Below are 72,089 nucleotides of genomic sequence, written 5' to 3' on the forward strand. Positions count from 1 at the left end.
TTTACCCATTTAATGTATTTGTTCTTCTAAATATTGTGAGGCAGGATGGGAACTTTAAAGATGGGGCATAGAGGACTTAGGCACAGACAGCACATCCCACAATCATATTGCTAGAATACTGTGAAGGAAGAGCTCTGAAATTACAGTCCCCACTGCCCTGGCGAACAATTTACAGGACAGGGTGTGTCAGGAGGAGAAACGCCCATTGCAACCAAGGGGAAGCCTTTGTGAGAAGATTACTTCAGGACCTTCCCTGTCAGCCAATCACACCCCTGATCCTGTGCTCGTAATCAGTCCAGAGACTGTGTGAAATGGTCAGCTGGGGGTTCGTCTCTTCTACCTCTGTCAGCAGCATCTGAATTTCCTCATCATAGGAAGATTTATTCAGGCTGGGAAAATACAAAAAAAAAAAAAAGAGTTTTCTTGACTTGACCCATGATGGTTGGCCTCTCTACACCCCAGTGGCTACTTCCTCTCCACTCTTTCCTAGAAACGGCTGGGAGAGTTGTACTGACTGTGCAAAGAATGCACGAAACTTTCCTAGAGACTAGGAAAGTGAGGAAGAGGAATGTGAACCGTTTTGTTTATCCTCTGCAGGTCATCGGGGTTGGGGCAAACGGAAGGCATTCACATATTCATTCTACAGACATCAACTACACACGCTCTAAATGCAAACATAATGTTCCAAACAATATTAACTGCTACTCTTGAGGAAATGTACTTCTGGGTCAAGACTCCGCTCGGTCCTTTACGGAACCCCTTCCAGCTCTGAGTTGGGGTTACGTCTTTGTGGGCAAGGTAAATAGGAGATGGTGTTTACAGGAAAGCCATCATTCTTGCCTGGGGGTGATTTTGCCTCTCGGGGGACATTTGACAATGCCAGGAGCCTTTAAAAAATTTTCAGGGAATAGATGTGATAGGCATTCTTTTTAAAAGTTAGTTAATTAAAATTTCATTGAGATATAATTGACACACAACATTGTGTTAGGTTAAGGTGTGCAATGCATTGGTTCGATACGTTTACGTATTGCAAAATGATTACCACCACAGCGTTAACTAACACCTCTATCATATTGCACAATCTCTCTCTTTTGATTGAACAATTAAAATCTTGTCTCTCCGCAATTTTGAAGTTTTTTGTTTTGTTTTGTTTTTATTGGCCACGTGGCTTGCAGGATCTCGGTTCCCCAACCAGGGATTGAACCAGGGCCACAGCGGCGAAAATGCAGAGTCCTAACCACTAGACCACCAGGGAAGTCCCTGAAGTTTCCATTTTTGATCATCATGACTGGAGGGAGGTGTCCCGGGGAATGGAATGTGTGGGCAGCGACCAGAGATGCTACCCAACCTCCTGTGATGCACAGGACAGCTCCACATAGCAAAGAAATCTCCAGCCCAAATGTGAACCATGCCCATGCGGGGCAAACCCACGGCAGTCTAACCTCCCTCTGAGGTCACTCACCACCGGGGGAAACAGTGTCCACTCACCCAAGCGTCTGCAGGCCACATTCCAGCCTGATCAAGGCTTCACACAGCACCACCGCCCCATCACGGTCCATGCTAATCCATTCCAAGTTCACGCACCTCAGTGATTTGCAGAGAGTGAAAGCCAAGGCCAGGTCCTCACAACAGGCAGAGGTGAGTTCACACATCTCCAACCTGCACGGGGAAACACCACCTCGAAATGCGGATTCCACGCCTCTGAGAGGAGACTTTGCCATCTAGACACGTCCTCCTCCACGGGGGCACATGTGGCAGTGTCTGGAGACATCTGACACACACGAGGAGTGCTACTAGCATCTCATGGGTGGAGAGAGGCCAGAGATGCAGCTAAACATCCCACAATGCACAGAACAGCCCGCTTCCCCACACAGCAAAGAACCACCCAGTCCCAGATATCAGCCGTGCCAGGCGTGAGCAAACCCTGGTTTCACGGCTGGCATTTTACTTATCAGATTGTTCCAGACACACTTGTTTTCAAACATGCTTCCCCTTCATCCCTTTAATCCTCTAGCTTTTCCTCTTCTTGAAGTAGGTAAGCTTTCCCAACATCACTGGACACTCACCCAAGAGTCTCTAATTTACACTTAGGATGCTTCAAAGCTTCACATAACTGTTTGACACCAGCATCATATATCTTATTGTTCCCTAGTTTCAGGGTTTTTAGTTTCTCACTGTGAATAAGAACAGCAGCGAGGTCCACACAGCAAACAGAAGTGAAGCAACAGCCCACCAACCTGGAGGAAAAAAAATACACAAAATTCTCCTATACACACAAATATATACGATCATGAGGTCCATATACACACAGATATATACGCTCATGAGGTCCATATACACACAGATATATGCGATCATGAGGTCCATATACACACAGATATATACGATCATGAGGTCCATATACACACAGATATATACGACCATGAGGTCCATATACACACAGATATATACGATCATGAGGTCCAATCTGGAATGGCTTCACTTATGTTCACTTATTCCTGTAAAGGTAGAAATACTCATGTACTCCTAAGATGATGATGACGGTAGAGATGAAACAACGTCTCCACTTCTCCACTTTCTTCACTCTGCCCAGGCTCCCTGCAGTTCTCCTGTCTCTCCTGTCTCTCCTGTCTCTCCTGTGCTGCCTGGTCTCTCCCCCTGGGGCCTCTGCTCTTGCTGCCCGTCATACTCTTGGTCCAAATACCAGCGGGGCTGCCCCCTTACTCCCTCCAAGTCTCTGTACAAATGTCACCACGCTGAGGACTTCACTGAGCATTTCATATTATATCTCCTACGTATCTCCTGCCCCCAAGCTCACGACGTAGAGCTTCCATATGACCCAGCAATCTCACTCCTGGGCTTATATCTGGCGAAAACCATAGCTCAAAAAGATGCGTGCAACCCTATGTTCATTGCAGCAACATGGATGGACCTAGAGATTGTCCTACTGAGTGAAGTAAGTCAGACAGAGAAAGACAAATAGCATATGATATCGCTTATATGCGGAATCTAAAAAAAGGGTATAAATGAACTTATCTACAAAACAGAAATAGAGTTACAGTTGTAGAAAACAAATTTATGGTTACCAGGGGGAAAAGAGGGGTGAGGGATAAATTGGGAGATTGGGATTGACCTGTACACACTACTATATATAAACTAGGTAACTAATAAGGACCTACTGCCTAGCACAGCACCTCTACTCAATACTCTGTAATGACCTCTGCGGGAACAAAATATAAGAAAGAGCGGATATATGTGTCACTGACTCACTTTGCTGCACAGCAGAAACCAGCACCGCATTGTACATCAACTCTCCTCCAGTAAAAATTAATTTAAAATAGTCAATAGTGCTGACTGAGAAACCACGATAGATGCAGATATGCACACATACTGGCAACTTCACACTCACAGGTGTGTGCCTCCATGTGGGTGTATGTGTATCGATGTGTGTGCACGCCACTCCGTGGAAACAGGGACGACAGAGGGTTTCGTTTACCGATTTACCTCATCTGCCCGGTAAAAGGAACGACTGATCCTCAGGCTGTGCCGTTCACTGCGTGCTCCGATGGGCCAGCCAGCGATGATAGCACTTTATGTGCATTATTCCCAGTGGTCGCCTCCATCTTTGCTTTTTTAATTGAGGTACAGTTGTTTTACAGTGTTAGTTTTTACTGTACAGAGACGTGGAGTTCCCTGTGCTATACAGCAGGTTCTCATCAGTTATCTATTTTACACATAGGAGTGTATATATGTCAATGCCGATCTCCCAGTTCATCCCACCACCCCACCTCCATCTTTTGAGGTGGGAAATATAATTATCCTCACGTTACACTTGGGGAGAGGTGAGGAACCCTCACAAGGTCACACAGCTAGTTTAGGGCACCTGGGACTCCATTTCCGGTCTCTCCAAGGGCAGAGATCCAACTCCAGAGTAGCAGACCCTACCGAGTCCTGACAAGCCCTAGAGTCAAGACACACACGCATCAGCGAGCCCCAGAGATATCACGTGGGATAAACATGTAGCCTAGTTTTTTTTTTTTCTTCAGCAGACTCCATGCTTTTCCCCCCTTCCTGTTTCCTTCCCAGGATGCCCACAGCCAAAAAGGAAACGCTGACATTCAAGCAAATCACAGCCAGACCTACCACAACTCCTCTAGGTTGCAGTTCGGGTGTTTCAGTGATTCACATAGCGTTATCACTCCATCATCTTCCAGGAAATTTAACCCCAGATCGAGAAAAGACAGGGATTTGTTGCACAGAAGGACTTGGGAGATGTAGTCGCAGGCTACAGAGGTGAGGCAACAGTACGTCAATCTGCAAAGACACACATACTTCATCCGTCAACCTACTTAAGCTCTATAGCGTCATATTTTCATGAAACTCCATGTAAAAACTTTCTTGTACTTCGTGGTCACTTAGAAAAAATAGGAGGATTAAAATGTGCAGCAGGTGTGGAAATACAGAAGGATGTGGACTACAGGGTCCCAAACTGGGGAACGGAATCTCAGATCCCAGTTCCAAGTCAGATCACCACCAGCTGGATGAACTTGGACAAAATCATCCCTTCTCTGTGACACAGTGTGCTTATTATTTGTAATAGCTGGACAACATCCTATTTCACATTCTTCTTTTAAAATGTTATTTTAAAAAATTTGTGGTTATGAGTTCTTGTCTATTCAACATTGGGAATCTAGAAAATAGAGGGAAACATATGATACAAGTTGCAACCGGGCAGATCAAGACTGAATATGACCTCTGAATGTAGTTGGTTTAGCTGACATTTCATGCGGAATTCTACACTTCTAACTATCACACACAAGCCAGATACCTGGGACTCCACAGCAGATGGTTACACGGCAAATAACAGGTGGAAAGGATCAGGAACCCACCTTGGGTGGGGCAGGCACGGTCCAGTTCACCTCACTCCACCAGCTCCCCCATCCACCCACTGACTCCCGTTACCTCCCTGGCCCCTTCAGGGGCATCTCAGAATGTCACCTTTGGCAGGAAGTATACTCAATTCTTTGATTAGCAAACACTACTCACTCATGGTGGGCTTTCCCTTTCAGTTTTTGAATTTTTGAAATCAGACAATAAGCAACTGATTCCTACTTTTTTGGATGAAATATGCTTTCTCTAACATTTAAAAAAATTAAGACTTTAATGGTTACATAATATAATCTCTGACGGTTCCATGACCCTACAATTATACATTTCCTGAATCTCTGCATTTGTATTTTTATACTTTCTGCCATTTTAAGTTATACGGAATTAACACCTTGCATCAAAAATTTTTGGAAGTTCTGAGGTTTATTATTAAATAGACTTTTCATTTGTTTCTTGATTTATTAGCCAACCTACTTTGCAAAACAAACTTAGTGCTTTCGATCATACTATAAACTTGCCCATTTTGCAGAATTCTGGCCAAGTGGAATATATTTTTTAAATTTGCGCTTTTGTTTAAAAGGGTATTAAATATTTAAATATTAAAAATATTAACTACTAAAAATAGGTTGAACATTAGTGGATTGGGGTAAGGGCTATAAGAGAATTTTTGTGCTATTTTTCCAACTTTTCTGCAAGTCTTGTTTTTATTTTGAAACTAGTTCAAAATAAAGTTTAAAAAAAAGGGTTGAACATTTTTTTCTTTTAAAATTACTAGTGACTTTCTTGCATCTTTAGTAGTCTTTCATTTTTAAGGAATAAAGATTCAAGTTTAAAAACAACAAAAAATTTAAATGATGTATTTTGAAGAACTCTTAGATAAACACAGCCCGGTTAAGTGACCAGTTGTTGAATACACTTTAATGCTACTTATTGTATAATATCACACAGGATTTAATAGCCAAATCCTTTCATCTTCCAATATGTCATTTCTTTTGTATCTCTAAAGATTTTTTGGTCTAATCTTTATAGTGCAGAATTTGTTCCTTATTTTTTTACTAGTTTGGTTTTAATGTTTAATGTTCCTGGACCTTATTTTAGTTTGGATTTTCCCTTACAGTCTAAAAACTCATCTGAGTAATAATATTCTCACCTTCTACGGTAAATACCACTTTGGGTGGGTATGTAATACACGGGTCTATATACACATACACACCTGTGCACGCACATACACACAAAGAAAAGTTTTGTTTCTAGACGACTTATTCGCTTCCATAGACTTGGGTGTTCTTGCACCTGTACCGTACTTTAAGGCATTTTTTTATTTAGCACTGAGTTTCTCCTGTGGCCTCACTGGGTAAATAGAAAACCCTTTCTCTTGCCCCTAACAAGGAAGCAGTTTGTTTTATATCTTAGCAACAAGAAAGAAGTGGAGACATTGTTCCCAGCGATAACCTAGAACCTATGCAACCCCACACTGGCAAGTAATCACATGAATTCCTTTTTCTTCATTATTTATACTGTCCCTCTCCCCAGCCCCCAGTACACCTACAGAGACATCATCCTTCTTCATGATCACCAAGATTTACTGGGCTCCAAATTAGATGCCAGGCGTCTAAGGGCTAGTCTTACATCTCTTGAATTCAACCTCGTGGCTCCTCTGGGGGGCAAATATTTGTACCTGCTCCATTCTGCTGGACCGTTCAGGGTCCATGGGCATGCTCTGCCGTCTGCCCCCTCCCCCAGGGCTCCCCTCCCCCATGCTGACTCACAGCAGTGCCTCCAGGGCACAGGCTGGATCCTTCAGGGCGTCACACAACACCCTCACTCCTTCGTCCTTCAGGGGATTGTCTACCAAGGAGAGAAGCTTCAGCTTCTTGTTATGGACGAGAACAGAGGCGATGTCTTCGCAGGCTTCGTCCGTGATGTCACATTTTCCCAACCTACACGAGAGACACATGTGGTGGAATGGCGTATGCACAACTGACCCTGGACCACATCCTGGCTCCTAATCCCGCACCCGCCAGCTCCAGACTTTGTAAAAGCACGGATGTAATTACATGACTCTCCTCACGAATCCCTTATTGCTTTAGGAAAGCAGCAAGTTAGGAAAACGTCTGAGCCCGTGCTTCTCAACAATGCTGTGGACAGCCGTCCACAGCAAAAAATGATCTGGACCTCAATGAGTCTGATTACCTGATTATTTATCATCAGTAGTGATAAGGTTGAGAAACCCTGGTCTGAGCCTTAATGCAGCTTAAAAGAACATCTCATGGGCTAGAGCAGGTTTCTCAACCTCAGCACTGTTGACACTGCGGGCTAGATCATTCCTTACTGTGGGGGCTTCCTGTGTGTTGTAGGATGTTGAACAGCATCCCTGACCTCTACCCACCAGATGTCTAGAGCATCCTTCCCATGTAATCATGACCATCAAAACTGCCTCCACAATTAACAAACACTAGTGACCTAATCATTTAGAACAAGCTCCTCCCTAAAGTGCTTTTTCCACTAGCTCACCCCTCTTCTGTTTGAGCAGAGTGAGTTCAACTTTCTTTCCTATTGCAATAGTCTTAACTCCTTCCTACTGCAAAATCTTTTTTTTAATTAAAAAAATGTTTTTTGATGTGGACCATCTTTAAAGTCTTTATTGACTCTGTTACGATATTGCCCCTATTTTTTATGTGTTTTGGCTTTTTGGAGCAAGGCATGTGGGATCTTAGTTCCCCGACTAAGGATCGAACCCACACCCCCCGCATTGGAAGGTGAAGTCTCAACCGCTGGACCACCAGGGAAGTCCCGCGATCATCTTAAATGAAATCTTCCTTGTTATGGAAAAAAAAAATGTCTCTAGATATGGACACCTCCTAACAGAGGATGAAACTATCCTCTGTTGAGAATTATTGGGCTGGAGAGAACCTGATTTTGAGGACTTCCCACTCCCAAAATACCAAACTGAAGGCAAGAGCACAGTTGGTCTACCCCAAAGAAGCAAAGATTCTACCTATAAGCTGTGTACAACTGACTCCTGGTTTCCTAGATCTGTTATCCAAGTCTTATGCTAACCATGTAAAATGAAACACTCTATGCCAATGGCATAATGTGAAACAGGGCCAATACTAAGGAATTTTGTAAGCTCCCCCTGAGTAGAGAGAGCTAGTGTAGAAGAAAAGAATTGTTATGATACGGAAACAGCTAGAATGCTAGATAGGGTCAATAACAAGGCTGTATGTTCAAACAACTCTTATTCATGGACCCTGTCTCTCCTGATGAATCTTGACAGGTGAAATTAACCAAGTGTATGTGATTATCATATTACTGGTGGAGAGAACAGTGTATTCTCTTGGTCGGTTTAATGAGTTGTTTTTGTTTATTGCTACTTCTGTTACTCCCTTTTGTTCTTCCTGCTGAAAAACGGATTGAGCCTGTTTAAGAAATCACCCAGTGACACTAAGGGCATCCCAGATCATTTTCAAGATGAAGAAGTGACTTTGGGCAAATCACTTTCCCTCCAGCCTCAACGTTCTCATCTGGCAGTTACAAGATCACACTTGTGATCATCCGTAAACTTTCTCATTTTAAGTTTCTCTATCTTCAGGAAAAAGAAATTGGAGTTACAGTTTTGGTATGGTCGGTTGAGAGCAGAGCCAAGGAGAATCAGATAAGGTGTCCATGAGAAGTAATTCAAGTGAGTACCAGAGAAAGGAAAGATGGGACAGACCTGAGAGAAAGCCTTGTCCTTTAGAATCCATCCATCCTCATCTTACTAGGAGGTCTACCCATATTGAGATGGTAGTGGTGAAATAAGTAACAGACAAAGACACAAAAGAAGATGGGCATATTCGAACTGCAAAGTTCACACTGGAAAAAAAAATATATCGTGGACAACCCCGAGACTTACAGCAGTGCTTCTATGTTACACACTGGGTGTTTCAGCGTCTCACACAGCTGCCTGACGTCCATATAGGAGAGGCCAGTGCCATAGAGGTTCAGGTATTTCAAATGAGGGTTATGAAGAATGGCCTTAAAGAAGTATAGGCTATTTGCAAGGTTCGAAGCAAAGTTATACCTGCAAAAGATGAGGAAATACGGTAACTCATGCAATGAAGTCCAAGCACAGAGCAAAATACCTGTTGCACAGTTCTTCCTACTTTCCATGCTTAGGCTCCCAAAATTTTTTGGGGGGTATCTGGTTACTGCTCCCTATAAATTCTCTCCGGGATCTTCAGACGCCAGATGAGATGGTCCCTGTTTCTGCGAAGTCCTTCCACTTCTGAATACTACCACAGATGCTATAAGGGAAGAGAATCAAACTTACCCCATATTAACCTCTAAGCACCATGAGGGGAGAAATACCATGTGTGGACCTCCTTGCATCCCAGGCCTGGCTCGGTGCTTCCCATCCAACAGAGACACACGTATTCAAATTACTGCGTGCCAAGCCAGACTCTTCCCCAAGGAAAGGCTCCACTCCTGTTTAGAAACTGAGGTTGTTTTTAAAAGGAGACAATTTTTAAAAGCTAAAATAAAAAATAAAATAAATAAAAAGGAGGCAATATATTGGGTCGGCCACAAAGTTTGCTTGGGTTTTCTATAAGATGTCCATCAACAGAGGAATGGATAAAGAAGATGTGGTACATATATACAATGGGATATTCCTCAGCCATAAAAAGGAACAAAAGGGCTTCCCTGGTGGCGCAGTGGTTGAGAGTCCGCCTGCCGATGCAGGGGACACGGGTTCGTGCCCCGGTCCGGGAAGATCCCACAGGCCGCAGAGCGGCTGGGCCCATGAGCCATGGCTGCTGAGCCTGCGCGTCCGGAGCCTGTGCTCCGCAACGGGAGAGGCCACAACAGTGAGAGGCCCGCATAACGCAAAAAAAAAAAAAAAAAAAAAAAAAAAAAAAAAAAAAAAAGAAAAGAAAAAGGAACAAAATAGGGGGCTTCCCTGGTGGCGCAGTGGTTAAGAATCCACCTGCCAATGCAGGAGACACAGTTCGAGCCCTGGTCCGGGAAGATCCCACATGCCACGGAGCAACTAAGCCAGGGCAACACAACTACTGAGCCTGTGCGCCACAACTACTGAAGCCCACTTGCCTAGAGCCTGTGCTCCACAACAAGAGAAGCCACCACAATGAGAAGCCCACGCACCGCAAAGAAGAGTAGCTCCCGCTCGCCACAACTAGAGACAGCCCAACAACGAAGACCCAACGCAGCCATAAATAAATAAATAATTTTTTTAAAAGAAAAGGAACAAAATAGTGCCAGTTGCAGAGATGTGGACAGACCTAGAGACTGTCATACAGAGTGAAGTCAGTCAGAGAGAGAAAAACAAATATTGTATAATATCGCTTATATGTGGAATCTAGAAAAATGGTACAGATTAACCTATTTGCAAAGCAGAAATAGAGACAGATATGTAGAGAACAAACATGGTTACCAAGGGGGGAAGTGGGGGTGGGATGAACTGGGAGATTGGGATTGACATATATACACTAATATGTATAAAATAGATAACTAATAAAAACCTGCTGTATAGCACAGGGAACTCTACCCAGTGCTCTGTGGTGATCTAAATGGGAAGGAAATCCAAAAAAGAGGGGATATATGTATACATATAGCTGATTCACTTTACTGTGTGGTAGAAACTAACACAACATTGTAAAGCAACTATACTCCAATACAAATTTTAAAAAATAAATAAATAGAATTACTAGTAGCTAAAAATAGAAAGTAACAACTTGGGTTGAATTTATATGGAACATATGATGTACTATTGAAATTCGTACTGAAATAAAATTTCTGAGTTTAAAAAAAACGGATTTCTTTTTAAAGGAGACAATTTTTAAAAGTTAAAATAAAAAATAAAATAAATACAAAGGAGACAATACATTGGGTCAGCCAAAAAGTTCGTTCAGGTTTTCTGTAAGATGTTACGGGAACACCCAAACGAAATTTGTAACCAACCCAACAGGTCATGGTTCAAGACTCAGGCTCCTGAGATAGAGAAAACCACATTAGAATATTTGCTTTTCCCCTGGATATTTTGCAAGGTTGGGCAAATTAACTTAATGGTGGAGTTTCTTCATGAAACAAGTAGAGAGGGTCATGATGGTTAAGAAATCATCATTTATTATAGTTCCTGGAACATGATCAGGCTTTGATTTTTTAGGGGTTTTTTTTAAGATTTTTTTTGGATGTGGATCATTTTTTTTCATTATCTTTTATTTGCACTTACTTTATTGATTTACTTATATATTTTTTCACCCATTTGTTTAGTAGGTTGTTTATTATTATTATTTTAACATCTTTATTGAAGTATAATTGCTTTACAATGGTGTGTTAGTTTCTGCTTTAGAACAAAGTGAATCAGTTATATATAAACATATGTTCCCATATCTCTTCCCTCTTGCGTCTCCCTCCCTCCCACCCTCCCTATCCCACATTTGTTACAGTATTCCTTCTTTTTTATGTTTTGTTTTTCTGGCCATGAGGCATGTGGAATCTTAGCTCCCTGACCAGGGATGGAACCTGCACCCGCACCCCCTGCACTGGAAGAAGTCTTAACCCCTGGACTGCCAGGGAAGTCCCAGGTTTTGATTTTTTAATAACATATATTAAATGTATAATATATATATACTTTTTAAAAATTTATATATGATTTATAAATACATACCACACAGCGTGGCTCTCGGTGTCATGATTTAAGTGTACCCTGACTTCTCCCCTCCTAATCGACGACTTTGAGAAATAACAAAGTAAATATTCTGCCATGTTCAAGCACTAAAATGTGAATTATGCATTGGCCAGAAATAAAAGACAGGTGTGAGGGACCCAACAGCCTGGAAGACTTGAAGGAATTCCTGGCAGAGTGATGCCCTAAACGTATGAACAATACCCAAGGCACTTCCTGCCCAAAGATGGATGCAGCCCAGGACAGCAGGGTGGGACTTGTAGGGATTTGAGGGAGGGGGTTAGTACTGTCAGGAGAAGACAGGCTGGCCCAGTGAACAAGGAGAAGCGCTACCATGGAAAGACAGGGAAGGCCCTTGATGTGCCGGTGACACCTGTGAGAAATGGGGGCGTCAGCAGGTCCTCTGAGCCACCTTGCCACTGAACACACCGTGATTCACAGGCCGGGCAGCTGCAGTGGACTCCGACACCGGGCCGGCAGTAAGCGTTGAGTCAGCAGACAAACGGAAAACAACCACAAGGGTGAACATCTAATCAATAATTGTCACCATCTACATCATCAGCGCGTATCAGCAACCTCTTGGAAAGGAGACAGACTAAAATGGAAGTGTTGGCAGTAACGCAGTTTGTTGGGTTTTTTTTGCTTTCCTTAGAGTTAAGGAAAAAGTTAACAGAGCAAAAAGGGGGGTAGGAAGGGGAGGGATAAATGGGAAGATTGGGACTGACACACACACACTACTGTATATAAAACAGATAACTAATAAGGACCTACTGTATAGCACAGGGAACTCTACTCAATGCTCTGCAATGGCCTATATGGGAAAATTATCTAAAAAAAAAAGTGGATATATGTATATATATAACTGATTAACTTTGCTGTACACCTGAAACTAATACAACACTGTAAATCAACTATATGCCAATAAAAATTTTTAAAAAAAGCAAGAAGAGCAGAATCTCAACCATCAGCAACTTATAATGTTGGTGAACTAAGAACCATGCAACCTTGGAGCCAGGCTGATGGGTTCAACTCCTGGCTCCACCTCTTGCCATCTGTGTGACCTTGGGCATGTTTCTGAATCCTCCCAGGTTGTGGTTTTCTAGTGTGTACCAGGAGGTACTGAGACTGACCACCTCATTAAGTAATTAAAGGCATATAATGAGCTAATCCTGTGAAATACCTGTAATAGTTGCCGGACATGCTGAGTGCTATAGTGAGAGCTAAGTGGACATCTAATCTCTTTGCCTGAGATTTAAAGAGCTCTTACCTTGATGGAGTAAGTGAATCAAACAATGGTTAGTGTAAAAACCTGACACAATGAATAATCATTGATATAAAAATATTTTATAAGCTTGCTAATCTTTTCTTCACATTTTGTGTCCTAACTCTATAAAAATCTTAAGTTTATCTTGTTGATGTTAAAAGGAATGGTTTCAAGTTTTACCTCCCTACTGTAACAGAGAAAGCAATCCTGATCGTTTTCCTAAACTTAAGCACAAGCCTTCCCCCAAATTATTTTCTTTATTAATCATTTGTCAGTTCTAAGATTGAAAGGGCCCCAGTGAGAGCCAGAAATTAGGTTAAACAAAATTCCCACAGGGATCCATAATATTGAAATTTGGAGACTATTAGGGATAAACAAGAAACCTAAGCACTACCAAAACCGAGGATTTTTTTTAGAAGATGATCTATAACTGAACAATGGAAATGATCAATCTCTACATCTGGGAGTGAAATAATTCAGAGAAAGACACTATATGATCTCACTTCTATATGGGATCTTAGAAAAACACTAAACATAAATATTGGGTGGTTGCCAGAGATTGTGGGTTGGGAGGATGAAATGGTAGAAAGTGGTCAAAAGTTATAAACTTCCAGTTATGAGATAAATAAGTCCTGGAGGTCTAATGGTGACTATTGTTAACAACACTGTATTATATATTTGAAAGTTCCTAAGAGAGTAGATCTTAAAAGTTCTCATCCCAAGAAAAAAAAAATTGTAACTACACATGTAGGGCAATACATGTTAACTAAATAAACTTCTTGTGGTGATCACTGCAATATATACATGTATGGAATCATCACAATGTACCCCTAAAATGAGTACAACGTTCTATGTCAATTACCCCTAAAATGAATACAATGTTCTATGTCAATTACCCCTAAAATGTATACAATGTTCTATGTCAATTACACCTAAAATGAATACAATGTTCTATGTCAATTACACCTAAAATGAATACAATGTTCTATGTCAATTACACCTAATATGAATACAATGTTCTGTGTCAATTACACCTAAAATGAATACAATTCTATGTCAATTACCCCTAAAGTGAATACAATGTTCTATGTCAATTACACCTTGATAAAAACTGGGAAAAAATCTATATCTGCAAAGCTGAATTTAAGGAAATTCCCCGGGGGTCCAGTGGTTAGGACTCTGTGCTTTCACTGAGGAGGGCCTGGGTTCTATCCCTGGTTGGGGAACTAAAATCCCACAAGCACATGGTGTGCCCCCACCCCCCAAAAAATTGTTTTTTTAAAAGAGCTGATAGTAGGAAGCGGCTGCATTGCACGGGGAGATCAGCTTGGTGCTTTGTGACCACCTAGAGGGGTAGGATAGAGAGGGTGGGAGGGAGATGCAAGAGGGAGCAATATGGGGATATATGTATACATATAGCTGATGCACTTTGTTATAGAGCAGAAACTAACACAACATTGTAAAGCAATTATACTCCAATAAAGATGTTCAAAAAAAGGCTGAATTTAAGAAAAAAATCAATAGAATTCAAAGAAACAAGGGAAAAAAGGTTTAATATTCAACATGTATTGTCATCATTAAAGGATACAGTTGCAAGGGAGATGGTTTTAGACTCAAGTTTACTCAAACTTTTGACTCAAATTTGCTCCCGGTAGAGACTCTTGGAAAAGCTCTTGGTATAGTGACATAGGATGCACAATGAATTCAGCTGGAAACAATGAGTCACAGAAGCAAGAATGAGCTAAGAAATTGGCAAATGTTTCTAAAAGAGGCACACGCTTGTCAGTTACAACCTGATACCACATGGTATCTACACGGGAGATAAATGGTACAAGGTGGGAAATAGGTAGCAAAAGAAAGGCAAGGCATTTCAAGGGTGCTCCAGGTCAAAGAGCTACTTACTAACTCAAGATCTTCTCACTTCAAAGAGCAATCCTTAATCTCTGCAATCACGCCAAACTACCTGTTCATTCTCTTCACTGGACAAATACTTAAGTTCCAACTAGATACCAGGGTGCTGGGTGTATATAGACACGAATATGACAGTCCAGGACCCAGAACCCAGAGCTTACCTTCTGCTTGGAGGCAATTACAACAGAAGAGTGGCAATTTCGTAACTGATACTGAAATCAAACATAGGATGAGGTTCTAGAGTGGCTGGGCTGGGGGTCCGGGCTGCTTAACTGGGGGGAAGGGTGGTCAGAGAAGGCATTTGGAAGAGCTTGCCTGGTGGAAGTCTAGGGAAAGACTGACCGGAAAGGAGAGCAGCTGGAACAAACATTCTGAGTCAGGAATGAGCTCCATCAGGGGTTTGAAAGAAAGTTAAGTTCCGTGGGCCACAGCATACGATGGGGAAGCCGGTGAAGGATAAACCAGAGAGAAGGAAGGGAAAAGCTCAGATTCTGAATATTTTCCTAATGATGGGAAATCATGAAAAAGACTTCAAGGCATAATTTATTATTTTAAAAAAATCTCTCCACCTCCTAGAGTAATGAAAATAAGAACAAAAATAAACAAATGGGATCTAATTAAACTTGAAAGCTTTTGCCCAGAAAAGGAAACCATAAACAAAAAGACAACCCTCAGAAGGGAGAAAATATTTGTAAACGAACCAACCAACAAAGGATTAATCTGCAAAATATACAAACAGCTGTACAGCTCAATATCAAAAAAACAAACCACCCAATCAAAAAATGGGCAGAAGATCTAAATAGACATTTCTCCAAAGAAGGCATACAGATGGCCAAGAAACACATGAAAAGATGCTCAACATCACTAATTATTAGAGAAATGCAAATCAAAACTACAATGAGGAGGCTTCCCTGGTGGAGCAGTGGTTTGAGAGTCTGCCTGCCGGTGCAGGGGATGCGGGTTCGAGCCCTTGTCTGGGAAGATCCCGCATGCCGTGGAGCAACTGGGCCTGTGAGCCACAACTGCTGAGCCTGCGCGTCCGGAGCCTGTGCTCCACAACAAGAGAGGCCGCGATGGTGAGAGGCCAGCGCACCGCGATGAAGAGTGGCCCCCGCTCGCCACAGCTGGGGAGGGCCCTCACACGGAAACAAAGACCCAACACAGCCAAAGGTAAATACATAAATAAATAAATTTATAAAAAAAAAAAACTACAATGAGGTGTCACCTTACACCAGTCAGAATGGCCATCATCAAAAAATCTACAAACAATAAATGCTAGAAAGGGTGTGGAGAAAAAGGAACCCTCTCGCACTGTTGGTGGGAATGTAAATTGGTGCAGCCACTATGGAGAACAGTATGGAGGTTCCTTAAAAAACTAAAAATAGAACTACCATATGACCCAGCAATCCCACTACTGGGCATATACCCTGAGAAAACCATAATTCAAAAAGATACATGCACCCCTATGTTCACAGCAGCAGTATGCACAATAGCCAAGACATGGAAACAACCAAAATGTCAATTGAAAGAGGAATGGATGAAGAAGATGTGTTACATGTATACAATGGAATATTACTCAGCAATAAAAAAGAACAAAATAATGCCTTTTGCAGCAACATGGATGGACCTAGAGATAGTCATACTGAGTGAAGTAAGTCAGACAGAAAAAGACAAATATATGTGGAATCTTTAAAAAATAATACAAATGAACTTATTTACAAAACAGAAACAGACCCACAGATTTCGAAAACAAACTTATGGTTACTACCAAAGGGGAAAGGGGGTGGAGGGAGGGATAAATTAGAGGAGTTTGGGATTAACATATACACACTACTATATATAAAATAGATAACCAACAAGGACCTACTGTATAGGACAGGGAAATCTACTCAGTATTCTGTAATAATCTATGTGGGAAAAGAATCTGAAAAAGAATGACTGTATGTGTAACTGAATGACTTTGCTGTACACCTGAAACTAACAAAACATTGTGAATCAACTATACTCAAATATAAAATAAAAATTAAATTTAAAAAATTTACATAGAAAAAAAAGTATTTCTGTACATAAATGCAGTCTCTCCACTAGAGAAACACCTCCTTTCCGTGACTACCTACCTTTAATAAAAAGCATTCTTTTTACCCTAAAAAAAAAAAAAAGTATCAGATGTGGTGCTCCAAGGACAGTGGTGCTTCAAGGACAAAGCATGACGCTGTCTGAAAAAGTTCCAGCGTTACACCCCCTACTGGACTCTTAATCGCCCTCCCCACCCTGTTGCCATGGTTATGAAATTCCTGAGCCCACCTGGGTGATGCCCACCTGGGCAACAGGACCTGTCCCAAATAAGGAAAGGCATCTGGCCTGCCTCACTCCCACCCTATAGAAGGAAGCTATATGTGCCTGGACCAGTCAGTAAACGAAATTTTCACCTCAGACCATTCCTTTGTTTTCTGGCTATAAAAACTGATCAATAGCACATGTACAGGCCCGACTCTCCCAGACGACTGGGAAGTCCGCCCGCTGTTCTGGTAGTGACACTGCCCTCTAATAAATTCTGTCTTCTTTACATTCTGCCTTGTGTCTGGACATTCTTTTCCAACCCGCTTTGGACCAGGACATCAGAGAAGGACTGTGAGCCTCTCTGTGCTTCTGGTACATGTTTTGTAAAAGGGTGATGACAAGATTGTTATGAGGGTTCAAAGACAAAGGAGAAAATTAATATTAAGCAACCATCTCTGTGCCAAAGAAGTGTTCTATACATGTTACCTATTCTCTGTGCTATTCTTCTTATTTTTCTCTTTTATGAACTTCACGCTCTTTTCCCACCTGTCCTCAGCACCCTCCTCCTGCGTTACCTGGGAAACATCTATTCTGAGTCCATCATCATCCCAGCAAACATCACCAACCACCAGGACTGTTCCCTCTTAGGTTCCCCAAGCAAGTGTTATTGTACACGTCACTATAGTTAAAACATCTGTTACAGAGAAATGGAAACGGGGGCCACAGTTCAAACACATCCCTACACCAAAACACACGCAGTCTTGTAACACAATGGTAAAACCGATGTCCTCAAAATGCCGATTCTGCTTCTTAAACAAACTTAAGATTTCTCCAAGTCGGCATGAACTTGCAACTCCCCAGCTAACTGGCTGTGCACAAGTGAGCTGATGCCATGGGAAGGAAGGTATAGTTCTAAGGACCACTCACAGCAGAAAAAAAAATGTCCTTTCTCATCCAGGCTTTGTAACCTGAGCTGTAGCTACTGGGAACTGAGCTTCTTGACCACATTCAGTTTTAAAGTCTCTCTGTTTGTCCACAGTTTGTGTCTCACTGAGTAAAACATTTGAATCAAGGAAAGCACTCAGCATTTTCTTTTGAAACACTGGATTGTAGCTTGGGTTTTCAAAAGAAGACAGAGTAGAAAGAATGCCACCCTGCTATTGACTTAAACAATAGGTGAAGATCCGACTTACACGAACTTCTGGAGTTTACAGACAGGCTGAGCCAGCGTCCTGCAGAGAATCGCCAGGGAGGCCTCGTCGAACTGACAGTTGTCCAAATCTAACATCTGGAAGTTCTCGCTGGCAGTAAATGCGGAGCAGAGATCCCGCCAGAGGGAGAGCTTCTCGATGGTACTACAGGAAGACAAACACCGTGATTCTCCAGCGGCTCAATTCAACTAGTTCCTTAGAAAACTAAGAACAGAGCTAGCATGGGACCCAGCAATCCCACTGCTGGGCATGTATCTGGAGAAAACCATGGTTCAAAAGGACACAGGCACCCCAGTGTTCATTGCAGCAATGTTTACAATAGCCAGGATGTGGAAGCAACCTAGATGTCCATTGACAGATGAACGGATGAAGAAGATGTGGTCCAGGGACTTCCCTGGTGGCCCAGTGGGTAAGAATCTGCACCTCCAATGCAGGGCGCTCAGGTTCGATCCCTGGTCGAGGAACTAGATCCCACATGCATGCCACAACTAAGAGTTTGATGCTGCAACTAAGACTCCACATGCTGCAACTAAGAAGCCCACAGGCCGCAACTAAAGATCCTGCATGCCACAACTAAACATGCCACAATGAAGATCCCACGTGCCACAACTAAGACCTGGCACAGCCTAAATAAATAAATAAATATTTTTTAAAAAGCTGTTCGTATTAAAAAAAAAGATATGGTCCATATATACAATGGAATATTACTCAGCCATAAAAAAGAATGAAATAATACCATTTGCAGCCACATGGACGGACCTAGAGATAATCATACTAAGTGAAGTAAGTCAAAGAAAGACAAATATCATATGATATCATCTATATGCAGAATCTTTAAAAAATGATACAAATGAACTTATTACAAAACAGAAACAGAAAAACAAACAAACAGAAACAGACTCAACAGGCTTATAAAACAAACTTATGGTTACCAAAGGGGAAAGGTGGGGAGGGGATAAAGTAGGAGTTTGGGACTGACACATACACACTACTGTATATAAAATAGACAACAAATAACCTACTGCATAGCACAGGGAATTCTGCTCAATATTCTGTAATAACCTAAATGGGAAAAGAATTTGAAAAAGAATAGATACATGTATATGTATAATTGAATCGCTTTGCTGTACACCTGAAACTAACACACCATTGTTAATCAACTATACTCCAATACAAAATAAATTTAAAAAAAAAAAAAGAATGCAGGGCTTCCCTGGTGGCACAGTGGTTGAGAGTCCACCTGCCGATGCAGGGGACATGGATTCGTGCCCCGGTCCGGGAGGATCCCACATGCCGCGGAGCGGCTGGGCCCGTAAGCCATGGCCGCTGAGCCTGCACGTCCGGAGCCTATGCTCCGCAACGGGAGAGGCCACAGCAGTGGGAGGCCCGCGTACCGCAAAACAATAAAATTAAATAAATAAAAACAAAATAAAATAAATTTAAAAAAGAATGCAGGTAAAAAACCAGAAAAAAGACATTTTCAACACACGAGAACACCATTCCCAGAGGCTCTCAAAGCTGACAGTCATAGTCAAACCTGAACAGGGAGAGAAGCAGTCAGATGCACTGAGTCAACATGCATGGCGGTCAAAGAAGTGAGCCGTGAGGCCAGGGCGACCAGGATCAAGCCCCATCTGAAACACTTGTGGGTTATGTGACACTGGGCAAGCATTCAACATTATTCTGCCTCTGTTTCCTCCTCTTTGGGGTGACAACACTCGACTGTTATGTGGACAAAGGTTGATATTTGGTGACCCATCAGCAAACGAGGAACTGTGTCCAAAAACATGACTGTACAGGTAGATGTAAGATAAATAAGTCGCAGGGATGTAAAGACCACAGTTAATAATACCAAATTGCATATTTGAAAGCTTCTGAGAGAGTAGATCTCTCTGTCTTGCTGTTCTGCATGACTTTTTTTCAGTTTGTTGAACAACAATCGATTTACAATATGATATGGACGTCAGGTGTACAACACAGTGCTTTGCTATTTTTATAGGTTACGCACTATACTATGTTAGGATGAAATATTGACTTCTTCCCTGCATTGTAGATTACATCCGTGTGACTTCTTTATTTCATAATGGCTAATTCATACCTCTTTGTCCCTTTTACCTATTTTGTCCCTCCCCCTCTCCATCCTCCTCTCCCCTGTGGGAACTGTTTGTTCTCTGTATCTATACTGTTTCTGTTTTCTTATGTTTGCTCGTTTGTTTTGTCTTGAATCGATTCCACATGTAAGTGAAAAGGTACAGCATTTGTCTTTCTCTCTCTGACTTACTTCACTAAGCTTAATACCCTCCAGATCCATCCATGTTGTCACAAATGACAAGATTTCATTCTTTTTTATGGCTGAGTAATATTCCATATATCTGACAATATCTATAAATATTACATCTGGTTATCCATTCATCTGTTGATGGACACTTAGGTTCCTTCCATAACTTGGCTATTATAAACAAGGCTGCTAGGAACATTGGGGTGTATATAAAAGTCTTCATCACTGGAAAAAAAATTCTGTAACTCTGTATGGTGACAGATGTTAACTAGACTTACTATGGTGATCATTCCACAGTATATACAAATATTGAAAATTATGTAGTACACCTGAAACTAATAATGTTGTATGTTAATTATACTTTTTGTCTCTTTGGCCAGGCCATGCAGCATGTGGGATCTTAGTTCGCCAACCAGGGATCAAACCCATGCCCCTGCAGTGGAAGCGCGGAGTCTTAACCACTGGACCGCCAGGGAATTATACTTTAATTAAAAAAAAAAAGACCATGAAAGGGGGTATGTATTTGAGAGCTGAAGTGTGAGCTGGTAGCCTGAGCCTGATGAAAGAATACAAGCTAAAATCAGCAAAGAGAAAAGACACATGGGCAAAATCCAGAGGAAACTAGGCATAAGCTTCCGAGCATCCCTTCCCAGTGGATTCACCAGGATATGCTAAAATGCTATGGGAAGGGGAAAAAAGCAGCATAGTCCTGGCAACAATAAAAACTGCTTACCTTTCAACTTGACATTGGCCCTATGAAGACATTTACCCCTGATTATACAGACAGAAATACTTAAGAAACACAGTTCATGGCCACACGGCTAGCAAATGGCAGTACGAGAACTCAAATCAACGTCTTTCTGACTACAAAAGCCATGTTTTTAAGTACAAAAATACAGTGATTTATGAAATACCCCTTGGGGGTTGGAGCAAGCTAAATATAAATATGGTGTGTGTGTAGGTTAGAGGGAGAGAATTAATAGATGGACTCACTTGGAGATGGATCCAGATTCATCTGAAAAGACATTTTCTATACACAGGTGAAATTTCTGCAAACTCTGGCAATGTTTCAGACAGAACGCAGATACTGTCAGTTCTTCAATGGTACCAATATAAATGTCAATTTCTTTGAAGAAATTCATCACTTGGATTACAAATTCTTGGTCCTGGGTCTCAAACAAACAATTGAACAATTCCTGGAAACTCACCACCATCTTACCGGGGTCACACTGACTTAAAGTTTCAAGGCTTTGAGTTACTTCCTGCTTTATGTCTGTGGACAGCGGAAAACCAAAAGATGTCTCCAGCATGTTTGTTATTTTTTCAGTTGAAAATGCAAACAGGAACAGCCCCATCCAGGACAAATGGGAGCAGGCTTCGCTCATGGCTGCTGTGACAAACTGGGTCACCTTTCCAATGACTGGGTGAGGCCGGTCCTTGGGTCGTTTGAACAGATAGAACAGGGCGGCACAAAATTCTTGGACACACGTGTGGATGAAGGTCAAGCAGTTGCCGCTCCTCTGAAGAAGTCTCACGTCCACCCACATCGAGGTGTCGGATTCAGACACCCCATTCCTCCTGAGATCCCCAGGGCAAAACAGAAACGTGCGAGTCCACATTCCCTCTGCAGCCAAGGTACACAGGCTTTGTAGTCGGGTTCTGTTCTGCTTAGGTGGACAGTTCCCACTTGCTGCTTTGAATACATTTGTCAAAAAGGACACATACAAACAAGTGATGCTTTCAGAGGCAATCTCCAGGTCTTCGCCTTTCTCCAGCTGCCACTTCAAGCAAGTGCAAACCAACCAGCAAACAAACGGGCTTTTGCACAAGACAAACAGCGGTCTCTTCTCTCTCACAAAACTGAAGGCTCTGGAGGATTTATTCTTCTCACGGAAGTAATGGGAGAAATACAGCTTCCTTTGGCGTTCAGAGAATCCTGGGAGACATATGCATTTTGTCTGACACAACAAGAAATAATTTTTTTTCATACCCATCTTTCCTAGGGCGATAAGCAGAGATGATTCTGGGAGCATCTGTTTGTGCAGCAAACTGCTCAGGACAATCTGCGTTGGCCGTTGCCTCTCCCAGTCACCGCACAGGTCAGCGTCAAGCGTCAGGTCAAATTTCAGTTCCTCCAAGCCATCCAGGATGAACAGGATTCTCTCTGGCTGGGAAAAAATGTCTTCGATGGGCTCTGAAGACTCAGGCCAGTCCCTGGAGATGAGCTCCACTAGGCTCGTGTCTGTAATACTGTTCATTTCACTGCCTTTGAGGAAGAAGACAAATGAGAACCTGTCCCTCCACAGGTTTCCCTCCGCCCATTCCAGCATCACTTTTCTCAAAAGCGTTGTTTTTCCAACTCCTTCAGGACCTTGCAAGATCACAGTGGGTGAGGGATTTCCAGGCTTGTCTGCAGTAAGGTAGACAGCATTCAGTTGTTCATATTCATCCTTTGTGGTTTCTTTGTAGAAATCCTCAGGAACTTCAAGGCAGGTCTCCTTTTCCCATATGTCTCGGAATTTTTTCTTCATGTGGTTTCTATATGGGTTTAGCTTATCTGAGTTAACGGGGACAGAATAGAAGACAATTAAAAAATGCACTCCAGGGCTCCCCTGGTGGCACAGTGGTTAAGAATCCACCTGCCATTGCAGGGGACATGGGTTCAATCCCTGGTCCGGGAAGATCCCACATGCCACACAGCAACTAAGCCCATGCGCCACAACTACTGAGCCCGCATGCCACAACTACTGAAGCCCACGCGCCTAGAACCCGTGCTCCACAACAAGAGAAGTCACCGCAATGAGAAGCCCGCGCACCGCGATGAAGAGTAGCCCTCGCTCACCGCGACTAGAGAAAAGCCCGCACGCAGCAACGAAGACCCAACGCAGCCAAAAATTAAATACATTTAAATAAATTTTAAAAATAAAATAAAATAAACATATGCATGTATGCCCATGCTTGGCCATGAAAATAAACAGTAACTCAAAGCCCTTATTAAAAAAAAAATACACTCCATCCTTGGGACTCAGATTGACCTCTACAGATTTACTCAGACACACATGCAAAGACTGATGTATATGCCCACATGGGACCAGGCTCCTGAACTCAGTTTTGTTAAGACCAAAATCTATCTGAATTCATGTCCGTGGAAACACCTGATCAAGATTGGAAGCCCATCTCAGAGCTACAGGCTACAGAAAGTGTGAATACTTGGGGATTACGTTTCAAACTAGAAGAGGGGTGTTAGCCCCCCCAGTCAAGAATTCATAAGCACTACTATTTATTTACTGAGGGCCACCCAGGAATCGGGGCTGAGAAAGTTGTCACTGGTACTTCATCTTCCATCTCTTCAACAACCCATTAAGATTCATTCTATGCCTACTTTACAGAAAAGTGTTGAGAGTTTATGTTACTTGGCTAATTTGGTTAATGAACAGATATTTGGGTCAGGTGTTTGTCTCAGTTGTCTGACTTGAAATCATAAAGTCTAGACTATTTCTGTTAAGACCATGCTGATTGCAATTTAATTTCAGAAATGCACCCTTGAACTGTCATTCTTTCAACCTGCCCTTATTATGTACCTTCCATGTTCAAGGCTATGCACTAGGGGAGATAAACAAATTACAAACATAGACAAGGACCATACCCTGCATTGAAGAAATATGAACTACGGTAGGTGAGGCCTTTCTGCATGTCTTCTGAGCAAAGGGCATTGCTAGTTTTGTTTAAGTATGTGTGACTAGGAAAAGAGTCTTGGAAATTAGGGAGCCTTTCTCTCTCTGGGACAGAGGAAGATTTGTTTATAAAAGTGGGTGATTTCAGGGAGGGGGAGGGATAAATTAGGAGTTTGGGGTTAACATATACACACTGCTATGTATAAAATAAATACCCAGCAAGGACCTACTGTATAGTACTGGAAACTATACTCAATATTTTGTAATAACCTATAAGAGAAAAGAATACGAAAAAGAATATATATATATGTGTATGTACGTATATATATATATATATATATATAAATGAATGACTGAATCACTTTGCTGTACACCTGAAACTAACACAACATTATAAATCAACTATACTTCAATTTTAAAAAATCATAATAAAGCCATGAAAACACATGAGAGAGAGAATCTGGAGAGCAGAAAAATACATAGAAATGCCAGGAGAGCTTCTATGGTCATGAACTCCAGTTTGAGGTGAAACACTAAAAATAACTAAGAACATATTTAAAGAGAAAAAAACTTTAATGGGTGATTTGTCTCATATTTTGTCACTTTTATTTGCCAGTATTTACAACTCAACTCATCTTATTTTCTGAGGGGAGACAAAACGGTGTATCCACCCAGAGGAGGATACCAAGCCATCAGTGAGCCAAAAATAACTGGTTTGGGTCAGCTCTGTCCCTTTTGGAAAAGTCATCTAACATGAGGAGACACCGTTTGACCTGCATCTTTTTCACTTGTAAACCTCAGAGCCGTGGTAAGAATGAAAAGACATTATGCATAAAAAGTTCTTCCTATAGCACCAGGGGCATATGTTCTCTATAATGATTTCCTCATCTTAGGACTCTGCCCAGTCTCTTGTGCAGGTCTGGTCAAAAGGATGTGACCTACATGGGGAAGCAACCTAAAAAAGAGGGGATATGTGTATATATCACTGATTCACTTTGCTGTACAGGAGAAACTAACACAACATTGTAAATCAACTATACTCCAATAAAAAAATGTTTGCATAAATTTTTTAAAAAAAGGATGGACAATAACCTTCATGGAATTCCATCTCAGCAGTCCTGGTTGTGCAGACACTAAGTCCCAGGTCATCTCCTGGAATAGCATTGACTCACCTTGGAACAGAAAAATGGGGAGCAGACACTTAGAGGAACGATTGGTCTCAGGCCACTACTCATCCACAGTCCATCATTGGCCCATGAATGACCAGAGTTGGCTTGCAATTCTTCTACTATTTCCAAGCGTCCTACTGACCTATACACATTCTCAACTGATGGAGGCATGGCCACTAACACACTAACAATGTGACCTTCATTATTAGGAGCTCCCAGTAAACCAACCTTCCCCCAAGGGTCCCTGCGCTGCATCCCTTTCATGACACTTACGTCTGATCTCGTCCCGAGCCTTCGTCCAGAGATCTCCCCGGTTGATCAGTAGAAAGAGACTCAGGGTCACATCCCATGCCAGGTTTCCTGGGTAATGCTTGCTCAACAGCTGTGACAGATTTTCTCGTGAAGCCTTCTTTAGCTCGGTCCACGGGATTGGCTTGAGTTTGAATTTCAGAGATTCTTGCTTGAGCAGCTCCTTAAATTTCCAGAACTCTTCCTTTTTGAGCTCCTCCAGGTACCACAGCAAACCAAAGTCAGAAAAAAAAGATTCAGCCATCTCGTCACAGGATTGTGGAGCTTGGACTTCTCCAGTGGGGTGCAGTGGGGGGAGGATCCTCAAAAACAAGGACTAAGTGATACCTGGGGAAGAATGATGTCATTATGGAGTTAAATCTCAGCAGTGTAAAGGGGCTTAAAATGATGGATATCATGCATTTCTTGTTTAAAACCTATCTTCCCAGCTTCACTTGGGGAAGGTACCCCATCCTTTCTCAACATTCCGAAATCATGTATGTGAATTCAGTGCTAGCAACTAAAAATGTGGTTTATACTAAATCAAATGTCAGGGAGCATTCTAACTACCTAAAATCATACTAAAGCTTTGAGGTTTATCAGTGTGGCCAGGCAAGGAAAAATCAGGGTATTTCTGACCTTGTGTCCCTACTGTGTATTGCGGGCACTTCTGAGAAGCATTGACTATTGACCTTGTGTTCTCATGGGACAGTCTATCTAAAGTTCAAAAGCCCATGTTATACTGAACATTCCTTGAAGGAAAACAGTTTCTGGTCTAGCCTGACTAACTTTTGAAGACTTAAAAAAAAAAAAAGAAATTAAAAGCCTAAAGATACGTCTTTGGTACATGGAAGTTTTGATGAATCCCTGAAAGATGGAAAGCAGAGAGCTGTGCCTGGAAAAATAAATTCAAAATTTCAAAATGAGGGCAGGAAAAGACAAATCCAAGGGCACACCAGCTTACATACTGTGGTCCTAGACAGAAAGAACTCTGAACAGCCATCTCAACGATGGGTCACGGAAGTACGTTTCAAAGAGCATTGGCCAACTCAGCCTCAGTGCAAAGAGAAGTGATGAAAAATGTTAATAGTTCCAGAAATTCCAACATCCATCTCATTGACGTTCCAAACAACAACAACAAAAAACCCAGAGGGAATAGAGGGAAGGAATAACTCATGGAAGAAAGCTTTCCAGATTTGAAAACTTGCATCTTCAGAATAAAAGACCTTGCCGAGTGTTAAGGAAAATGAAAGATAAAAGATCACATGATATTTAACTTTCATAATTTCAAAAATAAGGAAAGTCCTGAGTCTAGAGGAGTACTGTCCAATATAATGTGAGCCATGTTTGTAATTTTAAATTTTTGAGTAACCACATTAAAGAATTTAAGCAAACAGGGGAAATTCATTTTAATATTATATTATTTAACTTAGTCTATCTAAAACACCAATTCAACATGTAAACAACATTTTTTTTAAAATCAATGAAATATTTCACTTTTTTTAATATTGTCTTCAAAATCCACTGTGTATTTTATACTTACAGAATATCTTATTTCAGAAGGTAAATTGTCGTTGGAAATACTTGATCTCTATTTAGATTTTATAAAATACGCATTGGAAAAAGTAAACTCGTTATTTAATACATACATAAACCTTCTAAAAACTGAATTGAGTATCAGTTTTAAAGTCAAATTTTGCATTAATGAAAATTAAAAATTCAGTTCCTCAGTCTCACTGGACACATTGCAGTCCTCAGTTACCACATGTGACTAATGGCTACTATTTTAGACAGTGTAGGTCTAGACTCCTAGAAATGTAAGCAGTTTACCAACAAGAAGGGGTGATATTCAAATTATGTAATGATTTAATATTGAATAATCACTCATGTTCCCCAAAATGCACTGAATATCGTTTTTTGTCTACAAGAGGATAAGAACCCATTTGTGAGAATCCTTTCTGACAACCCTGAATATAAGTTAGCAGCACAAAGAAAGAATCTGCAAACAATTTAGAGTGGAGAGTTGTTGACCTCGACATCTCTGCTGGGTGATATCTTCCATTCAAATGCAAGAGAAAAGTAAACCATTTCAGACATGAAGATATTCACAGTTTACCACGCAAAAATCTTCTGACTCAGCAGAGGATACAGTCAGAGAAAATAAAAAATTAATCAAAAAGGTGGTAACACACTAGGGACATATCTGCTAAGATCAGTTTTCATAGTATGTATATATATAATTATTAGGTTGTATAACCTAAAACTAATACAATGTTATATTGTCAATTATATCTCAGTAAAAATGTTTTTAATTCACTAAGGTATCAGGACATGAAATTAAATATAAAAATTATTATAGTCTTAATATAGACAAACAATACCCACTTAGAGGATTTAATGTTAAAGGAAAAACCCTTTATAATATCAACAAAGAAAATAAAATGCCTATGAGTAAATTCAACAGGAAATATACAAATCCATATGAGAAAAACTTTAAAACACTCATAACAACGAGGAAAACTGAAAAACTGCGAAGTAGAAAGGGGTTACCCTGCCAGCTATTAAATCGTACTCTTAATGTATCTATACTTAAAGCATAGTGGTCCTCACAAATGAATAGACCAGTGGAAAAGAATACAAAGAAATAAACCAAGTCACATATGGACACCAGTAACTGATAAAGCAGGTATTTCAAACCACGAATGCAAAGATGGACTTTTTGATAAATAGTTCAGGAACTTATTAGCCAGTTAGAAAGACCTAAACTTAAATGTAAACCTCATCTACTATGCAAGAACACAGCACAAAAGGATCCAGGATCTAAACGTAAAAATTGAAAAATTGCAGGTATTAAGAGAATCACGTGTGAATTCTCTTGTAACCAGATGTAGGAAGAATTTCCAAATTATGACTTAAAATTCAGATACAATAAAATGATTTTTTAAAAGAAGGTTCATATGGAATACAACAAATAGTGGAGAACAAAGGAACAAAAATAATAGAGTAGCTTCTGTTTAACTTTGTAAGCTGTAAAACACCATAAGTAAAAAAATTGTATAAAACAAACTTATAGTTTATTAAACTTAAAGCAAATCCAATGTAACCACAACCAGGTCAAGTAGGAAATCATGTCCCATGTTCTCCTTGCCAATTATCTGTACCCTCCTCCTGAAAGAGTACCACTATTCTCACATTAATTTGTAAGTTTTGCTCTATGATTTTAAAACTTAGATATGCATTTTTATCAATATAGCTTGATAGCATATGCTTATTCTCGGTAAATGGAATGCTAAAGTCGTTTCTATCTGGCCTCTTTTGGTTGGCATTATATTTGTAACATTCTCCTATGTTGTTACATGTAGCTCTAAGTGGTTCATTTATATTGGTGTATAGTATTACACTGATGATATTCCCACAGCTTAAGAATGCTACAATTGGAATTCCCTGGCAGTCCAGTGGTTAGGACTCCATGCTTCCACCACGGGGGCCATGGGTTCGATCCTTGGTCAGGGACCTGTTTTATAACCTAAGTGATACTTCTATGAACAAACTTTCACATGCACCCTAGTGACAATAAGCACACATTTCTCTAGGTTTTATCATTTTGAACAAGCGTTCACGTGTAGTTTTGTGTAATCAAGCGTGTATTTCTCGTTTTGTAATTACAGGTCATAACATATGGATCATCATGTTTACTACATAATGTTCAATGGATGAATGGATAAACAACATGTAGTATGGACATGCAGTGGAATATTATTCACCCATAAAAGGAATGAAATTCTGACACATGCTACAAGAAGAATGAGCTTTGAAAATATTATGCTAAGTGAAAGAAGCCACAAAAAGACAAACATTGTATGAGTCCACTTATGTGAGATACCTAAAATGGTCAGATTCATAGAGAGAGAAAGTAGAATAGAGAATACAGATGCTGGGGCAGGGAGGACAGGAGTTGTTTAGTGGGTACACAGTTTCATTTGGGGGATGAAAAAGTTCTGGAGATGGAGAGTGGTGATGGTTGCACAACAGTGTGAATACTTAATGCCATGAAACTGGCAAGGAAGCAACCTAAGTGTCCATCGACAGAGGAATGGATAAAGAAGATGCGGTACATACATGCAATGGAATATTCCTCAGCCATAAAAAGTAATGAAATTGGGTCATTTGTAGAGATGTGGATGGACCTAGAGACTGTCCTACAGAGTGAAGTAAGTCAGAAAGAGAAAAACAAATATTGTATATTAACACATATATGTGGAATCTAGAAAAATGGTACAGATGAACCGGTTTGCAAGGCAGAAATAGAGACACAGATGTAGAGAACAAACGTATGGACACCAAGGGGAGAAAGTTGTGGGGGGGGTGAGTTGGGAGATTGGGATTGACATATACACACTAATATGTATAAAATAGATAACTAATAAGAACCTGCTGTATAAAAAACAAATAAATAAAATTAAATTAAAAAAAAACACAAAAGGAATGAAATAATGCCATTTGCAGCAACATGGATGGACCCAGAGATTATCCTGCTAAGTGAAGTAAGACAAAAAGAGAAAGACAAATATATGATATCACTCATAGGTAGAATCTAATTTTTTAAATGATATAAACTTATTTACAAAACAGAAACTGACTCACAGATTTCGAAAACAAACTTATGGCTACAAAAGGGAGAACATGGTGCAGGGGGTGGGAGGGGTGTATTAGGCACTTGAGATTAAGATACACACACAACTATGTATAAATAGATAACCAACAAGGACCTACTGTATAACACAGGGAACTCTACTCAATATTCTGTAATAACCTATAAGAGAAAAGAATCTGAAAAAGGGGCTTCCCTGGTGGCACAGTGGTTAAGAATCCGCCTGCCAATGCAGGGGACATGGGTTTGAGCCCTGGTCCGGGAAGATCCCACATGCCGCGGAGCAACGAAGCCCGTGCATCACAACTACTGAGCCTGTGCTCTAGAGTCCGTGAGCCACAACTACTGAGCCCGTGTGCCACAACTACTGAAGCCCAGGTGCCTAGAGCCCATGCTCTGCAAGAAGAGAAGCCACCGTAATGAGAAGCCTGTGCACCACAGAGAAGAATAGCCCCCGCCCACCACAACTAGAGAAAGCCTGCGCGCAGCAACAAAGACCCAACACAGCCAAAAATAAATAAAATAAAATAAATTTTAAAAAAAGAATCTGAAAAAGAATAAACATATGTATAACTGAAAAAAAGCTGCACTTTTCATTTAAAAATCAGGCAAATTATAAAAAACAGTCCTCTATTCTTGCCTGTAAATCTGATCATTAAACTACTTTCGAATGTGTAAAAAATGGTTAAAAGAGTAAATTTTGGAATTCCCTGGCGGTCCAGTGGTTAGGACTCCGCACTTCCACCGCAGGGGGCACGGGTTCGATCCCCGGTCAGGGAACCAACATCCTGCATGCTGCACGGTGTGGCCAAAAAAAAAAAAAAGTAAATTTTGTTTTATGGATATTTTATAATGAAGGAAAACCTCTCATGTGTTCTAAACATTTTCTCTAAACATTGTTTCCTCATTCCCTCTCTAGCTGAAAGCTTCACCTGAAGACGGTGATCCCTGAAGCCTTTTGAAATGTTGGCTGCTTAATCATCCCTTCCCTCCTGCTACAGGACCCAGCTGTGGGGTTGGTACCCTCACCAACACTCCCTAACACCTCACGGACTTTCATCAGGCAGACTGGAGGCTCCATCACCCGTTATGTTTTCATGTTGCATGTACCCATGGCCTGTGGCACAGGCTGCCTCATTCCTCACAAATTGTATCACCTGCCTCACTCCCACTCTCATAGGACTTCTAAGGTCATACAGAACAAACATTAGGGACAAAGTATTTATATACAATTTAGCATAAAATTCGGACATCCTAGAAACTTCTGGATGGTAATCGATTTGCTCAAAGCCAATCAATCAAGTTACCATAACAATAGGTCCCAAACTGAATTCTTCCATTTGCCTGTTGTTTGCCGTCTCCCTTTCAGAGTTTCCCATTGCCAAAACTTGTGTGTGTGTGTGTGTGTGTGTGTGTGTGTGTGTGTGTGTGTGTGTGTGTGTGTGTGTGTGTGTGTGTGTGTGTGTGTGTGTGTGTGTGTGTGTGTGTGTCCCTGGCAATCACTCAACCTCTCTGAACCTCAGTTTTCTTATCTGCAAAATGGGGAGAATAATACCCCCCTTACAGGAGGGCTAAGGCCCTCAGAAGGCAAGGCATGTAAAAAGTGGACACCTGACAGTGGCAGGTCCAGAGTAGCTCAACAGCTGCCTCTGCTTCCAGACCAGATCCCGCTTGGTGCTGAATGATCTAGAGATCAGAGGTGCCGCCAAGCTTCTCAGCTACCTACTCAATACCCAGACACCTACCAAGTGCCAGGTGGGTCAGCTGTGCTCAGAGCTGGGGATTCATGGGGAGCACAGCTGCGGCTACCACAGGGGATGAAGACAGTTACTGGCTGAGGCCTCTCCCAGAAAGCCCTAGAACACCCCATAATCCACTGACTGACGCTCGGGCCTGAAGACCCTGGGCAAGAGCAACTGGCCAACACAGCATCCAACTCAGGCCAAGCTGTTGGTCAAGGAGCAGAGGTCAGAGCCATGAGACTCCACGCCTGGGACACCGCAGATGGTACGTATGCTTTCCTGCCTGGAGAGCCACGTGGCACGATGAGGGACCAAAGCCCTGCAGCTGGGGCAAAGGACCACGGGCAGTGGGGGGGGGGGTTGGGAAGCCCTCAGGAATGTGGTTTGTCCTGTGTGAAGTGCATCAAGAAGGCAACCTGGCTTTGGACAGATGGATGTGCAAAGTTCCCTTCAAGGCACAGTTCCTCCGGCTGGTGGGTAGAGACAGCCACTGACTCACCTTCTTCTCAAGGACACATGGAGCTAGAAAGGGGGCTCTCTTCACCCAGGGCCCCTGCAAACAGCTGCTGGCATCACAACTAGGCAGGAGGGAGGTCAGGACCACAACTGTCACATCTGCCATGATATGTCCAGGGCCTGGGCTGTGGCTAGCACAGCAGGTGCCCGATACACATCTGAATGAATGTGACACTTGACAGGGCTTCCAAATGCCTCCCACTCCCTCTGCTGAAGGAGGGTTCTGGCCATCCTCCCAAAACACGCACACAATACCCTACCTCTGCTGCCACTGCCAGCCAATTCAGTCTACCCCCAGCTTGGCATCCCCAGCTCTGGCTACAAATGACTTCTCTAGTTTTCTCTCCCCTCATTGCTCTCCACATCACGTACTGAAGCCACACCATCTACTCCAGGATCGGCTCCCCTCCTTCTTTTTTTTTATATTATTTTATTTTATTTTACTTTATTTTTTTGCGTTACGCGGGCCTCTCACTGCCGTGGCCTCCCCCGCTGCGGAGCACAGGCTCCGGACGCGCAGGCTCAGTGGCCATGGCTCACGGGCCCAGCCGCTCCGTGGCATGTGGGATCTTCTCGGACCGGGGCACGAACCCGCATCCCCCGCATCGGCAGGCGGACCCTCAACCACTGCCCCACCAGGGGAGCCCTCCCCTCCTTCTTTACTCTGAATTCATACACCACACAGGTCACTCTTTTCAAGTGGACAGTCAGCACTTTTTAGGATATTCACAGAGCTGTATAACATTTTCATTATCCCTCCCCCCAAAACTCCATACCCATTAACCCACTGAACATCCTCTCTCCTACTCCAATACTGTCTAATCCCAACATCCTTCAAGACTTAGCTCACGCCAGGCTTCTCTAGTGGCGCAGTGGTTAAGAATCCACCCGCCAATGCAGGGGACACGCGCTCAAGCCTTGGTCCGGGAAGATCCCACATATCCCACATGCCGTGGAGCAGCCAAGCCCGTGCACCACAACCGCTGAGCCTGCGCTCTAGAGTCCGTGAGCCACAACTACTGAGCCTGTGTGCTACAACTACTGAAGCCCACGCACCTACAGCCCGTGCTCCACAACAAGGGAAGCCACTGCAGTGAGAAGTCCGCACACCGCAGCGAAGAGTAGCCCCTGCTCCCTGCAACTAGAGAAAGCCCCGAGCAACGAAGACCCAACGCAGCCAAAAATAAATAAACAAATTTTTATATATATATATATATATATAAAGACTTAGCTCATGTCATTTTCCTATTAATATTGTCCTATTTTACGGACTTGCCTGCTTTCTCCTTTAAGGTACCAACTCCTCCAGAGCCACACGCAGGAATGTGTGTGAAGGACCCGGCTGGGGTGGGGGGCGGGGTCCTCAGAAAATGGCAGTGACTATTACAAGGCAGGAACAACGGGGCTCTGTGTAGTCTCAGGACACAGAGCAGCTGGGCTCAACACTGGGATGAGTGACCCTGGAAAAGTCAGATGTCCTGAGCTTCAGATTGTTTATCTGTAAAATGGGGACAATGAGAGCACCAACTTCTTTAGAATTAAATGGGAATCTACGTAAGCCTCAGCTCAGGGCCTGGCACTTGTAAGCTCTCACCTTATCCTTAACACTATCAGTTGATAAGTGGCTCCCCAAACCCACTGCCTCAATCACTCAACAATCCTCTATCCGGGGATAGAGCTCAGGACCCTGTACTTGTAAAGGTCCCCAGATGACCTGACGCAGCCAGTGTGGCCCAGATCTGTGGGCTGGCTCTGGGGGCCAATGGTACCGCAGAAACGCTCAGTTTTCGGTGTTGCAGGGTCTGGTTCAAGTCCCAGTTCTGCCACTTCCTCGTGAAAGTCCCGGAGCCCGTTTCACCAGCTTTCAAATGGGGACGATAATAGGGAGACACCATCAACTAGCTCAGGGACCCAGCAGGGGCTCGCGGGCCGGACTTACCTCCACCTTGGGCTGCCGGCACGTGGCTGGCGCACTCGGCGATTGCATCTGCTCGGTATTTCCCGGCACGCCAGACCCGCCCTGCCTTCCAGCCAGAAGGTTCTCCCTGGCCCCGAGGTCGCCAGCGCCCGCCTCAGTAACCCCCGGCTGAGACACCCCAGTCCCCGCCCCCCGCCGGGAACGCAGGTGGCGCGCGGCGCCCGCAGTCCAGCCGGAGCTCCCAGCCCAGCCGGAGCTCCCAGCCCCGGCCCCGAAACTGCCTCCCTTCCCCTCCCCTCCTCACGCCTCACCGTGGTGGCCACTATTCTTCGGAGGCACGGGCTCCGGCTTTCCGACCCCTCGGCCCCGGCTCCAAAACTTCTGTTTTTCATTTGTCTCCCCAGGTTACATGAATCTCACAATCAGAACCAATAGACCAGCCAAGTCAAAAACAGCTCTTCGACTTTTGGTTTTTTCATTATTTCTCTTTAGTTCTCCAATATCCAAGGCCCTCGAATTTTCTATGTCTCTGATTCAATTTCTTTTCTTTCTTTCTTTTCTTTTTTTTTTTTTGCGGTACGCGGGCCTCTCGCTGCCGTGGCCTCCCCCGCTGCGGAGCACAGGCTCCGGACGCGCAGGCTCAGCGGCCTTGGCTCACGGGCCCAGCCGCTCCGCGGCAAGCGGGATCCTCCCGGACGGGGCACGAACCCGCCTCCCCTGCATCGGCAGGCGGACTCTCAACAACTGCGCCACCAGGGAAGCCCTCTTTTTTTTTTTTTTTTTTGAGGTGGATCATTTTTAAAGTCTTTATTGAATTTGTTACAATATTGCTTCTGTTTTTTGTTTTGGTTTTTTGGCTGCAAGGCATGTGGGATCTTAGCTCCCTGACCAGGGATTGAACTCTCACCCCCTGCATTGGAAGGCAAAGTCTTAACCACTGGACCACCAGGGAAGTCCCCTCCGATTCAATTTTAGAAAAATAGGGAGCCCCAGTTCAGCCTGGAAGAGTCCCGTTCTCCTAAAAGTTGAGAACCATGGAGATTTAATGAGGGAAGGTGCTGGATACACAACCTCTCTGTGAATTTAAATGCTTTTCACTGTAGTACATCCTTGCCAAAACAAAGGGGAAGACTTGACCATTTCTCATACCCCGCTCTCTTGTTCTTTAAGCACCCCAGACCTGTAGTAAGCTCTGAGAGGGGGAAATGAAGAAAAAGAAAGATCAGTGATAAGACTTCCTCACCCAGTCTGGTCCCTGGTCCTCCTGGTTGGTCCCCATCAAAGAACAGCTGTAGAAACTGAGACTTAAAGGCTGTGCCTGCCCCTTGATTGGCCATAGAATCTCTCCCTTCCCATTGGCTGGCGTAACTCTTGATTGACTAGTCTCCGAAGGTGATGTGAACCTGTTTGGGCTTGTTTTCCACCTCAGGTGGGAATGATCTTCCTTCATGCATCAGTGAATAATTCCTTCAGGAGTTGCTGACTCCTGGTAGCCACAATGCTATTCATAGCTCTCTCTATATAATATCATCACTGGGCTTCTATGAACAATGTTCTCCCACTACCATTGAGGGATAATTTGGAGACTGGTAACGGGAACCTTCTGCTTGTCATCTGAATATCTGACTTCTCCGACACTGTTCGCTTCCCGAGGGAGACTATCTTATGCATTTTTTCACCTTTCATAGCAGCACCTAAAATGAAGCATTCCTAGATCAGGAAATCAATGAATATTCCCCAATAACTAGCTCTGGATGGAAAGGGCAGAAGTTAGAATTTGAAAATGCCTTTTTTTATTGTGATAAGAACACTTAACATGAGACCTATACTCTTACATGTTTGTGTTCAATACAGTAGTATTAACTATAGTCATGATTGTACAGCAGAACTCTAGAACTTAATCACCTTGCATAATCAAAAGTTTATACCCATTGAACAATAACCCCTGTCTTCCCCCTCCCTCCAGCCCTTGGAAACCACCATTCTATTCTGGTTCTATTAATTTGGCTATTTTAGATACTTCATATGAGTGGAGTCATGCAGTATTTGTCCTTCTGTGGCTGGTTTATTTCACTGAGGATACTATCTTCCAGGTCCATCCGTGCTGTCGCATATGGCAGGATTTTCTTCAAAGGCTGAGTAATGTTCCACGGCAGGTGTCTCTTAATACCCCATTACTGTCATCATTGAAACTCGTGTGGACTCTGCCCCATCTTCACTCTAATCACCATCACCCACCATTGACTCTCCTAATTGTCTCCACCACCCCAAACATTCATTGGATGCTAATGATGTAAGAGCCCTCCAGGTAAGGGCATTTCATGCAAGATCTGATTGTCTTCAGCCCTCTGAAGTAGGCGGTATTATCACACACACCCCTTTTCAAAGATGGTGGAGGCCAGAGTTGAGAACATCCCTACTTAGCCCAAATTTTAACCCTTCTGCTGAACTGCCTCCTACGTGGCATCAGTGGCAGTGGGGTTTGGCGAGGGCTGGGTTGGATCAGTGGGCAGGTGTGGCTTAGTGTTGCTTAATGAGACTGAGCTGAGAGACTAATTGGTTCTTTTCTCTCCAAGGTCTTCATTATTCGTTAACCCAGACGCCCTCCACCAAAATTCTGACCTGACATCTTCATGCTGACTGTCTAAACCATCCTTGGCTGGACCACAGCTCACACATTAGAGAACTGTGTCTTGATTTCCTTTGGGGGGAATTTCCTGATAGCTGAAGGTTAAAATTTGTTAAGTACTTGAGTTTCAACGCTCATTCATCCAGGCTCTCCGTGTGGCTATTGGCAACTATCTTAACTTCTCTGTTATTTCCCTCCTCCGTAAAACAGAGATGGTGATGATGATGGTGATGGTAGTGAAGATGATTGTTGACAATGATTGTTGAGGATCTAAAAAAATATATACGATCAGCTTCAACAATCGTCATGATTACACTGTTCAGTAGACATTCACTGAATACCAACTTTTCACATGAAACAATGATCTCTGTTTTTACATTTCTAATTGAAACATAATGTGCAGGTTTCAGGTGTACAGTGTGTTGATTTGCTACATTTATATATCACACAGTATTTTTATCGCTGTAGCATTAGCTAACATCTTTATCACACCACATATGTATCTTTTTATGTACAGTGGGAAGAATTAAGATCAACTCTTTAGAAAATTTGAAATTTATAATACAGTATTGTTGAGTATAATCACTATGCTGTTCATTAGCTCTCCAGGACTGATTTATCTACTCCTTCCCAGTTTATACGCTTAAAAAACATATCTCCAGTTTCTTATGTACCAGCCTCAAGTAACCACCATTTTACTCGCTGTTTTTATATATTCCACAGATGAGTGATATTATACTGTACTTGTCTTGATTCATCTGATTCATTTCACTTAGCTGAATGTTCTCCAGGTTTGTCTATTTTGTCCCAAATGGCAGGATTCCCTTCAGGCTGAATAATATTCCGTCGTGTATCCCACAACTTCTGTATCCATTTGTCTGTTGACACACACTTAGGTTGTTTCCATACTTTGACTATCGTTAATAATGCTGCAATAAACATGGGAGTGCAGATAGCCCTTCAAGCTCCTGGTTTCGTTTCCTTTACGTATATAACCAGATGCAGAAATTGCTGTATCATATGGCAGTTCTATTTTTAATTTTGTGAAGAAACGCCATATTGTTTTCCATAGTGGCTGCACTCATTTACATTCACACCAACAGTGTATCAGGGTTCCATTTTCTTCACATCCTCACCAACACTTATTATCTTTTTCTTCTTGATGATAACCATTCTAAGAAGTGTGAGTTGATATTTATGTGCCTGTTGGCCAATTGGTAGTCTTCTTTGTAAAAAGGTCTATTCTGTTTCTCCTCCCATTTTTATATTGGATTGTTTGTTGTTGTTATTGTTGTTGCTACAGAGTTGTATGAGTTCTTTTTATGTTTTGGCTATTAGCCCATTATCAGATACATGATTAGCAACTATTTTCTCCCATTCATTAGGATGTCTTTTAATTTTGTTGTGGATTTCCTTCACTTTGCAGAAGCTTTTTAGTTTGATGTGGTCCCACCTGTTGAATTTTGCTTTTGTTGCTTTTGCTTTTGGTGTCAGGTCTTGGCAATGATTTTTGAATCTATGTCAAGGAGATTACCACCTGTGTTTTCTTCTAGGAGTTTTAGTTTCAAGTCTTACAATCAAGTCTTTAATCCACTTTAAATTAGTTTTTGTGTGTTGTGTAATAGAGGTGGAGTCTCATTCTTTTGCATGTGGCCGTCCAGTTTATCCAGCACAATTTATTGAAGGTACTGTCCTTTTCCTGTTATACATTCTTGGCTCATGTACCATACATTTATTGACATGTTTGTGTGGGTTTACTTCTGGGCTGTCTCCTCTATCCCACTGATCTATGTTTCTGTCTTTTTGTTGACATGATACCATTTTAATTACTATAGCTTTCTAAGATAGTTTGAAATCAGGGAGGGCAATGCCTCCAGCTAACTCTTATTTCTCAAGATTGCTTTGGCTATTTGGGGTCTTTTCTGGTTCCTTACAAATTTTAGGTTTATTTGTTCTACTTCTGTGAAAAATGCCATTGGACTTTTGATAGGGATTGCTCTGAAAGAAAATTATTTTTTAAATAATTGTTTTGAATTAATTACAAATACTAATACTTTTATCACTTACCCCAACCGTTAACACTTTACTGCATGTGATCTGTCAACCAATTTCTCTATATTTTATCTCATTATCACTAGATTTTTTTCTGAACCACCTGAGAGCAATTGCCTGACGAGCTTCACACTATCCCTAAATTCTCTAGTGTGATCTTCTCTGCAATGAAGACACTCTCCTATATAACAAACACGCTGCACTTCGCTGCACTTCGATTTAGTAAATTAATGTAGATATAACACAGCTGCTATGTCCTTGTTCAAGTGACCATAATATGTTCCTCCAAGTTAAAAAATTACCCATTTGTTTATCATTGTCATTAAAGCATACAAGTGTACACTGAGCTACCTGAGATCTTGTGTTCCTAATATTAACTCAACCAAACAATCAGTTGGATCCTTTCACCATGTTTCTCTCTTTCATGAGTTCAGTAACAGGTAAGATAATTATTAGAAGAAAATTAAATAAAAATATTGGAAGTCACTTGCAAGTTTAGGAACAAGATCTAAGTTTTGAAAGTTAACCAACATCTAAAAGAAGAGGTCAATTCCAATATTTAATGCTCATCAATTAACACATTAAAAATTAGTTTTGGATTATTAAAATTCTGATTTATGGTCTCTAAGAGGATCCATAGTTTTCTTTTTTTAATTTCGATTTTATATTGGACTATAGTTAATTTACAATGTGTATTAGTTTCAGGTATACAGCAGTGTGATTCAGTTATACATATACAGGTATCTATTCTTTCTCAAATTATTTTCCCATTTAGAATATTGATCAGAGTTCCCTGTGCTATACAGTAGGTCCTTGTTGGTTATCTATTGATATTTTAAGAGGATCCATATTTTTCCATTGTAACATTTTAAAATGTGTGAACACAAAACAAATCTCACTAGCCCCAAGGACCCATAATTGACTCCTATGTGCTTTTTTGTTTTTTTTTGTTTGTTTAATTTTTTTAAGATTTTTGAGGTGGACCATTTTTAAAGTCTTTATTGAATGTGTTACAATACTGCTTCTGTTTTATGTTTTTTTTTTTTTGGCCAAGAGGCTTGTGAGATCTTAGGTCCCCAACCAGGGATTGAACCCACACCCCCTGCATTGGAAGGTGACGTCTTAACCACTGGACCACCAGGGAAGTCCCCTATATTAATTTTTGGAGGACAAAAGTTATTTTTGGTCTCCAGGAGATTTTAGAGAAATTGGAGTACCTCAGTTCTCAGAGAAGAGACATTTAGGGAGAGTTCATTACCATTAGTTGATTTGAAGAAACAAAGACAGGCACAGTGGCTTAGAACTCAGAATGTCAGTAAATGTGAAGATATGGAATCCAGTGATAATGTCAATAAAGGAAAGGTTTCCAATGTCCAAGTCAGAAAAATCCCAGAAATCTGCAGTATTCAAGAGCCCTCCAGGTGACTCTATTTCTGTGAATGTGGACAAGGAATATTTCCCAGAGCTCGAGCCCCCCAGGTAAAGGGTGGTAAAGGTGCATGTGGTTGTGTGTAGATTTTATTTAATTAATTTTTATTGGAGTATGGTTGATGTACAATGTTGTGTTAGTTTCTGCTGTACAGCAAAGCGAATCAGTTATACATATACATAAATCCACTCTTTATTAGATTCTTTTCCCATATAGGTCATTACAGAGTATTGAGTAGAGTTGTCTGTGCTATACAGTAGCTCCTTATTAGTTATCTGTTTTATATATAGTAGTGTGTACATGTCAATCCCAATCTCCCAATTTATCTCTCCCCCTACCTTTCCCCTTTGGTAACCGTAAGTTTGATTGCTACATCTGTGAGTCTATTTCTGTTTCGTAAATAAGTTCATTTGTACCATTTTTTAGATATATAAGTGATAAGCATATAAATGATATCATACGATATTTGTCTTTCTCTGTCTGACTTACTTCACTTAATATTATACTCTCTAGGTCCATCCATGTTGCTGCAAATGGCATTTCTTTGTTCTTTTTTTATGGCTGAGTAGTATTCCATTGTATACATGTACCACATCTCTTTTATCCATTCATCTGTTCATGGACATTTAGGTTGCTTCAATGTCCTGGGTATTGTAAATAGTGCTACCATGAACGAAGGCCAGTGTGTGTACATTTAAGTCCTGTGGAGACTCTGAGCCTGAGGGCTACCGCACGTACCTCCCTCCCTGACCTGAACTCAGGGAAATAATGCCTGATGCAGACCCTAACCCTCAGAGCTCAGCTACATGTCTAATGTGCTGAAGTCTGGACGTCAGACCAGACCTCCCAAGCTCACTGGAGGGTGACCAGTGCTTGCTCCGTATGCCTCTCTTCCTGGGAAGTCCTCTGATGGGCCGTGTAATCAGTGGTGGATGCCTCAGGTGTGAATGGGGTGTGATGAGTGTGCTTCGGCGGGCATTCCAGTCTGCAACTTCATGGTGAGAGAAAACGAGTCCTCTGTTTTCGAAGTGAGTTTACTTTTTGAGAGAGCAAGGTCCCATACTGAAGTAATTTGTTAATTCAGCAAGTGTAGTCTGAGGCCGACTCAATGCCAGGCATCGTGCGTGCACTTAGGGACCCTGCACTGAGTATCTGCCCCGAGAGCAGTAGGCTGACTTGGATCTATAGGACGCGGCTGGAGGAATGACTGTGTTTTCATTTTCTGTATTCATTACAGCTTCACAGGCTGCACGAATGGTGAGTTCTCCCCCATTGACTTGTTGAACCTCTCAGGTTCTGCCAAGCTTTTACCACAGGTGGGTCTGTTACCGAGTCCAAGCTCGCTCTGCTAACCGCACGACAGGCCAATAAATACGAGACGAGGTGTTGAGGCGGGGAATGCGACTATTTGGAAAGCTGGCAGACCGAGAAGATGGCGGACCAGTGTCTCAAAATAACCATCTTATAGGGGTTTGGATGCCAGTTTCTTTCATGGTACAGAGAGGGGGAGGAGATGAGGAAGTAAAGTACAAAGACCATAAGGTTTGCAAATATCTACTGGAATGGCCAGCCTGCGGGAGAGGATGTGTTAATTTCTTCTTTCTTTCTTTCTTTTTTTTTTTTTTTTAATTTCTTCTTTCTTGCGACCATCCATAGGTGGAACAGGGTCCGGATGTTTCCTTGAACAAAGGCACTTTGTTTAGGCAGAGGGCAGGGTTCCCCGAGGCAGGCTATTATGTATAGACAGTATCCTTTCAGTGAACAAAAGCAAAGGAGAAGCAAAGGTTAAAGTAAAAGAAACAGATCCAACATGTAGTCAGTTTTTCTTCCCTGTTACAAGTCCAGCTGGGATGAAGAATTTCTGAGTCTAGACCTGCAATGTCCAACAGAAATAGAACATGACCCCCAGATATAATTATAAATCTTCCTGCAGTCACAGTAAAGAAAATGAAGGGGAAAAAAACCTCTAGCTTATTTTAATATCCTAAATATTGTCATTTCAAGCTGTAATCGACTCTGAATAGGTCTTGACAAGATAGTTTACATCCTCTCTGTCTTACTACATTTTTGAAATCCAGTATGTATGTTACACCCACAACATCGCTCAGTTCAGATGAGCCCATTTCAGGAGCTCAATAGCCACCAGGGACTGGAGGCTTCCACAATGGACAGCCCGCACCTACACCCTTTCACCAGCTCAGCTAGAAGTCCGGTGATGAATCATGTCCTTCATAGAACCAGCATTTCCAATATCAGAACCAAGGACATGAGTATTTCTGTTAGGACCTTTGTTACCTAGTGCTAGGGATGGCACATGGTAGGTGCACAGTCTCTCTCTGTGTTTACATGTGTGGGGACAGATCTACATGATTAATAATCATTCAACACATTAAACTCATTATCATGCACATTTTTCCCAAGCGGGGGCCGGGGGCCGTGCTTGCACAATTTAAATAAGCAGTAGCTGTCCTAGCTGCCTGCCTTATCTTGAAAAACCCATGTACCTGAAATGTGGACTTGTCTGGTGCCCTCAGTGCATCCATTTGCTGCAAAAGGAACCTGACGGGAAGATTTATGTGCCCTTTCTTCTCTATAGTCTAAGAGAAAAATTGCATCAGGCCCATTTGACAGCCGATGGAGTTTGTTTCAAATATTAAATTATCAATTGAAATTTCTAAATATAAATTGATTGATTCAATGTCAAATTTAAAGAATTCTAGTATCTCTCTATATTTCTTTTTGTTTTGTTTTGTTTTTTGTTTGTTTTTTGTGGTACGCGGGCCTCTCACTGTTGTGGCCTCTCCTGTTGCGGAGCACAGGCTCCGGACGCGCAGGCTCAGCGGCCATGGCTCATGGGCCCAGCCGCTCCGCAGCATGTGGGATCTTCCTGGACCGGGGCACGAACCCATGTCCCCTGCATCGGCAGTCAGACTCTCAACCACTGTGTCACCAGGGAAGCCCTGAACATTGGAATATTTTGATGTTTGTCCTCAGTACCAAATTTTTACATAAAATCCAATGAACTTAGTCAATTTAATAACGGTGCTACACTGGGATATCTGAAAGTTAAGCCATCAAATTATCACCTGGAAAAAGATACAGCCAATTACTGAAAAAAACAGTTTCCCTCTTGATCATTGCAATGTCTGAAAGAAATCTCCTTTATTCAGGAATATTTGAAGAGTTTCTGCAAATTTTATCTCTATGTGGCTAGAACCTGAAATACATTGGCACATACACCAAAACTGGTCCAGATAAATATTACTTCAGGGTGTGTGTAGATTTTATTCTACAGATGAAAAAACTGTAAAATGGAGAATGTGCTTTTTATATGATTTTGTATCTTTATTTCACTCTTCTTTTCCAATAAGCTGACTGTTAACACAGAAAATCAATGTTCTTCGATGGGTTGCTTCACCTTTGAACCTGGATTTTCTGTACATGGTTGACCTTGATGGTGATTTTGGTTGATTGGAAGCATGAAGTAATATGAAAGCAGGAGGAGAAACTCCCCTCTTGATATTTTTTAAATTATATTGGAGTATAGCTGATTTACAATATTGTGTTAGTTTCAGGTGTACAGCAAGGTGGTTCCGTTTTACATATGCATCTATTCATTCTTTTTCAGATTCTTTTCTCATATAGGTTATCACAGAATAGAGTTCCCTGTGCTATACAGTAGGACCTTGCTGGTTATCTATCATATATAGTAGTGTGTGTATGAAACTCCCATCTTTATATTTGTCACTTAAATGTTCACTTTCCATCATCGAAAAACAAAAATGTTTGTCTTAGATTTCCATTGTCCTGTTTTTTCCTCTTTGTTTTTTTTTTCTTCTGCCTCCTTTTAGGACAGTTTGGTATTTTTTAAAATAAATTTATTTATTTGTTTTTACTTTTGCCTGAGTTGGGTCTTCGTTGCTGTGCACTGCTTTCTCTAGTTGCGGCGACTGGGGGCTACTCTTCGTTGTGGTGTGCAGGCTTCTCATTGCGGTGGCTTCTCTTGTTGCAGAGCACAGGCTCTAGGCACGCAGGCTTCAGTAGTTGTGGCATGCGGGCTCTAGAGCACAAGCTCAGTAGTTGTGGCGGCGCACGGCCTTAGTTGTTCGTAGGCATGTGGGATCTTCCCGGACCAGGGCTCAATCCTGTGTCCTCTGCATTGGCAGGCGGATTCTTAACCACTGCACCACCAGGGGAGCCCTGGTATTTTTAATACACCATTAAGTTTTGATACCGTTAGGGTATAACTATTTTCCATTGGTTGTGGTTCCTGAAGTATTAGATTCTAGTTAGAACTTCTTTTGACCATTTCACAAAATATGTAAGAATCTTACAATAGTATAATTCCGCATATCTTGTAAATCTTTATGTTGTTGTTTTGTTTCCTCTAAAGAATACTGATTCCTTCAAATGGAAATCAGTTTTTAGAAACCAAGATCTGCTATTATCTTTGCAGATTGCTACCAATATACCATTGATTCTGAGGCCTCTCAGCAAATAGATCTTTTAATATTTAGGTTGCATACACATGGGCAAACACACGTGAAAATACGCATATAGATATACACATGTATACTTTTATAATGATCTATGAGTTATTCACAAATGTTCTAAATCAAAACCAACCCCTAGGATTCATTCTAGCCTTTCCCTCTTCTATGCTTACAAATATTCCTGCAACAGTGGAAAACCTGGACAACACCCGCCTCAATGTATATATATTATTGGCTCAGTCTTTTCCTCACATGGTTAAGGATCCCAGTCTCATAACCACACTGCCTGTCTCATCTCCATCCATTCTATCCCCTCAGTACCTTCATGTAATGCTTATTTGTTCATTCACAAGGATACCCTCCCTAGGTAACACTTTCATCCCTGGATTGGTGGTGACTGAAACACACAACAGTACTGCTGCTTTGCCGGCTTCCTCCCTCATGGGCCTGCACTCGTGGGGGCTCCCATCCCACTAAATGTGCTTCTGCAGCTATGCTAACCCCACTGTGGCCTGAGAGGGGGAAGGAAATTACCAGAAAGGAATGAAGTGGAGAAACAGAAATACAGAGAAGGAGGTGCCACCCTAAATTCAGAAGATTGTTCTCAGTGGAGCAAAATTCCGGGCCAACCCTCGGTTTCATTCTTGTCATTTCCTCAAGACTGACAGCTAGAGTGGCAGAGTAAGGATTCAAAAATAGAGAGATCTAAGAGGAAATAGTAAATGGAAAATGACGGATGGAAGTACAGCATCGTTGTCTGGCAACTATCCAGTGCTCTGTGGTGACCCAAATGGGAAAGAAATCTAGAAAAGAGGGGATATATGTACATGTACAACTGATTCACTTTGCGGTACAGCAGAAACTAACACAACAATGTAAAGCAACTATACTCCAATAAAATTAATTTTAAAAAATTCTTGGGCTTCCCTGGTGGCGCAGTGGTTGAGAGTCCGCCTACTGATGCAGAGGACATGGGTTCGTGCCCCAGTCCAGGAAGATCCCACATGCCACGGAGCGGCTGGGCCCATGAGCCATGGCCGCTGAGCCTGCGCGTCCAGAGCCTGTGCTCCGCAACGGGAGAAGCCACAGCAGTGAGAGGCCCGCATACCGCAAAAAAAAAAAAAAAAAAAATTATTATTTAAAAAAAAATCCCGCAGCATTTTCTTGTCACTGAGTCCAAAGGATCCACTCTACTTCAGCCCCAAAATTATTTTTGTTGGCAGTTCATTTCAGTCCTGACGTCAGGCCATCCAAAGGCCATGACAGTTTCTGCTGTGACATCATTCACTCCTGTGTCCTGCACTTTCCCATCTCTACAGAGTGTGCCCCTTTGATGCATCTAAGGACAGGCCATAGTTCTGCAGCATTTTCATGGGGCTGGGACAGGCAGGGTCTCTCTTGGTTCCACACACAATTTTACTGGAAACAGAAACACTGAAGTTCCTCTTTGTTGATGCCAGATTCTCACAGTATTGTATCTTGAGAGTTCTTAAAAATTTAAGCACCAATGAGTCCTTAGAGGAAAGCTTACAGAGAGATCACCATATCTGAGGGACATAGAAATAAAAGGGGTAATGAATATCTGCAACTAATGAAAAATACCTCCTGAACTGTTCCTCTTGGAAGAAGAAAATGCGATGAGACTAGCGGAGTGGAAGGCAGGAAAAGAAGGAGGCTGAGGGCCTGAGAGCATCAACTGTTACCGTAGCAAAATTCCAACATCTATAGAATTGAAATAATTACTATTAACCAAGATAAGCACAGGACCAGGACTGTGGGGAAAATTATTCTCATTATGGTGGTCTTAACAAATGACCCAGTTGTTTAGGCTTTTTATTAGAGCCAACATGTTCAGCTCTGGGCTATGGGGTCCTGCACTCCTATCATTTACTCCACCACACCATCAGGTGGATTCTTCAACATTTATTTCTTCCACGCATTCAGTAAAAGCTAAGATAAGTGACAGGACCAAGTTAAGGAAACAAAAATAGTGGAAGTCATATTGAAACTTCAGGGAAGAATCCCATCAAAAAGAATAAAATACCTAGGGGAAACCTACCTAAGAAAGTAAAAGACCTGTATTCTGAAAACTATAAGACACCATGAAAGAAACTGAAGATGACACAAACAGGTGGAAAGATAAACCGTGTTCTTGGATTGGAAGAATCAGTATTGTCACATGACCACACTACCCTAGGCAATCTACAGATTGCCATAACTTAAAAAAAAAAAAAATCCCACATGCTGCAACGAAGATCCTGCATGCCACAACTAAGACCGGCACAGCCAAGTAAATAAATAAATAAAATATTTTTTAAAAAGAACTGGAAACTTAAAAAAAAAAAAAAGGCATTCAGCCTTTGATAATAAAAGGAGATGGGGGTGTGGCTGCTTGGTGCAAACTTCCTGGTGCCAACTAAGACCCGGGAGGGAATGTTACCATCCTTTGCTCTGCAGCTCTCCATGTAGGTCAGGTCATATGTTCCTGTAAACCTCCAGCAAGATAAATGTTACTCCCTGTTCTGCAACTTTTTATCTCTGTATGAATGAGAAGTGTTATACCTTTAAAGGTCAAGCCTGGGAAGCAGAGCTGTGAGAAAGGGCGTTTATGTATATTTCAGGCTCTAGGCAACATTCTGTTACAAAGATGCAGAGCCCGCAGGACTAAGCACAGGCACAGAGCAGGAGGGTTAGAGCTAAAGGAAGAGATCCAATATGGATTCAGGGTTGTTATTCTCTGTTACAAGTCTTGCCAGCCATAAAGAAAAAGCCATTTTGAGGAAGTGATTGTGAACCACTGAGTATGATATTAGGAAATATTTCTGAGCAGGTTTAATTAATTTCGTGATCTAAACATAAAGAGATGCTACATAAGTGAGCAGAAAGTATTGGAAATTAGCTCCATCTATTTCATGAAGATTAATATTGATTGCAAAAATTTCAGGTTAAAAATCTTTTTCTGTCCAAAATTATAATCTTCACCAACATTCATAATATTCCATATCTAATATAGAATGATAATACACAATATTTCATCCATATTGTTAAAAATAATTAAAGGAAGCACTTTAGATGGTAAACTTTAACACTTAGTGAAACGGTCAGAGAACTGCAAAATAGGGCAGAAGGAGAGGGAGGTTTTATAGAAGAAAGAGTAAAAAAACAAGGAAGTAAAAAAAGGAAAATATCTGACTGGCTGGGGCCACACAGTTAAGCTTTGTTTGGGGTGAAAAAAAACAAGGAAATTAGTGTCCAGAGCTGGCTTGGCAGTGGGGAATTGGTTGACGGATACACTACATTTATAGTCAGTTGGAGTATTTACAGGGACGTGAATGTTACTTAAATTTCGGTTTGCCAAGGTGGCACTCTAGGTAGGAGAGGCTTCACCTTAGACCTAGAAAATGAACAATACTAATAAAAATAAAACGAAGGATAAATTGTTCTTTTGTTTGTGGTAAACTCCCTATGTCCTCAATAAAATTTCACTCATTCAAAAAATAAATCAAAATCTGATGGAATTAAGGAGGAGAGGTGGGAATGTGAATAAGGAGGGAGGAGAGACCATCTCCAGTAAAAGCCCCTGCGGGGGAATCTCACTCCAGAGCTGTGCGGTCAGTAGCTCGTGGAGGCCACAGGAGAGCCCAGTGGACTTGAGGTGGGTCCAGTTTATGGAATTTCTTTTTTCTATCTCAGAATTCTACAAGAGGCAGATTTGAGAGAGGAAGGTCTGTAGAACGTAGTCCTTTATTAATTCAGCAAGTGTTGTCTGAGGTCAACTCAATGCCAAGCTAAGTGTGTGCACTTAGTATACTATACCCTGGGAGCTATGGGCTGGCTTTGATTTTTTTATGCACAGGCTAGAGAAATGACAGTGTCTTCATTTTCTTTAGTCATCATGGCTTGACAGTCTGTATAAGATGGTGAATACCCCCCTTTGACTTATTCAGACTCTCAGGTTCTGCAAAGTTTCTGCCACAGGTGGTTGATGTATTTCTGAGTTTAGACCAGCAATGTCCTGGAGAGATAGAACATGACCCATTAAATTACATGTCGCTTGCTGCACATTAAAGAAAGTAAAAAGAAACTCTAAATGATTTTAATAGCTTAAATATTGTCATTTCAAGCCATAATCAATTCTGAAAAGATCTTAAGATAGTTTATATTCTCTCCATCTTAATACATCTTTGAAATCCAGTGTGTATGTTACACTCACAGCACCTCTCAGTTCAGATGAGCCCATTGCAGGAGCTCAATAGCCACATGGGACTGGAGGCTTCCACACTGGACAGTCAAGATCTGGACCCTTTCACCAGCTCAGCTAAAAGACTTGATGAATCATGTCTTTCAACTAACCAGCATTTCAAACATCAGAACCAGGGATGTGAGTAATTCCATTTGTATCTTCATTACTTAATGCTAGGGATGGCGCACAGTAGGTCCACCGTATCCCTGTGTTTAAACATGAGGGGACAGAGCCCCATGACGAATAATCATTCAACACAATAAAACCATTGTCACTCACATTTTTCCCAGTCAGGGGCTGTCTTACACTTTAAAGAAGCAGTAGCTATCCTATGTGTTTGGCTTATCTTGAAAAACCCAGGTACTTGAAATGTGGACCCGTCTGCTGCCCCCAGTGCATCAATTCACTGCAGAAGGAGCCAATGGGAATAGTTTATTGTATCCCTTTCTGCCCCATGGTCTTTCAAATGACATCAGGCCTATTTCCCAGCTGATGAAACTGGTTTCCAAGATCCAATATTCATTTGAAATTTCCAACTGTCAATTAATAATTCTAATGCTCAAATTCAAAAATTCCAGTGTTATCTCTCTATATTTACTAATCAATGCTTTTTCCTAATTCATGTCTATATGTCCAGAGATGCTTCTTTCCAACACTAATTGCCAAAAACACAGGGACAGGCTGGTAGTCCAGTGAGATACTGAAGAAGAGGACTTCATGGCTGACTTAGAGCAAATTACAGTCTCTTAGCGCCGTGACATGGACATGAGGAAAACCTGCAGATTCTGAGGAGGGAAACACTGTTCTTATTTTTATTTATTTAATTTTAATTTTTTAACATCTTTATTGGAGTATAATTGCTTTACAATGGTGTGTTACTTTCTACTTTATAACAAAGTGAATCAGCTATACGTATACATATATCCCCATATCCCCTCCCTCTTGTGTGTCCGTCCCACCCTCCCTATTCCACCCCTCTAGGTCGTCACAGAGCACTGAGCTGATCTCCCTGTGCTATGCGGCTGGTTACCACTAGCTATCTATTTTACGTTTGGTAGTGTATATTATGTCCATGCCACTCTCTCACTTCGTCCCAACTTCCCCTTCCCCCTCCCCGTGTCCTCAAGTCCATTCTCTACGTCTGCGTCTTTATTCCTGTCCTGCCCCTAAGTTCTTCAGAACCATTTTTTTTTTACATTCCATATATATGTGTTAGCATATGGTATTTGTTTTTCTCTTTCTGACTTACTTCACTCTGTATGACAGACTCTAGATCCATCCACCTTGCTACAAATAACTCAATTTCATTTCTTTTTATGGCTGAGTAGTATTCCATCGTGTATATGTGCCACACCTTCTTTATCCATTCATCTGTTGATGGACACTTAGGTTGCTTCCATGTCCTGGCTATTGTAAATAGTGCTGCAGTGACCATTGTGGTACATGACTCTTTTTGAATTATGGTTTTCTCAGGTTATATGCCCAGTAGTGGGTTTGCTGGATCATATGGTAGTTCTATTTTTAGTTTTTTAAGGAACCTCCATACTGTTCTCCATAGTGGCTGTATCAGTTTACATTCCCACCAACAGTGCAAGAGGGTTCCCTTTTCTCCACACCCTCTCCAGCATTTATTGTTTATAGATTTTTTTGATGATGGCCATTCTGACCGGTGTGAGGTGATATCTCATTGTAGTTTTGATTTACATTCCTCTGATGATTAGTGATGTTGAGCATCCTTTCCTGTGTTTGTTGGCAATCTGTATATCTTTGGAGAAAGGTCTATTTAGGTCTTCTGCCCATTTTTGGATTGGGTTGTTTGTTTTTTTGTTATTGAGCTGTATGAGCTGCTTGTAAATTTTGGAGATTAATCCTTTGTCGGTTGCTTCATTTGCAAATATTTTCTCCCATTCTGAGGGTTGTCTTTTCGTCTTGTTTATAGTTTCCTTTGCTGTCAAAAGCTTTGAAGTTTCATTAGGTCCCATTTGTTTATTTTTGGTTTTATTTCCATTTCTCTAGGAGGTGGGTCAAAAAGGACCTTGCTGTGATGTATGTCATAGAGTGTTCTGCCCATGTTTTCCTCTAAGAGTTTTATACTGTCTGGCCTTCCGTTTAGGTCTTTAATCCATTTTAAGTTTATTTTTGGTAACACTTTTTAAATAGGATATTTTTCATTTTAAACTGATCTGAGACAATAAATAGCAAGAGTTGTGAAACTTAAACCCATGGAAAAGATCAGCCTCCAGATCATATGCTGATGACCACTGTGAACAAACTTTGCAACAGTTTGGAAGAGTGAGATCATGAAGGAAAATGCCCAACGGGAAACATAGCGAAGGGAGCCCCTGGTGCACTTTGAGTGTCCCCTCCTCCGCATTTATGACTTTCATCCTAAACTTGGATTCTCCCACAGGGAATGTGGAAAATTTTCCTTGCCCTCTGCTCAGCTGCTCATGTAGATCTTCTCAGTAATTGCCAGGAGTTGTCACTAATCCCCAGATGTGGGTGACGGTGATGAGCACTGAGGATAAGGTTTTCTCCTCACTGGAGGTGCCCCAGACTCCCCACGCAGACAGTGTCACCTCTACTACAGATGACATGATAATGGTACCTCTGTGGGGAGATCGGGTCCAGGCACCCTGTCCCTCTAACTATGGCCCATCCTGATTGACAGTTCCCTGCACAGAGCGCTGGAGCCAAGTCCAGGCAGCCGACTGCTTCCTTGTGTTCAATCTCAGGGCAGAAAGCAGGACAGAAGGGCTCTCCAACAGGAGAGGAACTCAGGGCTGTGCTGTTAGCACAATTGGGCAGGACAGGTGCTCACCCTGCCTTGTCCTGGGGTGCCCCATTCATGCCCTGGCTGGGCAGGTAGAAGTTGAAAATATATTGTGTATGTTTCAGAATGGTACCAGAGTCATGCAGTTCCCTGAAAGTCCTTGTGCCCTGGAGCCTCTAATGATGAGGGAAAGAGGGATGGGGTCACTTTGGAACTTGTGCCAAGCCATTCAAAGCCACTGAGACCCTCAACCATGTATAAAAGGGTCCACTGATTTTCTCAGACCTAACAGATTAGTTTTAGTGTGAATATAAAAGGACACATGGATGTGCAGAGTTTGGGTTGGGACTTAAAAGTCCTGAAACATCAGTTAAGATCCAGTGATAGACATATACCGTACACACAGAAACAGAAATACACAGGGAGAAATACACTGCCCTATAATGACATACATTTTTACTTTCTGATAATCTACTTCAGTAGATTTCAGTTGTAATTTCTGTCCAGATCTTCTGTGTCATTCTTCTGTGTGTTTGTATATGAAAGTGTTCCTACTATTTTTATCTCTTTATGGAAAATGCCCCTCTGTCCTTCCTTCACCTTAGTCAACAGGGGGAAGAAAAAATAACGTGTAGTAAGTTGAAACACAGTTAATTTTTCAGGTCTGCGAAATCCTGTTACTCTTGACAAAGTTAAAAATGCATGACTTTTTAAAATTGGAGTTAGGAATTAAAACAATACTCTCTGTGGTACACACTTTTGCATTTCATACTTGGAAATACAGTGGAATGTTCCTTACTCCATGCTATGACCTAAAGGTCTGTGTCCCTCTGGCGTTCATATATGGAAATCATAACTCCTAAAGGTGATGGTAAAGGAGGTGAGGGTTCAGTCTTCTATTCAGTGAAGATGGTTTCAACACCTTACTCTCTCAAGGCTGTGCCCCTGGAAACAGCTCCAGCAATGGGAAATGTGGGTAGAACGTATATTCCAAGGACGGGGGACTGGGTGAGGAGCCTCTGATTGCCCAGGTCAAGATCCTGTGTCAACCGGTGGTCACATCCTCTCCATGACCTCTGCCAACAGCAGGGACTAGGTGCTGGCCACGAAACAGGAAGAATGTTCTCACCAAAAGTGGACCATGCTGCAGCCTTGAACTTGGACTTGCAACCTCCAGAACTGTGAGCGATAAGTTTCTGTTGTGTATAAGCCTCCCAGTGGGTGATATTTTGTTATAGCAGCCTGAGTGCTAAGGACAATACTGAAAAGAACTCCAGGTGGTCCTGATGGCCAAGACCAAGACACCGTCAGAGGAGAGTTTCAGTGATTCTACGCTGGAAGCAAAGGACTTGCATCCTCCCCAAATTTCCCTGTGTCCCTCTGTCCAGGGCCTTGTTCCAGCCCCTTTGTCCATTGCTCTAGGCACATGATGAGCTCTCTTAGCAGGACTTTCTCATCCTCCTTTTTTTTTTTTTTTTTTTTTTTTTTCAGTACGCGGGCCTCTCACTGTTGTGGCCTCTCCCGTTGCGGAGCACAGGCTCCAGACGCGCAGGCTCAGCGGCCATGGCTCACGGGCCCAGCCGCTCTGCAGCATGTGGGATCTTCCCAGACCGGGGCACGAACCCGTATCCCTGCATCGGCAGGCGGACTCTCAACCACTGCACCACCAGGGAAGCCTCTCTCTCTCTTTTTTTTAAATTCAATTTTTAAAATTAATTTTTATTGGAGTATAGTTGCTTTACAGTGTTGTGTTAGTTTCTGCTGTACAGCAAAGCAAGTCAGTTATACATACATATACATATATCCCATCTTTTTTAGATTCCCTTCCCATTTAGGTCACCACAGAGTACTGAGTAGAGTTCCCTGTGCTCTACAGTAGGTTCTCATTAGTTATCTATTTTATACATAGTAGTGTATATATGTCAGTGCCCACCTCCCAATTCATCCCAACTCCCCTTCCCCCCTTGGTAACCATAAGTTTGTTTTCTACAACTGTGTCTCTGTTTCTGCTTTGCAAACAAGTTCATTTGTACCATTTTTCTAGATTCCACGTGTAAGCAATGTTATACGGTATTTGTCTTTCTCTCTCTGACTTCCTTCACTCTGTATGACAATCTCTAGGTCTCACGACTTCTCTTAAAAGGTCTACGAACCAGCCCTGATTTCTGTGCTCATCTATGGTGAGGTGCGCACCCTGCTGCTTCCACCGCATTGTGTGGAATACAGTTATAAAATCCCAGCAGGTGTGAGGAAGGGCGTGGAGCAACTATCTTCCTTAAATTTTGTTGGTTCTCGTCCACAATCGCATCCAGGTGGTTGTAATCCACAGTGAGTGTGGGCAGCCACTACATGAATGATTTACTCCAGTGCCCAGGCCCCCAGGCACAGGGTGGTCAAAGTGCATTGGTGGCTATTGCTGTGAGCTTAGGTCCAGTTACAGACTCCGGACCTGAGCGCTGCAGCATAAGCTTCCCTCACTGGCTGACCTTTACAACAGGAAATAATTCCTAATTCAAAGCACATGTTAACTCTATATTAAGTTTGTGATGGGCCTTTAAGAAAGGTCCACAGTTAGTGTGCACTATGTGAGTGTGGCTGTGTGTGTAATGCACTAAAATCAAGATTCCAGACCAGAGCCTAGCAGATTCCCAGGCCAGGCTCCCTGGATGCACTCTCTCTTCTCTGTGCCTCTTCTAATAGGTAATAGAGTCAGTGGTGGCCCTGCTGGGATGACTCCAATGCATGTTATGGCACATAATCCAATCCACAATACCTCCTGTGATATTAGAATTTCCTCCATGCCAACTTGGGCTTGTGAAATGTGATCTAGATGTTTTTGTAATTGGCAACCCTTCTTCGATGGTCAGACACAACCCAGCACCTTCCACTGAGCTGAGTCATGAGGGAGATTTGGTGAATTACTTGGTTCTTGTATCAGAGGGTTCCCTTCTGAGGCTCCTATTGGCTTCAAGGTCACTTTAGGACAAGCAGACCGTCCCCTGACCTGATAGTCAAGAGTAGCTGGAGGTGGTGGCATCCAGAAAACCTTTCATATTCAAGTTTCACCTTTCCTTTGAGGACTACCCCTGGGTCCACGTTGCCGCTGAGAGCCAATCATGGCTGGTTCCATATCCAACTCCCTGTGATGGGGCCAAAGGTAAATGAGGGGAAGCCAAGGGCACATCATTCAAAGCTGAACCTCTCATCATGCTTTTTCTGAATCTGCTTGATATGCTCACATCACAAGCTCCTCGGGTCATCAGAAATGATGAGGTGAGCATTGGCCATGCCACCTCCAAGGTCACATCCATGGTGGAGAAAAAGTAAGTCCTTTCACAAATGGACAGACCACATGGCCCAAATAGCCCTTTTTCATTTTAGTTGGTTTATTACTGCTCTTTCTGCAGACATTAAAACTTTCACACACAAATCTTCCTAAACTTCCCAACTAGGATTAAATTAATGACTCACGTGAACACAGATCCTGCTTCATCATAGTTAACTAATTAATTAGGAAACATTTTGACAGAAGACAGGAAACAATACAAAGTATGTGACAGAATTATTTTTGAAATATTGAACTTATTTTTCCCCTCTGTACTGCCCAATCACCATTTCCCAAATCAACCACATAACCATCAATTAGAATTACAAGGACTTTTGCTTTATATTTATGAATCTAAGAAAAAATGGAGATTGTTAGGTACCTTGTGAGGAAATCAAGAACAGACACAGAGGTTCATCCTCCTGTCTGCAAAAATGAACCTTCAGGCTTGGGCACGGGGAAGGGAGAACGGTGATGGGACAGCAAGTGAGAACCCGGAGGGGATGGGACAGCACTGGTTAGGGGGAGTGCCGCTGCTTTGGACGTGAAATAATGAGAGGATCCGGAAAATGCCATCAAATGACTAGTGTGGAAATGAAATGAAAGCCATGGTAACGTAATCACCTCAATCTAATCTAAACCCTTCCACCCTGACACCCATCCCACAGTCTCCCAATTTTACATTCTACTGCTTAAACCGTCATCACTAATGAGTCACACAAAATCTCAGGGAACAGTTTTTGAATTTTTTAAAATAAATTTATTTATTTAATTTATTTTTTTGGCTGCTTTGGGTCTTCGTTGCTGTGCACAGGCTTTCTCTGGTTGCGGCGAGCGGGGGCTACACTTCATTGCGGTGCGCAGGCTTCTCATTGCAGTGGCTTCTCTTATTGCGGAGCACAGGCTCTAGGGGCGCGGGCTTCAGTAGTTGTGGCACGCGGGCTCAGTAGTTGTGGCTCACGAGCTCTAGAGCGCAGGCTCAGTAGTTATGGTGCACAGGCTTAGTTGCTCTGCGGCATGTGGGATCTTCCCAGACCAGGGCTTGAACCCGTGTCCCCTGCATCGGCAGGCAGATTCTTAACCACTGCGCCACCAGTGAAGCCCTGAATTTTTTTTTTTTTTTTGGCCGAGCCACGCAGCATGCAGGATCTTAGTTCCCCGACCAGGGATCGAACCCGTTCCCCCTGAAGTGGAAGCACAGAGTCCCAACCACTGGACCGCCGGTGAAGTCCCCTGAATATTTTTAAAAAGAAATTTATCTCAGTTCATATATATTGTGAAGTAACAAAAATAGTAATATTATATAGTAACTTGCAACTATCCCTTTTTTTTTTGTAACTAACATAGTCAGCCATGAAGGTTCTATTCTAATTGTCAGGGAACAGTTTTGAGGTTTGTTTATCAAACTTCTAAGCAAGCATCTTCACACTAATGGAGAAAACACTCTTTCGAAGAAATGACTGTGGTCTAGGGAGTTCGATTTTAGGGACGATTCCTAAGTAGTTTAATTAATTCTCTTAATCAAAATGGGAGATTTTACTTCAAAGATCAAGGAGGGGATATATGTATACGTAAAGCTGATTCACTTTGCGGTACAGCAGAAGCTAACGCACCATTGTAAAGCAGCTATACTCCAATAAAAATTTAAAAAAAATAAATTAAAACTAGTCCATTTGTTTTAGGATTAATCATGATGGCAATGTTCTATTAACTTCAACCCTAATTCCAATTCTTATCAGCGACAGAATACTCGAGATCTTAACTAGAATGATAATATGGCAAAATTTGGTTCATATTAGTTTAAAAATAACACTTTCAAGATACAATTCTCTCTTGTGTGTGTGTTAATCTCTTTAAGACTGGAGGCGAAAAAATCTCACTAATGCCAGAATTAAATCACAACCTGATTGGATGAATGAAGAGAGGCAGGACGGGAGTGAGATGGGAGGGGCCGCCTCTAAGAAAAAGCCCCTTTCGGTGGATCTCACTCCAGAACTGAGCAGTCAGGGGAAGCAGCTGGACCTTGGTGAGCAGAGGTGAGCCTGTCTTATGGGATTTTGTTTTCACTTCTCAATTTTCTACAAAAGGCAAATATAAGAAAGCAAGGTGGGCTTCCCTGGTGGCGCAGTGGTTGGGAGTCCGCCTGCCGATGCAGGGGACGCGGGTTCGTGCCCCGGCCCGGGAGGATCCCGCATACCGCTGAGCGGCTGGGCCCGTGGGCCGTGGCCGCTGGGCCTGCGCGTCCGGAGCCTGTGCTCCGCAACGGGAGGGGCCACAGCAGTGAGAGGCCCGCGTACCACAAAAAAAAAAAAAGAAAGCAAGGTATCAGGAATGGAGTGATCTATTAATTCAGCAAGTGTTATCTGAGGCCAACTCAACCCAAGCACAGCATGTGCACCTGGAGGTACAAGGACCTCTGATGGGAGAATAGGCAGAACTTAGATGTTCAATACTCGGGTTGGAGAAATAATAACATCTTCATTATCCCGAGTCTAATCAGGGCTTGGCAGACTCTGTGAGAGATGAATGAAGTTTCAGCCACAGACTTATTCCACCTCTCAAGTTCTGCTGTGAGTTTTTGCCACATGCAGGTTGGACAGGTGGGGAGTTGGAGGGTGTGTGGGTCTAGACCAGCGCTGTCCAGGAGAAATACAAGGTGACCCACAGATGGGATTATAAATTCATTTCCTAGTATCCACATAAACAAAGGAGAATCAAACTAATCAATTTTAAAAGGCAAAATGTAATCATTGCAACATCAGCTTTCTTATTTTAAAAGACAAACTAATCTTTATTTACTTGCATTGACACTAACATCCTCATTACAATTATTTTTTAGTGAAGAATAGTTGATTTTCAATATTGTGTTACTTTGAGGTACAGCATAGTGATTCAGTATTTTTGCAGATTATTCTCCATTATAGGTTATTACAAGATAATGGGTGTATATCCCTGTGCTATACAATATATCCTTGTTGTTTTATAAGTTTTACATATAGTAATTTCTATCTGTTAATCGCATAGCACTGCCCTCCACCCTGCCCTCTCCCCTTTGGTTACCACACAATTGTTTTCTATATCTGCAAGCCTGTTTCTATTTTGCATAAACATTCATTTGTATTATTTTTTACATTCCACATATAAGTGCTATACAGTATATGTCTTTCTCTGTCTGACGTATTTCACTATGCATAATAATCTCTAGGTCCATTGACATTAATGCAAATGGAAGTATTTTACTTTTTTTTATGGTTGAGTGGATTCCATTATATTAGATATATTCACATCTTCTTAATCCAATCATCTGTTGATGGGCACTTAGGTTGCACCCATGTCTTGGCTATTTTAAATAATGCTGCTATTAACATTGGTGTGCATGTATCTTTTCAAATTAGAGTTTTCATTTTTTCTGGATATATGCCCAGGAGGGGGGGGTCGCTGCATCATATGGTAGCTCTATTTTTAGTTTTTTAAGGAACCTCCATACTGTTCTCCACAGTGGCTGCACCAATTTACATTCCCACTAACAGTGTACAAGTATTGTCTTTTCTCCACATCCTCTCCAACATTTGTTATTTGTAGACTTTTTGGTTATGGCCATTCTGACTGGTGTTAAGGTGATATCTTGTTGCAGTTTTGATTTTCATTTCTCTGACTAGCAATGTTGAGCATCTTTTCATGTTCTGGATGGCCATCTGTATGTCTTCTTTGGAAAGTATCTATTCAGATCATCTGCCCATTTTTGATTGGGTTTTTTTGGTTTTTGATATTGAGTTATATAACTTGTATACTTTAGATATTAACCCCTTGTCAGTTGCATCAGTTACAAACAGTTTCTCCCATTCCTTATGTTGTCTTTTCATTTTGTTGATGGTTTCCTTTGCTGTACAAAAGCTTTTAAGTTTAATTAGGTCCCATTTCTTTATTTTTGCTGTTATTTCTTTTGCCTTGGGAAACTGATCCAAGAAAATGTTGCTACAATTTATGTCAAAGAATGTTCTGCCTGTGTTCAATTCTAGGAGTTTTATGGTTTCAGGTCTTATATGCAAGTCTTTAAAGCATTTTGAATTTATTTTTGTGTATGGTGTGAGGGAATGTTCTAATCTCATTGTTTTACATGCAGCTGTCTGGTTTTCCCAGCACCACTTGTTGAAGAGACTGTCTTTTCTCTATTGTATATTCCTTCCTCCTTTGTAGTAGATTAACTGGCCAGGGGTGTGTAGGTCTTTTTCTGGGCTCTCTATTTTGCTCCATTGATCTCTGTATCTGTTTTTGTGCCAGTACCATGGTGTTTTTATTACTGTAGCTTTGTAGTATAGTCTGAAGTCTGGGAGGGTTATGTCCCCAGCGTTGTCTTTTTTCTCAAGATTGCTTTTGCAATTTCAGGTCTTTTATGGTTCCATAAAATTTTAGAATTATATGTTCTAGTTCTGTGAAAAGTATCAAGGGTATTTTGTAAAGATTTCATTAAATCTGTAGGTTGCATTTAGTAATATGGCCATTTTAATAATATTAATTCTTGCAGTCCAAGAGCTTTGGATATCTTGCCATTCCTTTGAATCACCTTCAATTTCCTTCATCAGTGTTTTATAGTTTTCAGAGTATAGGTCTGTCACCTCTTTGGTTAAGATCATTCCCAGGTGTTTTGTTTTGCTGTTAATAATTCTTTTTTTCTTTCTTTTTTTAAAATTGAAGTATAGTTGATTTACAGTGTTGTGTTAGTTTCAGGTGTGCAGCAAAGTGATGCAGTTATACATACGTATATATCTATTTTTTTCAGATTCTTTTCCCTTATAGGTTATTACAGAATATTGAGTATAGTTCCCTGTGCTATGCAGTAGGTCCTTGTTGGTTATCTATTTTATATATAGTAGTGCGTATATGTTAATCCCAAATTCCTATTTTATCCCTCCCCCCCTTTCCCCTTTGATAACCATAAGTTTGTTTTCTATGTCTGTGGGTCTATTTCTATTTTGTATATAAGTTCATTAATACTATTTTCCTCCAGGTATTTTTTTGATGGATTTTAAATGGGATTGTTTTTTTACTTCCTCTTCCTGATAGTTCATTATTAGTGTATAAACACACAACAGATTCCTGTATATTAATCTTGTATCCTACAACTTTGCTGAATTCATATTAGTTTTGACGTAGAGACTTTGTTTCTTTATACAGAGTATCATGTCATCTGCAAATCGTGACAGTTTAACTACATTCCTGCCAATTTGAATGCCTTTTATTTCTTTTTCCTGTCTAATTGCTATGGCTATGACTACCAATACTATGATAAATAGAGTGGTAAGAGCGGGCATCCTTGTCTTGTTCCTGAATTTAGAGGAAAGGCTTTCAGCTTTTCACCACTGAGTATTATGTTGGTTGTAGATTGGTTGTAAATGAGCTTTATTATGTGAGTTATGTTCCCTCTATAGCCTGTTGATGAGGGGTTTTATCAGGAACGGATGTTGAATCTTGTGAAATGCTTTTTCTGCATCTATTGAGATGATCATGTGATTTTTATCTTCCTTATAATCAACTTTTGAAAGTTCTCAAGGAGATCATTTATGTTGTCTTTTTCTAATCATGTCTTCCAAACTGAGTGTGCATCTGACACTTATAACACCTTTCAATATGGATGAGCCCCACCTCAGTAGCCATACATGGCTGGTGGACACCACATCTGACAGCTCAGGTGTAGTATAAACCCTCTCACCACCTAAATTATACCCCAAGGATGAATCATGTCCTTCATTCCAAACAGCCTTTCAAAAATCAGAACTTTGGGGCTATGAGTCATTTATATTTTTACTTATGTCTTCATTACATAGTAATAATGATTTCAAATCGCTATGCATGTAAGGATAAAAGTGACCCAGGGAATAGTATCGATTCAACTCATGGAAATTCCAATCTCATGTGCATTTTTCCCATAGAGGACCCATGGCTGAACACTTTAAGGAAGCAAGTAAATGTATGGTTTGCCTGAATTATCTTGAAAACCCCATGTACCTGAAATGTGGATATGTCTGCTGCTTCCGGTGCCTCGATTCACTGCAGAAGGAGGTTGATGGGGGTGGTTTATTGTGCCCCAACTGCTCTGTGGTCTCACAGAAGAATGACCTCAGGCGCGCTCTCAAGCTCGGAGCTCTGGTTTCAAAGGTTAAGGAGTTAGAGCCCCAGCTGAGAGCTGTTCTCCAGATGAACCCAAGGATGCGGAAGTTCCAAGGTAAGACATCTATACAAACTGTCAACCCATAAAGGGCCCTGGAAGAAGCACCTGTTCAAAAGCTCTCCACTAAATAAGGGCACTAGCTGAATTCTGGCACCTGAAATTTCTGTTCTTTCCAAGAAACCGTTGTTCTCACCTGTAAGTATAGATAAGAACTATCTGTTGACTTTATAAAAATTTGTATTGGAGTATAGTTGATGTACAATGTTGTGTTAGTTTCAGGTGTACAGCAAAGTGAATCAGTTATACATATACCTATATCCACTCTTTTTTAGATTCTTTTCTCATGTAGGTCGTTACAGAGTATTGAGTAGAGTTCCCTGTGCTATACAGTAGGTCCTTATTAGTTATCTGTTTTATATATAGTAGTGTGTATGTGTCAATCCCAATCTCCCAATTTATCCCTCCCCTGCTTCCCCCTATCTGTAGATTTTTTTTACATCTTTATTGGAGTATAATTGCTTTACAATGGTATGTTAGTTTCTGCTTTATAACAAAGTGAATCAGTTATAGGTATACATATGTTCCCATATCTCTTCTCTCTTGCGTCTCCCTCCCTCCCACCCTCCCTATCCCACCCCTGTAGGTGGTCACAAAGCACCGAGTTGATCTCCCTGTGCTATGCGGCTGCTTCCCACTAGCTATCTATTTTACGTTTGGTAGTGTATATATGTCCATGCCACTCTCTCACTTTGTCACAGCTTACCCTTCCCCCTCCCTATATCCTCAAGTCCATTCTCTAGTAGGTCTGTGTCTTTATTCCTGTCTTACCCCTAGATTCTTCATGACATTTTTTTTCTTAGATTCCATATATATGTGTTAGCATACGGTATTTGTCTTTCTCTTTCTGACTTACTTCACTCTGTATGACAGACTCTAGGTCCATCCACCTCACTACAAATAACTCAATTTCGTTTCTTTTTATGGTTGAGTAATATTCCATTGTATATATGTGCCACATCTCTATCCATTCATCTGTCGATGGACACTTAGGTTGCTTCCATGTCCTGGCTATTGTAAATAGAGCTGCAGTGAACATTTTGGTACATGACTGTTTTTGAATTATGGTTTTCTCAGGGTATATGCCCAGCAGTGGGATTGCTGGGTCATATGGTAGTTCTGTTTGTAGTTTTTTAAGGAACCTCCATACTGTTCTCCATAGTGGCTGTACCAATTCACATTCCCACCAGCAGTGCAAGAGTGTTCTACTTGTAGATTTTTAAGAAAAGATAATATTTAGGCCATGCCCTAGTCCTGTGCTATCCAACATTAGACACACAGGAATATTTCCAGTGGCCACTGGCAGCTCCTGACCCCTTGAAACGTGGCGATTGCCACAAGTAGAAATCAGATTTGGGTATATTGGAGGAGACGGAATGTATTATTAAAATCAATTATACCTGATGGTTATTTTTAAACATGTGAGAAAATTTAAAATCCACACGGGGCTCTCATTGCGTTTCTTCAGGTGGCACCGCAACACAACACGGTTTTTCAAATTTGAGGATGTATGAGTTCCCTGACCATCCAGTTTAAATGTAGCTTCCTCTTCTTGAACGCTGGGCTGACCTGAGAATCTGGATTTCTGACTTGAGCTCCGGTGGTGCTGCTAGAGCAGGTTCATGGCCCACACTTTGAGTAACAGGCCCCTGCATCTAGTGAATCTGAACTCTTCAGCTAGCGAGGCCCAGAGATATGCACTGTTTAAAAGCCCCAGGTGGGGCTTCCCTGGTGGCGCAGTGGTTGAGAGTCCGCCTGCTGATGCAGGGGACACGGGTTCGTGCCCCGGTCCGGGAAGATCCCACATGCTGCGGAGCGGCTGTGCCCGTGAGCCATGGCCGCTGAGCCTGCGCGTCCGGAGCCTGTTGCTCCGCAACGGGAAAGGCCACAACTGTGAGAGGCCCGCGTACCGCACCAAAAAAAAAAAAAAAAAAAGCCCCAGATGATTCTATGCACAGTGAGTGTGGACAAGGAATACTTAGAGCACAAGCCCCGCAGGGAAAAGGAGGTTAAAATTGCATGCGGTCGTGACTGTAGGTTTCAATCCTGTTGCCGAGTCTGGACCTGAGCACTGCAGCCTGTGCTTCACTCCCTGCCCTGGACCTAAGATGCCCAATTCAGGCTCAGAATTCTGAGCAAAGGGGAATTATCACAGCTTAGCTGCGTGTCTAATTCGGGATGCTAGGACAGACCTCCCAGGCTCATTGGAGAGTGCCACAGTCTCATCCTGTCGCCCATTCCCTGCCTCCTACAATGGGTCCTTGGGTGTGAACGGGGTGTGATGATTGTGCGATGATACACAATCCAGCCAGCAGTGTCATCGGGAAAGTAACCACTTGTTTTACTTCTTGAGTGAGTTTCCGTTTTGCTCCCTGCAAACCTGTATTTATGATGGTGAAACCTGTCACAGAAACTTGACAAGCCTTCACAATTTCTCTCCAATGGTCGGGAAGTCTGAGCACCTCCCAAAGAACCATGTTATAAGGGAGCCAAGTGGAGTCATTGGCTTTGGTCTAGAGGGTTTATTTCTGGGGCTCCTGAGGCTCTATGCACATGGTCACATTAGGACAGGCAGGTCTATGCACCCATCCTCATCACAGGGTTAGTTGGAGATGTTGCCAAAACACATAGTACTTCTCCAGTTTACCTGGCCCGTGAGCACTGCCCCATCCGGTTCTGGGTCTAAGTTGCTACAAGATCCCAGCACATCCTTACCCATGTCTATGGGAATCCCTTCCTCTATCTTGACTTCCAGAGTTAACCCATCTCATCCAAAGACTCCTAGCAGGTTTTCTTTGTATTTTTCTATAGCTCCAGAGAATGAAAAAGAACTGGAGTGCAATTGCCTATTTGACAACTCTAAACAAAGAAAGTAGATGCAAAAAGAAGAAAAAAGAAAATAATTACCTTACCATTTCAAAATTATTCTGCAATATGTAAGATCACCATCATTCAAATGTATATTTGATGTCTGTATTTTGACAGTCTATGTCAACTGGAAAGTTTTGAGAAAAAGCAACACCCATGGACTCTTTTTTTCATGTATATCATGTACTGAAGAGAAGAAATAATATTTTAATCAAATAATCCAATTAGTGTAAAGAAAACACCAGTATGAATCAGAAAGACTAGTTCCATTTTAATCATTCATTCTATACATGGAACTGGATCTAATCCAGGTCAGGGAATCTTCCCCAGGAACCTTCTGCTTAGGAAAGAAGTGTAGAGTTAAAGAAGTGAAAGCGAGTGAAACATTTGGGACTTTTCAGAAGCCGTGGATTGTAGTGTCTAGTGTATGTAATTGCTTATTTTTCTTTCCACAGTGGATGTGACCTTGGATGTTGACACAGCCAACAAGTACCTCATCGTTTCTGAGGACCTGAAAACTGTCCGTTGTGGGTTTTTCAAGCAGAAGAAGAGGTCCCGACCTGAGAGATTCAGCCGTACAACTTGTGTCCTGGGATTCCCTCTGTTCACCTCTGGCCGCCATTACTGGGAGGTGGACTTGGGGTCCAGCCAAGAATGGGACCTGGGCGTTTGCAAAGAATCTGTGCGTCGACGAGGGAAGACTCAACTGGCTCCAGATCTTGGCTTCTGGACTGTGAGTTTGAGAAATGGAGATGTCTTCTCTGCCCACACTGTGCCTTCCGCTGTTCTCAAGGTGGGCCCCAGGTTACATCGAGTGGGGATTTTCCTGGATATGAATATCGGAATTGTTTCCTTTTATCACGTTGGTGACGGATCCCATATTTTTACGTTCACTAAAGTTTCTGCTGGGGAGCCACTGCGTCCATTTTTTTCTCCTGCATATCCGACCGAGGATGATCAAAGCTTCCTGAGAATCTGTCCTTTGATGAGTCTAGGCACTGACGGTCCTCTGTGGAATCCAGGGCAAAGCAAGTGAAACTCTGACTATGGAAACATGGATAGGAAATTCTTGTGTACACATAGCTGTGGATGGAAATGTTCCTCTGCTACACATATGGTACAGACGTGCAGCAGAAAGTTATGGAACAATTCACGAATCATTAACACAAATTGTATTAGGGAAAATGACATTTCCAGAATTAGTGTTATGGACTTGTTTATTTCTGTTCCAATTATTATGTTCTTTCAGATCAATTTCCAAATGTTTTCTTTTAATTTCCTGTAAGCTTAACTTAGTGCATGATGGAGATTATAAACTAAATAAATTATAATAATTATAAACTAAATAAAGTTCATTTGTGACTCTACAGATGCATTTTTCTACATATTATGGAAATAAGACATGTTTCAACAGTAAAAAAAAAAAAAAGTGTGCACGTATTCAGTTTCACTCAACAACTGAGAAACACACGTTCATTTCAAGTGCACCTTGAACTCTACGGGCCGTATTCCATTTCTGTTGGACGTTACCGGTCATGCTCCAAACCCTTCTACCCCCAGCTGGACCCATCTGGCTATGGCAGGAGGCCTTGCAGAACCTGAGAAGTTGATTTAGTCAACGGGAGACATTCACCGTCTTATGCAACATGTGAAGCCGTGACGATAAAGAAAATGAAACCCTGTCATTCCTCCAGCTTTTGTGTAAAAATCAAAGTCAGTTTACTTCTCTCAGGACAGAGTATTCAGTCCATTGCCCCTAAATGCACACACACTGCCTGGCGCAGAGATGGCCTCAGACAACACTTGCTGAATTCATAAACGTCTCCATTCTGCAGACCTTGTCTCTCAAATACGCCTTTTGGAGAAATCTGAGACGTGAAGAAGAAATTCCATCAGGGTGGACTCACCTCAAGTCCACTAGGCTCTCCTGTGGCCTCCACCTGCTTCCACTGATCGCGCAGCTCTGGAGTGAGATTCCCCTGCAGGGGCTTTTATTGGAGACGGTTCCCATTTCCTCCTTATTCACATTCCACCTCCCCTCCTTTAATCCAGTCAAAGTTTGATTTATTTCTGGAATACGTGACATTTTATTGAAGATAGGGAGGTGACCACAAACAAAGGAAAACACTTTATCCTGAGAGTCATTTTATTTCTGTTAATAGTGCTGAAATCACTTTCTAGGTCTTAGATGGAGCTGCTCCTGCTTAGCGGTACCAGGTCAGCAAACTGAATCTAATGTAATTCTTGTCTCCCTGTAAGTGCTCCACTGGATCATACACAGAACGTATCCAGTCAGCCAATCTCTAACAGCCAAGCCACCTCTGGATGCTGTCATAATTTCCTTGCTTCTTTTCGCCCAAACAACCTTTTGTATGTGGCCCCAGCCAATCAAATATTTTCTATTTTTTACTTCCTTGTTTTTTATTCTTTATTCTATGAAAGCCTCCTGCTCCTTCTGCCCTATTTTGCAATTCTTCGAATAGGGACTGTTTCAAAAATGTTAAAGCTTATAACCTAAAATACTTCCTTTAATCATTTTTAACCATATAGATGAAATATCGTTTTACTCTCATTCTGAGGTAGATCTGGACTATTATGACTGTTGATGACATTTGGACAAGGAAGGAAATGTTGACACCTGCTACAAAATGGGTGAACCTTGAACATATTATGCTAAGTGAAATGGAGCCCATCTAAAAAGAAAAATACACTATGATTCCACTTATAAGACACTTAAGGAGTCCAATTTATAAAGACAAAGAGTGATGGTTGCCATTTTAATGCTCATTTGGCCCCAGATTTGAGCAGTGTAAGATCCATAAAGCTAAAACAGCCCTCCAAAAATGTTGTAGGCTCATCTTGTACTGGTCCTGATGCAGTCCTGTCATCAGTTACCACAGACAACATAAAGATGGGTGTGACTGGGTTCCAATAAAGCACTCCAATAATTGTTCCAATAAAAGGCATCACCTTCCCATGGAAACACGTGGGCATGAGGAATACACAGTAATTCGAAGTGGGAAAGCTGACTTCAAAATGGGGTATTTTCCAGATTCAAAAAAGACCTAAGGCCCTAAATAGGAAGAACCACGGAATGTAAACTCATTGGAACCAGACTCCTGGCCAAGATGGCCCTCAGTATTGTGAGGAGATGAAAAGCTCTGAAGAACACACCCAACTGAAAATATAGTAAAAGGCACTGATGCACCCGAGTGTCCCTTTAATGCCCGAGGACAGCTTTGGCTCTGAACCACTGATTTTCCTCAGGGAACGCAGAAAACTTTTTTCACCTGCTGTCTGGCTGCTCATTAGGATCTTCTTTAACTGATTAATCAGCTGAGGAGGAGGATGATGATTAGCGCTGGGGATAAAACTGGCTCCTCAGGGGAGGCGCCCCCCACGCTCCATGCAGACAGTGTGGCTGAGACAGCGGATGATGGGATGGTGGCGTCTCTGTGGGGAGAGCAGGTCTGTGGACCGTGTCCCTGTAAGTGTAGTCTCAAGAGCCTCTGACCCATCCTGATCGACACTTCCCGGCACAGAGCTTTGCAGCAGAGACCAGGCAGGTGAGTGCTTCCTTATGTTCAGTCTCAGGGAGAAAACAAACGGGAGAGAGGAAGTCTCCAGCACGAGAGGACCTTGGAGCTGTGTTTGTGCACTAACGTTGGGCAGGACATATGCTGACCTTGCCTCACTCTGAGCAAACAAACCCATAATCTGGTTGGATGGAGCTGTGATCTAGGGAGCATAGGGTGGGGTTTCTAGTGGGGTCATATGAGGATTCACTGGACGTGAACTTCAAGTCAGGACTTTTGCTAAGAAAAGTTTTAAAATGAGATTCATTGGGGCTACAGTAAAACCTAGCATCCTGGAGTGCCAGAGAATTTGCTGGTAATTATAATTCAGAGGAGAGCTCAGAATAAATAAACTTCTGTATTTCCTCCCTCAGTTGTTGGAGATGCTGTGGAATAGGGGTAGGTGAGGCTCCCAGGAAGCTCCCTGTGTCCAGACACTGTGGGCTGAGTATCTATTAGTCAATAAGGAGAATAGGACTTGTCTTCACCTAGCTCTCAACGTATTAGGAAGACAGAGGAAAAAGGAGTATAAAATCGACAACAAAAGTATGAGTTTTGTTTTCAGAGTAAAAGAGCGACTTGGTCACAGTGATTGAGGATGGCCATCAGGTGTCTATGAGCAGGTGAAATCAGCTGGGCTGGCGCCCGAGGAGGAGTGAGGCAATTGAAGTGATGAGAGAGGGGAATTCCAGGAAGGGAGGAGAATGTGAATTGCTGTGATGAAAGTAAAACGTGATTCTTGCTTTTTTAAGGGAAATAAATTCAGCTGGATTTAGTGAGAAAAAGGAGGAGAGGACCATATAGGTGTGAAATGCAATTAGTTTCCTGACCCTGAATGTTATCATCCCTCACATTCCTGCCAGTGGTAAGTAATGAAATGAATGTTTTCTCTTCAGAAAACCAACTCTTGGTTTCGTTGATCTTTTCTATTGTTCCTCTGGTTTCTATTTCACTTATTTCTGCTCTGGTCTTTGTTATTTACTTCCTTCTGCTAACTTTGGGCTTAGTTTGTTCTTTTTAGTTTTGTGATGTTTAAAGTTTGAGCGCTTTTCTTTTGAAGAAAATGTTACTTTTATTTTTAAATTTTAGGAAAATTCTTCTCATTATCAGTAATTAGAAATTACTTATTTCAGTCATTAGAGACAATGCATGTAATATAACGTTATACTGCTACCCACAGAACCTTAATCTTATTTAGAAAAGTTAGCATTACTGTGACTTTTTTCTTCCTGGAATCCTTTTCAGAAAACTGATTAATTCCCTCGAAGGATGTTTTGTATTATACTGACTAATTCGTGTTATGCTGAAAAACTACATTTCAAGAAAATGTTCGTAGTTGAAAATAATCCCAGCTATTACTGTACTGCTCAGTTGTATCCGGTATATTCTTGTTATGCTGTAGGTCTCCAGAACCTTTCCGTCTTTACAAAGCTGATCTCTATACCCTTTAAAAAACAAGTTGTTCTTTTTCTCTCTCCCCAGCCACTGGTATCCACCATTTTACGTTGATGTTCTATATATACCTGATGACCTTAGGTACCACATGTGTGTGGAATTCTAAAGCATTTGTGTGTGTGATGGGCTTATATCACTGGCATATTGTCCTCAAGTTTCAACCATGTCGTTTCATGTGACAGGAGTTCCCTTTAAAGGCTGAATAATATTTCACTGAGGGTTTACACCATATTTCATTTACCCATTCATCTGAAGATCAACATTTGGGTTGTTTCTGCCTCTTCACTATTGGAAATAGTGCTGCTGTGAACGTGCGTTTGCAAATGTCTCTTCAAGTATTTGCTTTCTATTATTTTGGATATGTACCTGGTATTTGGATGACTTGGTCGTATGGTAGTTCTAGTTTCGATTTTTTGAGGATCTGCCGTATGTTTCCTGTAGTGGTTGCTGCATTTTATAAACTTAGCAACAGTGCACAAGTGTTTGAATTTCTCCTCATCCTCAAAAACGGTTGTTATTTTCTGGGTTTTTTCAAGAGTAATTATCTTAATTTGGGTAAGATGATATCTTATTTTGGTTCCCTTTTGCATTTCTCTAAAGATTTAGTAATCTTAAGCACCTTCTCATATTCTGGTTGGCCATTTGTGTATCATCTTTAGAGAAGTGTCTATTTAAAGTCGTTTGCTCATTTGTTAATCAGATTATTTGTTTTTAGTTAGGTTGCAGGAGTTCTTTACATATTTTAGATATTAACACCTTATCAGATATGTGATAAGTTATATTTCCCTCTGTTGATTGTATCCTTTGATTCATAGCAGTTTTGAGTTTGATGTAGTCTCATTTGTCTATTTTTGCTTTTGCTGCCTGTGCTTTTCATGTCATATCCAAGAAATCGATTTTAAATCCAACATCAAGAATTTTCCAGCTATTATTTTCTTATAGGGGTTTGATAGTTTGACACTGTGTGTTTAGACTTTTAATATATTTTGAATTAATTTTGTATATGGTATAAGTGTCCAGCTTCTTCATTATGTATGTGGATATCCAACTGGCCCAGCATTATTTGTTGAAGAGACTCTCTTTCACCACTGAGAGATATGGGCACCCTAGTCGAAAATCATTTGCTCGTATAAATGCAGTGGGGTATCTCTGGGGTCCCTAGTCTTCTCCATTGGCCTGTATATCTGTCTTGCTATCATTACCACATTGTTTTCATTAATAATTTTTTGCGGTAAGTTTTGAAATCAGGAATTGTAAGACCACAAACTTCGTTCTTTTGTAAGATTGCTTTGAACATTCAAGGGTCCCTTGAAATTCCTTATGAATTTTAAGGTAGATTTTTCTATTTCTGAACAAAAAAATGTTGGGATTTTAATAGGATTTGCACAGAATCTGTAAATAGCTTTAGACAGTATTGACAGCTTAACAATACTAAGGGCTTCCCTGGTGGCACAGTTGTTAAGAATCCGCCTGCCAGTTCAGGAAGCACAGGTTCGAGCCCTGGTCTGGGAAGATCCCACATGCCGTGGGGCAACTAAGCCCGTGCGCTACAACTACTGAGCCTGCGCTCTAGAGCCTGCGCGCCACAACTACTGAGCCCTCGTGCCACAACTACTGAAGCCCGCACACCTAGATCCCATGCTCCGCAACAAAGAGAAGCCACTGCAATGAGAAGCACGCGCACCGCAACGAAGAGTAGCCCCCGCTCACCGCAACTAGAGAACGCCTACACACGGCAGAGAAGACCCAAAGCAGCCAAAAATAAAAATAAATAATTTTTTTTAAAAATTAAAAAAAAACAACAATAGTAAGTCCTCCAATCCATGAATACAGGATGTCTTTCCATGTATTTGTGTTTTCTTTAGTGTTTTCCATCAATGTTTTTAAATTTTCAGTGTACAAGTCTTTCTCTTCCTTGGTTAGGTTTATTCCTCAGAATTTAATCTTTTGATGGTATTGTAAATGGAATTCTTTTTTTTAAAATTTTATTTATTTATGGCTGTGTTGGGTCTTCGTTTCTGTGTGAGGGCTTTCTCTAGTTGTGGCAAGCGGGGGCCACTCTTCATCGCGGTGCGCGGGCCTCTCACTATCGCGGCCCCTCTTGTTGCAGAGAACAGGCTCCAGACGTGCAGGCTCAGTAATCATGGCTCACGGGCCTAGTTGCTCCGTGGCATGTGGGATCTTCCCAGACCAGGGCTTCAACCTGTGTCCCCTGCACTAGCAGGCAGATTCTCAATCACTGCGCCACCAGGGAAGCCCTGTAAATGGAATTCTTAATTTCCTTTACATGTTGTTCATTTAACCTAAAGTTTTATATTTTTATAAAACTTCCTTGTTTCATTAATTTATAAAAGGCAGCCTCCTGTTTCAGATTCTCCTATTTCCTAGATCCAGAACACCATCACCTAGAGGTGCCTGGCGTCCTCATTTTCGTTTCTCTTCCTTTCCTTCCACTCATTGATGTGGGTATTTTCTAAGTCATCTGGTGTGTTTCTGCATTTCTCTCAGAAGGAATTAATCTGTGAGTAAGTGTTTTCAGTGTGTCCA

At 41.8% G+C, this 72,089-nt stretch overlaps 2 protein-coding genes across 2 annotated transcripts; one reads left to right on the forward strand and one right to left on the reverse strand.

Annotated features, from left to right (window-relative positions):
* Nucleotides 1-256: 256 nt before the first annotated feature.
* On the reverse strand, nucleotides 257-25,912 carry NLRP9 (NLR family pyrin domain containing 9). The gene is made up of 9 exons (XM_060131983.1): nucleotides 25,633-25,912; nucleotides 21,510-23,073; nucleotides 18,221-18,382; nucleotides 8,783-8,950; nucleotides 6,657-6,827; nucleotides 4,144-4,314; nucleotides 2,067-2,237; nucleotides 1,489-1,659; nucleotides 257-389 (listed from the first exon to the last, which is right to left on the reverse strand). Exons 1-9 carry the CDS (start codon nucleotides 25,910-25,912, stop codon nucleotides 257-259), a joined length of 2,991 nt encoding a protein of 996 aa, XP_059987966.1.
* Nucleotides 25,913-61,355: 35,443 nt separating this feature from the next.
* RFPL4A (ret finger protein like 4A) lies at nucleotides 61,356-65,548 on the forward strand. The gene is made up of 2 exons (XM_060132265.1): nucleotides 61,356-61,641; nucleotides 64,968-65,548. Exons 1-2 carry the CDS (start codon nucleotides 61,356-61,358, stop codon nucleotides 65,546-65,548), a joined length of 867 nt encoding a protein of 288 aa, XP_059988248.1.
* Nucleotides 65,549-72,089: the final 6,541 nt, after the last annotated feature.

Source organism: Lagenorhynchus albirostris, chromosome 19 (genome assembly GCF_949774975.1).
Source record: "Lagenorhynchus albirostris chromosome 19, mLagAlb1.1, whole genome shotgun sequence".
In the NCBI taxonomy this organism is placed as follows: domain Eukaryota; kingdom Metazoa; phylum Chordata; class Mammalia; order Artiodactyla; family Delphinidae; genus Lagenorhynchus; species Lagenorhynchus albirostris.

Bases quoted from the DNA above. Each gene is read 5' to 3' on its own strand.
- NLRP9 (XM_060131983.1), bottom strand. From the start codon at position 25,912: ATGGCTGAATCTTTTTTTTCTGACTTTGGTTTGCTGTGGTACCTGGAG. The intron at 18,383-21,509 runs GTGAGTCCATCT...GTCTTCCTGTAG, and splicing joins GAATCTGGATCCATCTCCAA to TACCATCGAGAAGCTCTCCC. The intron at 4,315-6,656 runs GTGAGTCAGCAT...GTGTCTTTGCAG, and splicing joins TGTGCCCTGGAGGCACTGCT to ATTGACGTACTGTTGCCTCA.
- RFPL4A (XM_060132265.1), top strand. From the start codon at position 61,356: ATGGCTGAACACTTTAAGGAAGCAAGTAAATGTATGGTTTGCCTGAAT. The intron at 61,642-64,967 runs GTAAGACATCTA...TTCTTTCCACAG, and splicing joins AAGGATGCGGAAGTTCCAAG to TGGATGTGACCTTGGATGTT.